The sequence below is a fragment of the Triticum urartu genome, chromosome 5A, assembly GCF_056163025.1.
Source record: "Triticum urartu cultivar PI428250 chromosome 5A, HENAU_Tu73, whole genome shotgun sequence".
Taxonomy (NCBI): domain Eukaryota; kingdom Viridiplantae; phylum Streptophyta; class Magnoliopsida; order Poales; family Poaceae; genus Triticum; species Triticum urartu.
In genome coordinates this window covers 113,046,837-113,118,925 of record NC_141877.1, presented here as the reverse complement: position 1 = coordinate 113,118,925, position 72,089 = coordinate 113,046,837, and positions in this window count along the sequence as shown.

Below are 72,089 nucleotides of genomic sequence, written 5' to 3'. Positions count from 1 at the left end.
AAACAGAATCTGTCAAAAATAGAACAATCTGTAGTAATCTGTAGCTAACGCAAGTTCTGGAACCCCAAAAATTCTAAAATAAATTGCTGGACGTGAGGAATTTATATATTAATCACTTTCCAAATAAAAATGGCAGCAATTCTCGTGAGCGCTAAAGTTTCTGTTTTTACATCAAGATTAAAAAGACTTTCCCCAAGTCTTCCCAATGGTTCTACTTGGCACAAACACTAATTAAACACAAAAAACACAACCAAAACAGAGGATAGATAAATTATTTATTACTAAATAGGAGCAAAAAGCAAGGAATAAAAATAAAATTGGGTTGCCTCCCAACAAGCGCTATCGTTTAACGCCCCTAGCTAGGCATAAAACAAGGATATATCTAGGTATTGCCATCTTTGGTAGGAAATCCATAAGTAGCTCTTATAATGGATTCATATGGTAATTTAATCTTATTTCTAGGGAAGTGTTCCATGCCTTTACTTAACGGAAATTGGAATCTAATATTCCCTTCCTTCATATAAAAAATTGCACCAATCGTTCTAAGGAAAGGTCTACCACGAATAATAGGACATGAAGGATTGCAATCTATGTCAAGAACAATAAAATCTACGGGCACATAATTCCTATTTGCAACAATAAGAACATCATTAATTCTTCCCATAGGTTTCTTAACAGTTGAATCCACAAGGTGCAAGTTTAAAGAGCAATCATCAAAATCACGAAAACCTAGCAAATCACACAAAGTCTTTGGAATCGTGGAAACACTAGCACCCAAATCACACAAAGCATAGCATTCATGATCTTTAATTTCAATTTTAATAGTAGGTTCTCACTCATCATAAAGTTTCCTAGGGATAGAAACTTCCAACTCAAGTTTTTCTTTATAAGATTGCATCAAAGCATCAACGATATGTTTGGTAAAGGCTTTATTTTGACTATAAACATGAGGAGAATTTAGCACGGATTGTAACAAGGAAATACAATCTATTAAAGAGCAATTATCATAATTAAATTCCATGAGATCCAAAATAGTGGGTTCATTGATATTTAAAGTTTTGACTTCTTCAATCCCACTTTTAACAATTTTAGCATCAAGATCTAAAGACTCTGAATTTTTGGAACGTCTTCTGGGTAAAGGTGGATCATATTCAGTACCATCATTATCAAGATTCATATTGCAAAACAGAGATTTAATAGGGGACACATCAATAACTTTTAGATCTTCATCTTTATTATCATGGAAACTAGAAGAACACACTTTTATAAATCAATCTTTCTTAGCACGGATCCTAGCGGTTCTTTCTTTGCACCCATCAATGGAAATTCTCATGGCTTTGAGAGACTCATTGATATCATGCTTAGGTGGAATAGATCTAAGTTTCAAAGAATCAATATCAAGAGTAATTCTATCAACGTTCCTAGCCAACTCATCAATCTTAAGCAATTTTTCTTCAATCAAAGCATTGCAATTCTTTTGCGAAGTAATAAATTCTTTAATATTAGATTCAAAATCAGAGGGTATATTATTAAAATTTCCATAAAAATTGTTGCATAAATTACCATAATTATTAGAGGAATTACTAGGATACGACCTAGTATTAAAGTTTCCTCTATACGCATTGTTACCAAAATTATTCCTACCAACAAAATTCACATCCATAGATTCATTATTATTCTCAATTAAAGTATACAAAGGCATATCATTAGGATCAGAAGAAACACTTTTATTAGCAAATAATTTCATAAGTTCATCCATCTTTCCACTCAGAACATTAATTTCTTCTATCGCATGCACTTTCTTATTAGTAGATCTTTCAGTGTGCCATTGAGAATAATTAACCATAATATTATCTAGGAGTTTAGTAGCTTCTCCCAAAGTGATTTCCATAAAAGTGCCTCCCGAGGCCGAATCTAAAAGATTTCTAGAAGCAAAATTCAATCCGGCATAAATTTTTTGTATAATCATCCACAAATTTAAACCATGAGTAGGGCAATTACGTATCATTGATTTCATTCTCTCCCAAGCTTGTGCAACATGTTCATGATCAAGTTGCTTAAAATTCATGATATCGTTTCTAAGAGAGATGATCTTAGCGGGAGGAAAATACTTAGAGATAAAAGCATCTTTGCACTTGTTCCATGAATCAATACTATTTTTAGGCAAAGACGAAAACCAAGCTTTAGCACAATCTGTAAGTGAAAAAGGAAATAGCTTAAATTTAACAATAACATTGTACACATCTTTCTTATTTTGCATATCACACAAATCAACAAAGTTGTTTGGATGGGTAGCGGCATCTTCACTAGGAAGGCCTGAAAATGGATCTTTCCTGACAAGATTCAGCAAAGCAGCATTAATTTCACAAGATTCAGCATCGGTAAGAGGAGCAACCGGAGTGCTAATAAAATCATTGTTGTTGGTATTAGTAAAGTCACACAATTTGGTATTATCTTGAGCCATCGTGACAAGCAAGCAATCCAACACACAAGCAAACAAGAGACGGGCAAAAAGAGGCAAATAGAGAAAGAGAAGGAGGACGGAGAGAGAGGGCAAATAGAACGGCAAGGGTGAAGTGGGGGAGAAGAAAACGAGAGGCAAATGGCAAATAATGTAATGCGGGAGATAAGGGTTTGTGATGGGTACTTGGTATGTTGACTTTTGCATAGACTCCCCGGCAACGGCGCCAGAAATCCTTCTTGCTACCTCTTGAGCACTGCGTTGGTTTTCCCTTGAAGAGGAAAGGGTGATGCAGCAAAGTAGCGTAAGTATTTCCCTCACTTTTTGAGAACCAAGGTATCAATCCAGTATGAGGCCACGCGCGAGTCCCTCGCACCTACACAAACAAATAAAATCCTCACAACCAACGCAATAAAGGGGTTGTCAATCCCTTCAGAATCACTTACGAAAGTGTGATTTGATAGATATGATAAGATAATATTTTTGGTATTTTTATGATAAAGATGCAAAGTAGAGAAAGAAAAATAAACGGAAAATGAAATAGCTTGTTGACGGAAGATTAATATGATGGAAAATAGACCCGGGGGCCATAGGTTTCACTAGTGGCTTCTCTCGAGAGCATAAGTATTATGGTGGGTAAACAAATTACTATTGAGCAATTGATAGAATTGAGCATAGTTATGAGAATATCTAGGTATGATCATGTATATAGGCATCACGTCCGAGACAAGTAGACCGACTCCTGCCTACATCTAGTACTATTACTCCACACATCGACCGCTATCCAGCATGCATCTAGAGTAGTAAGTTCAAAAGAACAGAGTAACGCTTTAAGCAAGATGACATGATGTAGAGGGATAAACTCATGCAATATGATATAAACCCCATCTTGTTATCTTCGATGGCAACAACAAAATACGTGCCTTGCTGCCCCTACTGTCATTGGGAACAGACAACGCAAGATTGAAACCAAAGCTAAGCACTTATCCCATTGCAAGAAAGATCAATCTAGTAGGCCAAACCAAACTAATAATTCTAAGAGACTTGCAAAGATAACCAATCATACATAAAAGAATTCAGAGAAGATTCAAATATTGTTCATAGATAAACTTGATCATAAACCCACAATTCATCGGCCTGAACAAGCACACCGCAAAAGAAGATTACATCGAATAGATCTCCACAAGAGAGGGGGAGAACTTTGTATTGAGATCCAAAAAGAGAGAATAAGCCATCTAGCTAATAACTATGGACCCGAAGGTCTGAAGTAAACTACTCACACTTCATCAGAGAGGCTATGGTGTTGATGTAGAAGCCCTCCGTGATTGATGCCCCCTCCGGCGGATCTCCGGAAAAGGCCCCGAGATGGGATCTCATGGGTACAGAAAGTTACGACGGTGGAATTAGGGTTTTGGCTCCGTATCTGGTAGTTTGGGGGTACTTAGGTATATATTGGAGGAAGAAGTACGTCGGTGGAGCAATGTGCACCCGACGAGGGTGGAGGGCGCGCCTGGGGGGGGGGGGGTAGGCCCGCCCCTACCTCGTGCCCTCCTGGTTGCTTTCTTGACGTAGGGTCCAAGTCCTCTGGATCATGTTCGTTCCGAAAATCACGTTCCCGAAGGTTTCATTCCGTTTGGACTTCGTTTGATATTATTTTTCTGCGAAACTCTGAAATAGGCAAAAAACAACAATTCTGGGCTGGGCCTCCGGTTAATAGGTTAGTGCCAAAAACAATATAAAAGTGTATAATAAATCCCAATAATGTCCAAAAGAGGATATAATATAGCATGGAACAATAAAAAATTATAGATACGTTGGAGACGTATCAAGCCTCCAACTAACAAGAGTCTCGGGGGAGTTTTGTTTGTAATTATTTTGATTTGATTTGCATAAAGCATGGGACTCGGCATCCCGGTGACCAGCCATTTTCTCGTGAATGAGGAGAGCATACAAAACAGAATTTCATTGGAAGGTTTAGAGTTTGGCACATACAAATTTACTTGGAACAGCAGGTAGATACCGTATATAGGTAGGTATTGTGGACTCATATGGAATAACTTTGGGTTTATGGAATTGGATGCACAAGCAGTATTCCCGCTTAGTACAAGTGAAGGCAAGCAAAAGACCGGGAAGCGACCAACTAGAGAGCGACAACAGTCCTGAACATGCATTAAAATTAATATACACTGAGTGCAAGCATGAGTAGGATATAATCCACCATGATCGTAAATATCGTGAAGGCTATGTTGATTTTGTTTCAACTACATGCATGAACATGTGCCAAGTCAAGTCGCTTAAATCATTCAAAGGAGGATACCCCCCATTGATGACCCACAAGTATAGGGGATCTATCGTAGTCCTTTCGATAAGTAAGAGTGTCGAACCCAACGAGGAGCAGAAGGAAATGATAAGCGGTTTCCAGCAAGGTATTCTCTGCAAGTACTGAAATAAGTGGTAACAGATAGTTTTGTGATAGGATAATTTGTAACGAGCAACAAGTAACAAAAGTAAATAAAGTGCAGCAAGGTGGCCCAATCCTTTTTGTAGCAAAGGACAAGCCTGGACAAACTCTTATATAGAGAAAAGCGCTCCCGAGGACACATGGGAGCACTACAAAAAAAGACACATCCGTGACATTTTGGGCCGAACAAATTTTTTTTCTGTCATACATATGACACTTCTATGACGATAATTGTGACAAAACCCGGTATCATCATAGATGTGGTGGGCTCCTACTTCTATGACTAAAAATCATGACAGAAAATGGGCTTTTCGTCCTGGGCGGGCCGGAGACGCAGCTGCATGAAATTCTTTGGGCCGTCCATGACAGAAAAAACCGTGGTAGAAGCGAGGGCGAGGAAAATTTTGGGGAGTTCCCGGTTACGGTGGGAGGTCGGGGGCCGAGCGATGCGCGCTTCTCTCGTACATGTACGGGCATGTGTGCGAGGCATTGGCTCTAACTGAACCCGAGCGAGGCGTTGGGCTCTAACTGAACCCGAGCGATTGCAATGCAGGCTACACATTACTGAACCCGAGCGATCGATCGATGGTTGTTAACTGAACCCGATCGAGCGATTCCTTCGCTACTGCTGCTAACTGAAGCCGATCGATGCTGCCTCTTGATGAACAGTGAGCGTTGCGGGGGGGGGGGGGGGGTTGGATGAATAGTTCCCGATGGGGGTGGATGAACAGGACCCCGCACTACAAAAAAATACAGTTCTGTCATGATACATGTTTGTCACATTAGGTCGCTTTTTTTGTCATGCATGTACATCCATGAAAAATTTATGACAGAATCAAGATAGTCATACCTGTGCTGTCATAGAAGTGTTCCATGACATTACCAAAATTATCATCACGGAAGTGTCCACTTTCATGACGATAAATCGCGCGTCACAGAAGTGCCTTCGTCAAGGGTGACCGACACGTGGCATCCACCGTAATGGAACGCTGTTAAGCTATCGGGTCAGGTTTTGGATCCGATAACCCGTTAACAGCCCCGACCAATGGGGATTTTCCACGTGTAAAATCATCATTGGCTAGAGGAAACACGTGTCGGCTCATCGTCGGGACAGATGTCATCCACTCGCTGGACAGAAGGCGCCTATGATACGTCGACACGTGGCACAACCCAACAAGTTTAAATGGGCCGGCCCAACTAAAGGCCCATAAGATTTTGCGGACCATGATGGGCTGGCCCAGCTAAAGGCCCACGAGATTTTGCGGTCCTTAATGGGCTGGCCCAACTAAAGGCCCACAAGGTTTCGCGGGCCACAATGGGCCGGTCCAAGTAAAGGCCCACAAGATTTTTGTGTGCCATAATAGGTCGGCCCAGGTAAAGACCCACAAAATTCTTGCAGATCATAATGGGCCAGCCCAGCTAAAGGCCCACGAGATTTCGCCGACATTAATGGGCTGGCCTAGCTATAGTCCCACAAGATTTTGAGGACCCTAGTAGACCGGCCAGTTAACTGGCTGCCATGTTTTGGGCCAAATGTCGGCCCATATTTGATATGGTCTATTAATGGCCTGCCACGCTCCGGGCCTAATAGTGGCCCATATGAGATCCGGCCCGTTAAAAGCCTACCACGTTCTGGGCCAAATTACGGCCCAGATCAGGTCCAGCCCTTTAAGAGGTTTTGGGCCTAATTATGGCCCATATTAGATTCGTCCCGTCAACTGGACACTATGCTTTTGGGCCCACTTGCTAAAGGCCCACTTAGTAATTCAGCCTGATATTAGTTTTGGCCTGTTAAGGGCCCGTTTAACATTTCGGCCATATATTAATTTCAGCCTGTTAAAAGCCCGTCATATAGTTGGGCCTAACTACGGCCTGGTTTGCATCCGGCCTGCTCGCAGCCGATATCTGATTGGGCCAAACAAGGACCGAGACAATTTTTTGGCATGTTAAAAGCCTGTGATTTGATTCGCACAATCATGGGCCGGGGTTCATTTTGGGCTGCTGCCGGCCCGTGAGCTGATCGACACGTTTCAGGCCCAACCTACATCGTGATTGCATGACGGCCCGATTATGTACCGTAATTTTACGGTTTGGCCGGTTTACTGCAAAGACAGGATATATATACAGTAAAATAACTGCAGCATCGTGAATAAGAAAAAAAACCTATACTATAGAATAAATAAATTACGGCATATTACATCCACTAGGCATCAAAGTTTGCCACTATGATAATAAAGCACAAGCAGATAGCAGATTACATACACTGGGCATCAAAGATCGCCACCAGTGCAGATAAACACGCCGACAAAATAATATACAAAACCGACAACACTTCAATAGAGTTCAAGAAAGGTTAGCCCTGCTGGGGAGCTGCAGCGCAAGCAGCTGAGCAAGATGATGAGACTGCGCTTGTTCAACACTTATATCTTCCTCACTTTGAAAGATAAACAAGCAGACAGATGACAGGTTTTGCACATAAAAGTATCAGTGCTGACAATTCATCACATTTCTTACTGACGAATAAAGTGACATAGTTTAAATTTGCATTAACACAATATGGTATTGTTCAGGTCAAGACATGGCAGGAAATGACATTGTGAAGGAGTTGGTAGCTTCACGACACCACTGGATTATAGATCAAGAACTCACAAGTATCAATGGTTAGTGTGCTGTCAATTTATACCATTTCAGATTGGCAAATAAAGAGACAGTTTAAATAATAGTAGAATGATATGACATTTTTCATAGTTAAGACATTGCAGAATATGACATTGTGCTGTAGTGGGTAGGTTCACCACACCACTGGATTACAGATGAAGAACAGAAGCATACACCACGGTAAAAATGACCCAGCTCCGGTGCTACAAAAAGGCCACCGCGTGACCTTGCCAAGCACCTCTCACCTTGTGCACCACCCTCACAACCATTTCTTGGCATGTCGACCCCCAGCATTTACTTGAGAACCTCATATGCAACCCAGGGTAGTTTTGTCAAGATATTGTGGGATTTTACCTGCAGTACCATGGGCGCTACCTAGCCACCCCAGTACGAGTTGTTCAAATCGAGAATCACCCCTTCCACCTCGAGATATTGGGCAGCAGTACACATCCCTCCCGTAAACTCAAACCAAGATCCAACGGAGGTCTCCTTCGTGGGGAAATCTATGCCAACCCCACATATGGCCATAGAAGCTGTTGCATACGAAGCGCTTGCTCGCCTACGATTCGTGGTACCCTATGCCAGCGAACGAGGGTATTATTACTTCCTGAGCCGTGCAGCACCCGGAGGAGTGACATCTTTTCCCGGTGGACGAATTGAGAGAGACCCAGTCCTGGCCAACCTTGTCCAGTACGTCATCGCTCAAGAGCGTTTAACCCAACGTGTGATGGGTTATCTCCAGAGCCTCGCAGATTTAAATCCTCAGATCGCCATCGGCAGAGCAATAAGGCCCGACCAGGAGAGACAGGTGCATCGACTGGTCAATCCACTTCCCCCGATAGAAGAGGAGTGTATCCCAGTACCAGAGACGTTTTCTAGGGACCCCGTCCTATTACCGTTTCCATTTTAGACATCGCTGCAGCGTTCATTATTGCAACATTTATTTATGTGTGTGACTTATGCGTGATACCCTGAGTTTGTACGATGAGTCAATTATTTGGCTTCTACTAATGTGTGTAGTTTTTGTTGTGGTTTATGCTCCTTTAAATTAACTGTTTTTCCCTCGCAAAATCCTGGAGTGAGATTTCTTTTCCCTGAGTTGCTACATCTACACCTTCTCACGGCGTGGATTAATTAATTTCACACAGCACCACGGCAGCAGACTCACAACCATAATCATTCGAACACATACACTGTTTGCAAAACTTTGCAACGGTGTTACATCCAGCTAATCACCCCCTAACAACAGTTAGCACCCGGCACACCCCATCTACTCCTCGTGATCACCACCATCGCGGAGAGCCAACACCCGAGCAGCAGCGTCGCGACGATCGTCGAGGATCAACGCGCACAGGAGCACGGAGAGCCCCAGCAGTGTCGCCAGCCCTCCGCATATCAGGATCGCAAACCAGTCCGGCATCGCCTCCGCCATTAGAGCCTAACCCGAGCTTTTATAAGCAGTAATGGAGGAAGAAGGAGGAGGAGAAGTGAGGCCAGGTGTGAGGAAGAAGAGAGGGGCACCCCGGCCGTTTTATAGCTCGAGCTCGGTGTACGGTGGGCGAAGTCCACCAACGCCGCTCGTCGCCGATCGCCGGTGTTCGGAGACGAGTCCGCGAGCAGTGCCGACAGCGCGCTGGCCCGCAAGGTGAGTGCACGCTGCATCGGCAGCTAGCACGCCGCGCACTACCGCGGTATGGCCTAGATGCCCTATGCGCTAGGCGTCGCCAGTGGAGAAAGCGCGGGAAAGCGCGTGGGAGAGAGGAAGAAGAGAGAACCAGAGGGAGAAGAAGAGGCTGACAGTGGGCCCCGGGTCCACCTGTCGGCCAGAGAGAGCACTGTGCTCTCGGGTACGACCAGCGTATATTTAAATTTAGAAGTTATTCTAAATTTATATCCAGCGTAGAAATCTCACGTTTTTGTCCTGAACCGTAGATTTTTCCACGCAGCACCAGTATTCACACTGTGGTCTTTCACCACTTATTGCCCTCTCATTGTAGCCACATTTTTATTGCGTATAGTTTTTCTTAAAACAACTTTGAACAAATCTCGAGGACGAGATTTTTCTTAAGGGGGGTGGTGTTGTGACAGCCCAAATTTTTTTTGGCCTTGTTTTATTAAATTAAATTTTTTGCCAGGAATTAAAACTTTGATTTTTTTGGACTCCCTTTTGATTTTTTGAAACATTTCCTTTCTTATTATCATTGAGTTGTTCCCTAAAGGGAAAACCTTTCAAATATGTTATTGGACTTGTTTAACCTCTCAAGAAAAACTTTTCTTTTATCGGTATGACTAATTACATAATTAATTTGGTTTTTCAAGGTTATATGGCCATATTTGAACTACAACCATTTGATAAATTCACTTAAAGTTCCAACCAAAATTTGGAGATGTCATGTGATGTTTTTAAATCACTTTTACGCAAAAATATCTTTTATTCTTGTAATATTTTAAGCTCTGCATCAATTTTTCTTCTCTGGTCCAGAGTGCAATTTTGCACTACAACCCATTTAGATATTTATTTCTAGCCTCCACCAAAATTATGGGATGTTGATAGTAGCTTATGATTCAACATTATGCAAAAACCTAATGCTGTTCTTTGAAAATTTTGAGTGAATCAACCTCTTTTCCATTCTGGTCCAGCCTTGTGATTTCTACTGCAACCCTATTTATTTTTGCTCCAGTAACCTTGTGCCTTCTCCTACTTGTAGACAGCCCTACCAAACCCCTAAGTCCAGGAGCATGCACCCATTTGAATATTTTTGGTTCATGAAATAATGCCATTTATCTCCTGTCCAGAATTGTAGTTTTGCAAAACTTGCACTAACAAGTTTGTGCTTTTCACAAACTAACCTCACCACTCTCTCTTTCATCTAAAGAGACCCCACTCTGGAAGTTTTGGCCACTCCAAGAAATGCCTAGGTGCCTGTGGCATTTTGTCAAACACCTAGAGTGCATGAACAGCTTTGACATGAATTTTGTCATTGCACTGTGAACTTGCACCTCTGATCAAACTAACTTGTCCACTAGACTCCGAGTTACTCCTAACCTAGGTCTGCTAAGTGCCAGCCTCACCCAAGCCCTATGGCATGCATTGGCATTTCGTCGAGCACGTTCCGTGCGTGCTCTGGGCGCGAGCAGAGCACACGTTTTGCACGTGTGGCGCCCGAGCCAACGCGTCGCGCCCCTGGTTTTACCCACTGCAGAGCCGCGCCACGCACTCCCCTTCTCACCGCATCACGCCAAGCCGCCCCTCGCCACGTCCCCGGCAAGCCAGGAGCTAGCCGCCACGGCCACCGACAACCCCTGCTCAGTTCAACGCCGCCCAAGCCTCTCCCGCTCACCACCTGGCCCCTGGAATAGCGCAAGCTCATCCACAAGCGTGTCCACTAGCGCTCGTCGCTGCCACGACGCCCTAGCTACAGAATGGCGGTCGCCGGCGACCTTATCCGCGGCCAGCGTCGGAACCGACCCCGATCGCCTATTTAAGGAGCCCCGAGCTCGTCTCCGCATGCAGGCAGTCCCAAGCCATCTCCCTAGGACCCCATTGGCAGCCAATCGACCCGGGGAGGTCTCCTTCCCCATCTCCGGCAACCACGGCCGCCGCCACTGCCTCGTTCATTCCGGCACCACCAGGGCCTCCCCCTTTCCGTTCTCTTCACCAAGAACTTCCTCTTCCTCCCGTGAACCATTCCCCCTGCTCAATTTTGATCGGGACTCACCGCGGGAGAAAAATCACTTTTCCCGACGGCCACCGTCCACCGCGAAGCTCGCCGCCGGCAGCTCCGTCCACCCCCATGACCGTAACGACTACCGGAGTGACCGTCTCGATCCCCTGAGCCTGCGGGTGACCTCCGTTTCCCGAACGATGCTTTCGTTCGCCTGCGAGCATCGCCGGAGTCCCGCCTCCTCTCGAGGCAGAGGAAGAGGAGGGAGGTCGACTAGTCAAACCTGACCAGTGGGTCCCCCGGGCCCACTGTCAGTGACTCACGCGCCACCCATGCTGGATAAGTGGAGGCGTAAAGGCTCAAGTACGTCTTCTCTGTGCGAAAGCATAATTCCATTCGAACCGTTTTCTTTTCTGGATTTTCTTTTAAAAACAGATTTTGACCAGAGCTTTGACTGTCTATAGCTTTTCAAATATAACTCCAAATTAATTGATTCTATTTCCTACATCTCTCAAATTCTGTCTAGTTTATTTTAAGATTTATTTGAAAATTTTCCAAACAACTTTTTTGCACTGTTTTTGAAATATGTGTTATTTGCATATTTTTGAAAATAGGATTTTGGAAGAGAAGAAAGCTTTCAAAAGATTTGGAGTGCACCCTGCCCTTCCACACCATGAAGGCAAGCATTCTGAACCCCGGTATAATATTTTTGGTGTGTTAGTTGACTCGTTTATAACACCATCTCATATCGGAGAACTCGTTATTTTATGTGGCAATGTGATCATTTGCATGAAGGCATATTAGTGATTTCCTTGCTGTTGGAAATGAATATAATTGTGATGGTAATCATCCTCATGTGCCTTGCATGCATGCCAGAAAGGAATCCGGGAAAGCCTCTGCCTTGGGTAGGAGTGAGCTTGTCGCCGGTCCCCGTCGGGACAGTTATGTCCGGTATGGCATAGTAAGGTATAATGGGTGGTGATTTCGTCGGTTGAAATATATTTGATATACATGTCATGCAGGGAACTTATAAGCCTCCAGAGTCAGCCGTAGATCGAGTCTTGTTCCAGTAACCCCCATATTTGCCTCGTACTACCACTCGTCCCTGCCGCAGGTAGGGTACGGTTCAGTAAGTCGTCAACCCCTTTCCAGCACACACCGTACAGAGAGGCCATGGTGGAAGATGTCGGTTGTAGCCGGTAGGCATGCCACCTGGTCATGGGGCATGGGTGTTTCCGGTTGGGACCGAGAGGGGAGGCCACCCCTTAGAGCGCGCGATATAAATTTGATCCCATGCTACACGAGGTTGTAGCCTCCCCACTTAGAGTTTTGCTTAACAAGTGTCGTGGGTGATTCCAGACACCGATGAGTTAAGCTGGTGTGTGCAAGTTAGGCGTGTTTTCAACTAAAAGGCCGTAGACGGAATTAGTCCCGATGGACTAAAGGAATCCGTTACTCGTGGGTAAAGAGTACACCCTCTACAGAGATTAAACCTATTCGACTAGCCGTGTCCATGGTTAAGGATTACAGTCTGGGATGGGTCAAGGGTTGGTCATAGTGTCGGTCTTCGGAGGAGAGATTGTTAAACTAGAACTTGGACTGTGACTTGTGACTTGTGAAGATTATGATTATTATTATTATGGACTAACCCATTATATCATTGAGTATCCCTGGGACGGTTCTACCTCCTGGATATTCATTGTGATTATTTATTTTATAATCCCTTTATGTGGTGTCGCTGAGATGCCCGATTGTGGCATTGCTTGTTATATATTTATTTTATAAGCCCTTTATGTGGTGTCGCTGAGACGCCCGACTATGGCATTGCTTGTTATTTATTTTATAAGCCCTTTATGTGGTGTCGCTGAGACGCCCGGCTGTGGCATTCCTTGTTATTTATTTATTTATTTTATAATCCCTTTATGTGGTGTCGCTGAGACGCCCGACTGTGGCATTGCTTGTTATTTATTTACTTTATAAGCCCTTTAGGTGGTGTCATTCAGACGCCCGACTGCGGCATTTTATTCCCCACTCCATTATTGCTTATTCATGTTGCATATAAACAACCTGCTTGCATGCATAAAAGATGTTTTATTTATGACTGACGATGTGATCATAGAATTTTTTTAGTGCATGATTATCAATTATATTATCCCAGTGTTCATAATGTTTGCGAGTACATTCAAAGTACTCACTGGCTTGTCCCTGGTTATTGTCTTGGCCAGATTTCTGCTTGGAGAGGAGCGTTGCGGTGACAGCCCCGGAAACTAAGCAACGGAGATAGCAGCCTCGCGAAGACAGGAGTTATCCTCGTCAGCTGTTCCTGTGGGAAATGGAGTCCCATAGACACTGATGTCTCACAAACCGCTTCCGCCATCGACCACTAGAAACCAATTGTTGTACTCATAGGCCCGAATGGTCTTGTACTGCATATTTTGTATTTTTGCTTGGTATTTCTGTATCAAGTTGGTGCCTCATCAGCTAACAGTAATCCTGGGGCTGGTGAGCACAACGGCCATTTTCTGGAAATTTATACCCGGAAAACCGGTCGTGACAATAAGCATTGCGAGTATGGTGTTGAGTGTGCCATGGCGGATCTGAAGGTGCAAATCGGACAAAGGAAACTTCGAAACCAAGACAAGAAATCATAGTAAAGTAGTGGCGATCTATTTTCTTGCTACGATAAATAAGTTGAGAAGATACAAAAGAGTACCGCCTCTGGTGTGGCGCCGTGTACGCATCTGCTGAGAATTTGACGGTGCTGCGGTAGTGTAAGTGCATCTAGTGCCACCCCTAGTTGGTTTTGGAGTATTGACGACAAACCTAGTTGAGGGACTAATGTGTTTGTGAGAATTGCAGGATAACACAGGTAGAAGTCCCTCATTGATTCGGTTTTACTACCAGAGATGACCCCTAAAAATGTATGAAGACATTGAAGTCAAAGGTGGTATATGAAGATATTCACATTGAAGACTATGACAAAAGAAGACACGTTATGAAGCCTATGGAGCTCGAAGACTTAGATCTTTCGTAGTTCCTTTTCTTTTGTGTTGAGTCATAGGAACCACCGTACTGTTAAGTGGGGTCCAGGAGAACCAGTCAGAATGACTGAAGTGATGCCTAAACCAAAAACCTATGTCTTCGAGTGAAGACAATGAGAGCGAATCTTGTCCAGAGCAGGACAAGTCAGCTTTGCTTGTAGCCCAAGTAAAGTTGGCATGAGAGTTTGAAATCTGACCATTGAGACACGTGTCAGTTCCTTAGTGACCCATGGTCATTTCAGAAAAATCAGGTCAGGTTGCCAAGTGGCTATAAATAGCCCACCCCCTACAACCATAAACAGTTGGCTGCTCAGATTGAGAGTACGACTTTTGTCGTTTGAGAGCAACCCACCTCGAAGCCTTTGAGAGAGAGAATTCCTTGCGAGGATAAAGCCCTAACCACCCAGAGCTAGAGAACATTGGGCATCACTTAAGTCTTCTTGTCTGTGTGATCTGAAGACTTATTACTTGAGGACTGTGCATCCCCAGACGGTTAGGCGTCGCGTTCAGAGCATCCAAGAGACATTGTGGATTGCCAGTGAACGAAGTTTGTGAAGGTTTGGGAGTCTACCTTGAAGACTTACCAGAGTGATTGGGCGAGGACTATGTGACCTTAGCTCAAGGAGAATACGGTGAGGACTTGGTGTCCTGAGCTGCGTGTTCAGGACTGGGTGTCCGGAACTGTGTGTCCTAAGGTTTAAATACCTAGCCGCTCCAACCAGACGTACAGTTGTCACAGCAACTGCAACTGGTCCAACACATCATTGTCTTCAACGAGTCACTGGTTTCATCTTCACTTCCTTTTACTTACTGATCACTCATTGTGAAGTCATTGTGTGTCTGTTTCTATCTTTTGTCTTCACAACGCGAGTGTATGATCTGTTTGGCTTCATAGTATCTTCCTACCTGATCTTAATTACACTACAGCTATTTGTCACTGTGCTTTCACTCTGTTGATACTTGACCATGGCTTGCCTAGTGTAGTCTAACTTTCGCTGCATAGTAATAGGCATATCTCTACTGTTTGTCTTCATAACTTCCACGTTTTGAAGACTTTCATAAAAATCGCCTATTCACCCCCCTCTAGTTGATATAACGCACTTTCAATTGGTATCAGAGCAAGGTGCTCCCTTGTTTTGTGTGATTCGGTTTAACCACCTGGAGTTTTAGCTATGTCGACTGCAGGGATAATTAAAGTCTCCGCTGCATGCCCCGTCTTTGATGGAACTGAATATCCCTACTGGAAGAATAAGATGCGTATGCATCTTGAAGCCATTGACGTCGACCTATGGTATGTCGTCGAGAACTGCGTTCCCAAGGCTGGAGAAGGTGTCACTGGTGCTGATGTCAAGAAATTCATTCAACTGGACTCTACTGCCAAGAACATCATCTGTGGTCATCTGACCAAAGGACAGTATGGCCGTGTGAGTGCTTTGAAGACATCCAAGCTGGTCTGGGACTGGCTCTCCAAGGTCAATGAAGGCATCTCAACCCAGAGAGATCAAAGAATCAGTGTCCTTCGCAATCTCTTCAACCGCTTCAAGCGAAATGACAATGAGAATGTCCAGCACACATTTGACAGACTCACTGACATCACAAATGAGCTTCAAGCCCTTGGCGCTACTGAGATCACCAAACATGAAGTCGTCAAGACGCTGCTGAGATCACTTGATAGTTCGTTTGACATCCTAGCCCTGATGATTCAAGAACGTCCTGATTTCAAGACACTCGATCCATTTGACATACTTGAGAGGCTCAACACACATGAGTTTCAGCTTTCTGAGAAAAGAGATATCTACGGTCCAAACTATGGGCGAACTCGTGCCTTGAAGGAAAAAGTTGTTTCCTCATCTGAAGAAGAATCTGACAGCAGTTTTGATGATCCTGAAGACATTGGAAGGGAACTTGCAATTCTAGTGAAGAAGTTCCAAAAATTCACCAAGAAGAAAGGCTTCAGAAAGTCTTCACGATCAAGCTCAAGGAATGATGAAGCTTCTGCTCATGACTACAAGAAGAAAACATGCCACAAGTGCAAGAAAACTGGACACTTCATCTCTGAGTGTCCACAGTGGGACAATGAGAACAGAAAGAAGAAGAAGAGCAAGGAATATGACTCTGACGACAAGAAGAAGAAGAAATACACAAAGTCTTCTTCCAAGTCTTCCTCAAAGTCTTCATCACACAAGAAGAGCTCATCTGGCAAGGCACGTGCGTTTGTTGGCAAGGAAATGGATTCAGAGGAGGAGTCCGCTTCTGAGGAGGCAGAGGTGGAGTCTGAGGAGGAGTTTGATTCTGGCATTGCAAGTCTGGCTACAGCATACGTCGCCAAGTCCATCTTCAACACTGAAGACAATGATTTCATCACCGACACCGATGCAAATGACAAGGACTACTCCACTCCTACCTACTGCTTCATGGCACGCGGTGCCAAGGTAAGCAAATGCACTACTCACTATCAAACATCTAGTGACAATGACTCTGATTGTGATTCAAAACCCAGTTACAAAACACTTGCTAAAATTGCAACTGAACAACAGAAAGCCATGGACCATATTCAAAAACTGTTAGACAGAAGCGATGATCTGTTGGGTGCTGAAATGACTCGATCTGAATCCTTAATTGAAGACATAAAAAATCTTCACGTTAAGCATCAGGAACTTGAAGATCGTCATGATACTCTCTCAACCACTCATGAAAAGCTTTCCTATGATTATCTTCAAAGGAAGCAAGAACTTGAGAAATTGAGAGCGGCTCATGAAGATCTTCAAAAAGAAAATGAGTCACTTAGCGCCGAACAGATCAGTTCCGCTCAGGAAGGATTTGAACCACCATGTCTTAAATGCATTGAGCATGATAATGCTACTTCTGTTGCTGAATGTTCCACTGCTACTGCTGTTGCAATATCTTCAACTGTTGATGTGGTAACTAACCCCTCTGCTGAGGATACCACTGCTATTGCTGAGGAGAATGCTAGGTTGAAGACATTGCTTGAAACAGGGATGTACAAAAGTCTTAAAGGACATCAGACATTATGTGATGTCCTCAAGAAGCAGATTCTGAACCGAAACCCTAGGAAAGAGGGTGTTGGGTTCGTAAGGAAAATAAATGCAGATGGCTCTTACTGGAAACCTGAGCAGTACCCCAAAACCAAGTGGGTTGCTGCAAAGGAACCTTCAGCAGATCCATCCAATTTATCTGGCTTCACTTGTGCTAACCCCATTATCATTGATGAATCCTTTGATGCAAACTATATACTGCTTAAAAATCAGAATGGTGAAGTGTTTGCCAGGTACATTGGTACTAACTGCAGGAATGGACCGCCTATGAAGAAGATCTGGGTTTCGAAAAAGTGTCTGGAAAATCTTCCTGTGAATGTCTTCATGACACCTCACTTGAAGAAGACAAACCTCAGACCAAAGGCTTCATACGGTCCAAAGGCTTCATACAAACAGAGGACTCACCTAAGTCACACTAACGCAAATGTTTGGAGGGAAACCATACTCAGGCATATGAATATGAGAGCGGTTCATCAAACCGTCATGTTCATATGACCAAAAATTATTCTGCTTATTCTTATGAGTACTATTGTCCACCTGCAAGACTGTTTGCTAGGGCTTCAAAGCCAAAATTCTCAGATGCTGCACTTAGACTTATTGCTTCTAAGCCACCCTTGAAGATGTGGGTGGTTAAGAAAGCTTAACTCTCTTTTGTAGGGAAAGGTCTCCAGCAGAAAAACAAAATCCTCTGACGCTATTGCTGGGGTCCTTAAAAATCTTGTAGGGCGCAAGATAAAATGCCCGAATGGCATCATTATGTACTTCGTTCCTGAATCGCATGCTACTCTCCCTATTAGTCCTAATCTGGATCTAAGTTTTCACAACCCACTGGTTCGTCAAATGTTTTTGCTTCACAATTCTCTTCGTGAAGCCTATCCCCCTAACTGCACTGTAGGGTACGACACCAGCGTCTTCAAAGTCTTCAGAATGGATTATTGACAGTGGGTGTACAAATCACATGACTGGCAAAAGAAGTCTTCTTATGGACTCAACCTTACGTCCATCCGACAAGAGCCACATCACATTTGCTGACACTGGTAAAAGTAAGGTATTGGGTCTAGGTAGAGTTGCAATCTCAAAGGATCAACACATGGATAAAGTCATGCTTGTTGAATCCCTTGGTTTCAACTTAATGTCTGTTTCAATGCTTTGCGATTTGAACATGGTCGTAATATTTGGAAAATATCGTTGCCTGGTGCTAATGGAATCTGACAAGTCTCTGGTGTTTGAAGGGTATCGGAAAGATGATTTGTATGTGGTAGATTTCTCAGCAGGGCCACAACTTGCAGTATGTCTTCTTGCAAAAGCTTCAGAATGCTGGCTTTGGCATCGGAGGCTTAGGCATGCTGGCATGAGGAACCTTCACACCCTTGCGAAGAAGAAACATGTCATAGGCATCGAGGGCGTCAAGTTCAAGAAAGATCACTTATGCGGTGCCTGTGAAGCAGGGAAGATGACGAGGGCAAAACATCCCTCGAAGACAATCATGACCACTACTCGACCCTTCGAACTGCTTCACATGGATCTTTTTGGTCCCACTCACTACTCAACTTTTACTACTACTGCTTGCCTCTATGGCTTTGTCATTGTTGATGATTACTCTAGATATACTCGGGTGCACATAATCCTTTACAAGACTGAAGTGCAGGATGTCTTCAGACGCTTCGCCAATCGAGCTATGAACAATTACGGCGCCAAGATAAAGCACATCAGAAGTGACAATGGCACAGAATTCAAGCACACTGGCCTTGATACATATCTTGATACCTTGGGCATCACACATGAATTCTCAGCTCCGTACACGCCACAGCAGAATGGCGTCATCGAACGCAAGAACAGAACACTCATTGAGATGGCCAGAACAATGCTAGATGAATACAAGACTCCAAGAAAATTCTGGACTGAAGCCATTGACACTGCATGCCATACAATCAATCGTGTTTATCTTCACAAGCTTTTGAACAAGACATCCTATGAACTCCTAACTGGCAAGAAGCCAAATGTCAGTTACTTCAGAGTATTTGGCGCAAGGTGCTGGATCAAGGACCCACACCACACCTCAAAGTTTGCACCAAAAGCACATGAGGGTTTTATGCTTGGATATGGAAAGGATTCGCACTCCTACAGAGTCTTCAATCTCTTTCATTACAAAGTGGTTGAAACAATGGATGTGCGGTTCGATGAGACAAATGGTTCACAAAGAGAGCAACTGCCAAATGTGCTAGATGAAATTCCAGCTAGTGAATCAATCAAGCTAATGGGAACTGGAGAGATTATACCTTCTGAAGCTCATCCTGAAGAAGAACTTCTACCCATGCATGGTCCGAGGACCACAGCCTGCTGAAGCACATCCGTCGTCACTACTCTGGTGTCGTGATGACAATCTGTTCAAGCACAACTTCCAGTTTGCCCAACAATCAGCAAAGCAGAACAAGAAGAAATTTGGGTTAGACTTCAACCCTGGTCCCTCAGCACCAAGGGTAGATGGCACACGCGACGCAGAACCCAATATGATCGGTCCGTATGCCAACCTTGAGGGCCTCATCACCCGCATCTTAGTCCAAGGGACTGCCGTGAATGACCCTCCAGCTGACTCTGAGTCTGGTGAGGCTCCTGCTGTACCGAAGCCAAAGCAGTCGAAGAAGCCAAAAGCTTCAAAGCCGGCCCCTTCACCAAAAATCTCAAGGGCGAAGCCATTGGCAACTGCACCTCCTGAAGACAGTGTGCAGTCTGAAGACGTATCCCGCGTCTCCAAGCCCCAGAAGGCCAAGATGCCTCAGCCACACACCGGCAAAGAGCTCACAGCTGCTGCCATTCTGCGCAGCGAAGCCATTGATCTGTCAAGTGATGAAGATCTTGGAGATGACGCTCTCGAGCAGCTCATCAAGAGCAAAGAAGCTGAAATCTTCAACAATTTGCCTCTCTTTGATGTCGCCATCATCCACAACTTCATCGACGAATGGTTTGCCACACCAAACATCAGCTTCGAAGATCTGCAGCTGCCCGTTGGCCTCAGCGTCGTTTTCCAAGGTGCTATTGCTTCAGAACTTGCCATTGCCCAACGCATTGTTGAACTGAAGCAGAAAATTGATCATGAAAAGGCTCAGTTCAAGAAGAATATGGCCAAGCTCAGCGTGCAAGAAGTGAAGAGCTTCAAGATCATGATGAGGGACTTATACCTTCTGAAGCTCATCCTGAAGAAGACCTTATCATCTCAGCACCTGATCAACATGAAGACAATGCTCGGCCTGAAGACATTCCTCCCAACAACAACACAGATCAGCAAGAGCAAAGTCTTCGCCCTGTACATCCTCGCGTTGCCAATGAAGTGCAGATTGAAAGAATAATTGATAGCATTAATGCACCTCGTCCACTCACTCGTTCAAGGGCAACTCAGCTAGCAAATTTCTGTGGGCACTTCGCATTCGTCTCAATATTAGAACCCAAGAAAGTGGAAGAAGCCTTCATGGAACCTGAATGGATTCAAGCTATGCAAGAAGAGCTTCAACAGTTTGAGCTGAATAATGTATGGGAACTGGTTAAGCGTCCTGATCCACGGAAGCACAACATAATAGGCACCAAATGGATATACCGCAACAAGCAAGATGAGCATGGTCAAGTTGTCAGAAACAAAGCTCGTCTCGTTGCTCAAGGATATAATCAAGTGGAAGGCATTGACTTCGATGAAACATTTGCTCCTGTGGCTAGGCTTGAAGCCATACGCATACTGCTGGCCTATGCAAACCATCATAACATTCTTCTATATCAAATGGATGTGAAGAGTGCCTTTCTCAATGGCAAGATTAAAGAAGAAGTATATGTTGCACAACCTCCTGGCTTTGAAAATCCAAAACATCCTGACATGGTATACAAGCTCAACAAGGCACTGTATGGCCTCAAACAAGCCCCTAGGGCCTGGTATGACACACTCAAATACTTCCTGAAGAGCAAAGGCTTCATACCTGGTTCCCTAGATCCCACTCTTTTCACGAAGACATATGATGGTGAACTGTTTGTGTGCCAAATATATGTGGATGACATTATCTTCGGCTGCACCAATCAGAAGTACAGTGAAGAGTTTGGATATATGATGCAAGAGAAATATTAGATGTCCATGATGGGGGAGCTAAAGTTCTTCCTTGGCCTTCAAATATGACAACAACGCAATGGCATCTTCATATCTCAAGAGAAGTATCTCAAAGATTGCCTGAAGAAGTTCGGTATGCAAGACTGCAAAGGCTTCACAACACCAATGTCAGCCAAACATCATCTGGGTCCTGACGACAATGGTAAAGAGTTCGATCAAAAGGTATACCGCTCCATGATTGGTTCTTTGCTTTATTTATGTGCATCTAGGCCAGATATTATGCTTAGTGTTTGCATGTGTGCTCGATTTCAAGCGGCACCAAAGGAGTCACATCACTTAGCTGTGAAGCGAATTCTTCGATATTTGGCTCACACCCCAACTCTAGGATTATGGTATCCAAAGGGCTCAGAGTTTGATTTGGTTGGATTCTCGGATGCTGATTATGCTGGTGACAAAGTTGATCGCAAGTCTACATCAGGCACATGTCACTTTCTGGGACGATCACTTGTATGTTGGTCTTCAAAGAAGCAGAACTGTGTATCTCTCTCCACTGCTGAATCTGAATACATTGCTGCTGGATCTTGCTGCGCTTAGCTTCTGTGGATGAAGCAAACACTCAAGGACTATGGCATTCATCTGAAGCAAGTGCCACTTTACTGCGACAACGAAAGCGCCATCAAGATTGCCAACAACCCAGTTTAGCACTCGAAGACAAAGCACTCGAAATTCGTCATCACTTTCTCAGAGATCATGTTGTGAAGGAAGACATTGATATCATACACGTCAATACTGAAGAGCAATTGGCAGATATCTTCACCAAGCCCTTAGATGAGAAGAGGTTTTGCAAGTTACGGTGTGAGCTAAATATCCTGGAATCCTCAAATGTCCTGTGATCAGGCACACATCCTAACACTTATGCATATGATGACTTAGATGTGCAACACACGAAGTGAAGTATATCTTCAATCAATGAAGACATACATTCTAAGTGTGAATACATTAATGTGGAATTTGACTTCGGAGCGCCAAGATAATTGTGCGCCGTGTCTGGGTCTAATACTTCCTATACGGTGGGTAACGCCACCACCAAACGTTCTATTTTGAAGTGTTTCTCTCATGGCGTTACCTTGCAATGTCTTCACATTTGGTTTGGCTTCGAACTCAACATATTTTCATGATTATCTTCACTATGTTGATTATGGATATATATATATATATATATATATATATATATGCTAGTGTTCTGTCCTCTACAGCATTCACTTATAGCTATATCTTCGTGTTGAATCTTTTGAACTAAGTGAATGTGATCGGACTCCAACTTCTCTATGCTTTCTATCTCAAACTCTATCTCTCCAAGTCATATGCATTCTATTGAAACTGTCGAATGTCTTCACTGCGTCCTTGTCAGAAGAAGATATAGAGACAACCATAAAGTCCGTTTTCAATGCTCATTCCTCCACATAAAATCCGGAGAAGCAGGAACGACCGCCCGACAATCCAGGCGTGTGTGGGACGTGGAACAAACCCCAAACTTCCGCAAACTGGCCACGCATTCCTCAGATGCGAAACGCTAGGGGCACCTGAATAATAGTGCAGTGCCGCCCCTGCGCCTATAAATTCACACTTACCGCAGTCATTATCTCCTTCTTCCACCCTCGCACGAACCCTAGCGCCACCGCTAGCTCTCGACGACCCGGCGACGAAGCGCTTCGCTACCGCAACCTCTCGACGTCGTCTTCACCCCGATCGCGGACATCGTCCTCTCCGCCGTCGCCGTAGGTGTCTTCCGTCGCCAAGTTAGGGCACGGAGGATTGAATTGCTCGGCATCATCTCCCACTCCGTCTAGCAGTTCCAGGTGTGGTAAATAAAACTTCTTTTTACAGCCCCTTTTGATCTCATGGTTCTGTCACTTTCTACCATAAGAAGTTTCTCTTCACACAAGTTAGATCTCTCAATCTACATCTCATAACATGCCTAGTATATTCACTTATGCTTCATGAAGTAGTTAGATTCCTCACTTGTTCTGATCTGTGGGTTTGTACAAATCTGGAACCAACTTCTTATCTATGAGTGAATGTCTTCGCACGATGAGGTCAATGTCTTCTAAACTGATTAATCTTCAAAACCTTCTGAGAATGCATATGACCTCTTCTCCTTCCCTCGCACCTTAATGCTGTCACAGGTACATGTCCGTGAGAGAATCCTTTGGTTCTCATAGTCTGCATTCATTTGCAGAGTTCTTACAGCATCACATAAATTCTCCTGAAGCCAGTTCCTGTTGGTCCAGCAAAAGAAAGCCTTTGAAGCCTTCCAAGTTAAGGTTTATGGCTTCAGAAACAGCAGCAAGGAAGGGGGGCAGACAGAGACGTGGAGGAACATCCAAAGATCTGCCTGATGAACTGGCAGAAATGTACAAAACAGATCCTGAAGAGAATTATGGTCAGCGCAAGACCCGAATCCAATGGATTCGACGCTATTGGGCAGAACAATGGTTCCAATACCGCTTCGTCACCCAGGAGTATGCTGAGAAAAGTGCCATCAAGAGACCGTGGGGGGACATCCTTTACAAGAACCTCATACCCAGGACCAGAGATGAATCCATTGCCCCACGATGCTCCTTATCCAACAGAGTTCTTCATTGAAGACTTTGAGTACCTACCCAGAACCATCTATCACATTATCCGGCGGACTCTCTGGCCTATCAAAGGGCACTCTCCAAATGCCATGATCGAGGGTGCAATGAAGACTTTGATATTTTGTATCCTTCATGGAAAATGCTTCAATGCACAGGACTTCTTCATACGCCAACTTGCAGCATCAGGCTCAGATTTACTTGGTTTAAAGTTCTATGCTCCTTGGGTAATGAGGCTGATCAAACTTCACTCTGCCATCTCGTATCAGCCCTCAACCCGCAACCATCGGATCTTCTTGCCTGATGTGGATGCCTCTGCTGAAGCTATATATCCTGAGCCTGCCAAGCAACCTTTGAGTCTTCAGAATGCAGAGCACCAGAGCTTCACTCAAAACGTTGAAGGTGTTGAAGCCATCTCCAGGGTGTATCCTTTGGCTGGCACTACACGTGCACCACACCCTGCTTCAACTGAAGCCACTGACAGTGCAACTGCTTCAAGACCCAAGAAGCGCACTCGTGTTCTCAACAACCGAGAGCTTCTTGTGGCCCTTCATAAAAAGCAGGATAGGCATCATGACTGGTTGAAGAGACAGATGAAAAGCCTCTTGGTGGATGTAAATCGCATCCGAACTCTTGCCACCAAGAACGCTTTCGTTGCCCATGAAACCTGTCGCCGCACATGGAAAGGGATAACGATGATGCTTTCTGAAGCTGATCTTCAAGAGGATGGCTTCACTGAGAGATTCAAATTTGACTCCACACCTCCTCGAAGAGCTGTGCTGCTGGGGACTCCATCTCTTGAAGACTCTGAGTTTTCTTCCTCTGCTGCCACAGTCACTGCCAGAATCATTGATGAAGAAGACGATGCTACCTCACCGCCAACTGCTTCAGCACCTCCAAGCTCTTCTGCACCGCCAAACAACGCCAACAACCCTGCTACTTCATCTACTCCACATGGGAACAAGTAGAGGCTCTATGTCTTCAAACCTTTTTGGTCATTACTGACAAAAGGGGGAGAAGCATATGAGATAGATAGTCTTCAAGCGGGTTCATATGGTCGGGTGCCTTATATTTTGCTTCGTGCTTACAACTCTCGTTTTTGCTACATTTGGTTCTTATGAGTTGTAACACTTAAACTAGATGGTCGTCTACTACTTGTTTGCCACCCTGTTTTGTGACGATAAATTCCACACTTATCTCATTCTGCAGACGTCCATTTTCCATTATGCATGTCATTATCTTCATATACTCTCACATGCATAGTGGATTGTCATCATAAGCTGAAGTGGATCTCCACAAGTACAACCTGCCATGTGCATTTGCATTCCAAAAGCAAATTAACTTATATGCACATCTTCAGGGGGAGCCCTTGCAACTTATGAAGACAATTCCTTATCCTTTACAATTTCACAGACTATATTCCCCGTTGAAAACTTCAACTAGTTTGTCATCAATCACCAAAAAGGGGGAGATTGTAAGTGCATCTAGTGCCACCCCTAGTTGGTTTTGGAGTATTGATGACAAATCTAGTTGAGGGACTAATGTGTTTGTGAGAATTGCAGGATAACACAGGTAGAAGTCCCTCATGGATTCGGTTTTACTTCCAGAGATGACCCCTAAAAATGTATGAAGACTTTGAAGTCAAAGGTGGTATATGAAGATATTCACATTGAAGACTATGACAAAAGAAGACACGTTATGAAGCCTATGGAGCTCGAAGACTTAGATCTTTCGTAGTTCCTTTTCTTTTGTGTTGAGTCATAGGAACCACCGTACTGTTAAGTGGGGTCCAGGAGAACCAGTCAGAATGACTGAAGTGATGCCTAAACCAAAAACCTATGTCTTCGAGTGAAGAAAATGAGAGCGAATCTTGTCCAGAGCAGGACAAGTCAGCTTTGCTTGTAGCCCAAGTAAAGTTGCCATGAGAGTCATTTCGGACGTGTCAGTTCCTTAGTGACCCAGGGTCATTTTGGACAAATCAGGTTGGGTTGCCAAGTGGCTATAAATAGCCCACCCCCTACAACTATAAACGGTTGGCTGCTCAGACTGAGAGTACGACTTTTGTCGTTTGAGAGCAACCCACCTCGAAGCCTTTGAGAGAGAGAATTCCTTGCGAGGATAAAGCCCTAACAACCCAGAACCAGAGAACATTGGGCATCACTTAAGTCTTCTTGTCTGTGTGATCTGAAGACTTATTACACTTGAGGACTGTGCATCCCCAGACGGTTAGGCGTCGCGTTCAGAGCATCCAAGAGACATTGTGGATTGCCAGTGAACAAAGTCTGTGAAGGTTTGGGAGTCTACCTTGAAGACTTACCAGAGTGATTGGGCGAGGACTATGTGACCTTAGCTCAAGGAGAATACGGTGAGGACTTGGTGTCCTGAGCTGCGTGTTCAGGACTGGGTGTACGGGACTGTGTGTCCTAAGGTTTAAATACCTAGCTGCTCCAACCAGACGTACAGTTGTCACAGCAACTAGAACTGGTCCAACACATCATTGTCTTCAACGAGTCACTGGTTTCATCTTCACTTCCTTTTACTTACTGGTCACTCATTATGAAGGCATTGCGTGTCTTTTCTATCTTTTGTCTTCACAACGCAAGTGTATGATCTGTTTGGCTTCATAGTATCTTCCTACCTGATCCTAATTACACTACAGCTATTTGTCACTGTGCTTTCACTTTGTTGATACTTGACCATGGATTACCTAGTGTAGTCTAACTTCCGCTGCATAGTAATAGGCATATCTCTACTGTTTGTCTTCATAACTTCCACGTTTTGAAGACTTTCATAAAAATCACCTATTCACCCCCCCTCTAGTTGATATAACGCACTTTCAGGTAGCGATGGCTATCGGCGGCATGGAAGAAGATCTAGGAGGGTAGACGGTGGCGGCGGGGTGCGGTGGACAAGACGGTCGTAGGAGCGGCACCGGCAAGGTGGACGACGGCGGGGATGAAGCGAGAGGACGGGATGCAAGGATCCCGGTCCAAAGCCGTGGATGAGAGAGGTCGATCTCTTGTAATGGACGGCGGCGTCGGGGTATCAGCTTCGGCATGGTGGAGGAGGACGGCGGTGGATGGGGTGGCGGACGGCGGCAGACGGAGGAGGGTGGGGTGGAGAGGGTGTTTTGGCGCCCACGGAGTACGAATGGGGAAAATGGAGTTAGAGAGGAAGGGGGGAACCATTTATTCAGGGCGCGCTTGTCTCAAATGAGAGGAAATTTACAAACTTAGCCCCCATTTCAAATTTCTACTACATCACAACAACACTAGTCGGTTGGGGATAGGACGGTAATCTCGCATACACCGAATATTTGCCGATGAGAGTTTGTTTTTGGCGCCCACCGTGTATGAATATGAATAGGGGAGGGAGTCGATTTTGGCCGAGGACACACTGTGTTTTGGCGCCCACCATGTATGAATCCGGGTGAGAGGCGGTTACGTCACGTTTGGGGTGAAATTACAAACCTGCCCCTATCGAAACCTATGGAAATCCAGCATATAGGCTTTGCGTGGCAGGGATAGGCAATAGTGATTTCCATCTCGCAGATTTTGGTTTCGGGTGGTTACTGCGACTTTCCCTGCTTCGTTCAAATTTTGCAGAGTGCACGTTTACCATGCCAACTCAATTCGAATCCTGTTTGTATTCAATTTTTTTTCCGGGCGGGATCCATTTTCAATTGGAATTACATTTTATATACATCATTTTTTAATATATACTTTCAAAAGAACAACAAAGAATTCTGCTCCTTTATATGTATAATATGATTTACAAATACAACGGTCTCGAAATCTTAAGGTTGAATTCAAAAAAATTTAACCAAATTATGTTCTACTAAAATGTATGGATCAGTAATATTTACATATTAAATTAAATAGATGTGCGTGAATTCATATGAGTATGCATGTTTGATAGATCAATTTTGGTTCGCGTATGGATTACATGTATCATCATCTCGAATTCAAATATTTGAATCCCTTTTTTGTTCACTCCTTTCACGCCCATCTCTCTCGCATGCATGCTCCTTCAGGTAGCTATCACTCTCTTTTCTCCAGCTCACCCACACACTCACTTCATGTTTCTCCTATCCTCGCAAACATGGTCTCTCGACGTCTCCCTTGAGAAGTGTCACACTCTCCCTATCATTATAAATTACACGGTTTTCATTATCTCTCACGTCTCTACTGTTCTCTGGTATCACTCGGTACCTAAGCTTTCTTTTTCACCGCCAAACACACAGTCTACACTCGTCTTTCACTTTGTCTTTCGCTCTATGGGATTCTCTCACACACCCTATATGTCTCTACATATGACTCATACCACTAAAATTACTCTCTCCATCTCTCCTATAGACACAACATTTGTTGCGGTCTCCTTTTCGTCTCCATCCCAGACTGACATTATTCATTTGTTTACCGATCAGACAACCCCGACTACCGTCTCCTCTCTCTCTCACAGACACACATGCACAACTCCTACCACTAAAATGTGAATGGAAAACGATATTTTGTTATACCCGAACAAAAAAGGACTGGAGGGAGTGATTGCTCTGACACGGGCGCGACCTCTCATAGCGCAGGCATTGAACCGGCGCGCCGGCCAAGAGGGCCGCACTCGCTGCATGCCCGGCTGAGCATGCCTCCTTGCCGCGTGCAACCAGCTTAAGACTGCCCCGCCCGCCTTCATTGAATCCGCGCGTGTGCCGGCAACACGTCCTTCCGCGAGCCGGCAGGCATTTTAGAACACAAAAAATGACTAAAATATAATTAATTTACGCATGGTCTTGACTTGTTGTGCTCGCACTGGTAGTAGGAACTAGTAGAGGATTTTCTTTATTTATAACTCTTCTCACATTTTTTTGGCTTTGAAGTGAATCATGGTTCTGGGCATTATGTATGAATGTGCAGATATTTGTGAACATGAGTTTGATGTGGAAGTTGAACTTGGAGTGTCGGGCTTGCGCGTGAACTATACCATGTCCAATGCTTCATCTGTTATTGTTTGGAAAGTAATTGCTGTTATTACACGACCCAAAAAAACATTTTGTGCCACATCAGTAGATGCACGGACATCACAACAGGCATGCTGACTGGATAAACATTTGAACCTAGCTATTATGAAGGAAATTTTGTACTGACAACAGTTTTAGATTGCAGGAGACGCCTAGCCTGCTCTTCCTCTGCTAGCTTATTTCTGGCTTCTTCCATCTCTTTTTTGGCTTGGGTGAAGAGAGCATCTGATTGCTCTTTTCGCTTCTTCAGGAACTCAGCTACATTCTCAAGGGCAGCTACACGCTTTCTTTCAGCCTTACTAATGCCACGAGGACACAAACATCTGACGACTCCACCTGGCTTGTGTGTAATCCAGCATCATTTGGGAATTTGCACCTTGTGTCTAATCCAGCATCATTAGGGAACTGGCGCCTTGTGTGTAATCTAGCCTCATTTTGGAAACATGATCTCGAGGTTGACCATACTTCCCTCCTCGCAGGAACTGCATCCTGACATGAAGTTACTTCTTTTTTAGATTAATACTCAGAGCAACCTAGATCCATTTAGTAGAAGCCAGATAAAAAGAACTCAGAGAAGTGAATTCAAAAGGAATAAATAAATAAAAACAGACTACAAGGTGAGAACACCCACTTCCTACGTCAAGCTAAAAACGAAAGCATTAGGACGATTAAGACTCTTCTTATTACACATCGAAGAACACCACGCTTAAGAGAAACAGAAACTACAACATATACACATCGAAGGACACGAGGCTACACGAAAGTAATTGAAAGGGTGTTACTTACCAAAGCTCGTTTTACAGGTTCGGCGCAGCTCCTCTTTAACTTGCCACGCTCCTTGAAGATGTCCCAAATATCCCGTGTTTGGTCTTCATTGCTCCTCTGCATGTTCGCACTCGTGGTTTTAAAATCTCAACATGGCAAGAAAAATATACTACTAGTAATACTCGCGCATCTTGTGGGCAACATTAAAGCACTCGTCTGCCATGTTAGAGCATCTCCAACAAGATAAACTACTCGTACAAATGCATCTTGATGCGTGCAACGCATGGGCATTTTGCTAGTTCTAAAAAACCTTTCCATCATTTGCCGCACTACTGGTTGCAGATGAAAAACCTACCCAAGCACAGCGTGATATAGGAGCGACGCACAATTACAAGTTGATATTCTGTTGGACAATGGAGGCTATAACCAATTACTTTTACGGGAACAATAGCACCCAGGAAATTTGAAGGGTAGGTATGAACAAAATTGGAACTGCACATGTACTGCTAAGTGATTCAATACACACATTACCAATCGAGGAGGAGAACGATGGTCGCGGCGGCCTCTGTGAGTCATGGTCGGTAACGGAAGTCAGTTCATTGTCCACGACGGTGGTACTTCTGCGCTTGGCATCGGCTTCCGGAAAGCAGATCTGAGACCGTGGAAGACTATGCCGGGGAAGAGGATCCGTGTACGACGACGACGGTGGACCGGCTCCAGTGCGGCGTACGAGGTCGTCGATGAGGCAGATGCGCTGCGGTGGACGAGTGCGCCGATGTAAAGGGGAGGAGCACGAAGGATGCGGTGCCGTGGAGAAGTCTATTTTGCGGTGGGGATAGAAATTGGGGAGTATTCAGGTGTACTACTCTGGGTGCCGGGGTGGGGTTGGCTGGGTAGGGTGAACCTAAAGTTACGAAAACAGCCCCCTACCTGTTGGGGAACGTAGCAGAAATTCAAAATTTTCTACGCATCACCAAGATCAATCTACGGAGTAATCTAGCAACGAGGGGAAGGAGAGTGCATCTACATACCCTTGCAGATCGCTAAGCGGAAGCGTTCAAGTGAACGGGGTTGATGGAGTCGTACTCGTCGTGATCCAAATCACCGATGATCCTAGTGCTGAACGGACGGCACCTCCGCGTTCAACACACGTACAGCCTGGTGACGTCTCCTACGCCTTGATCCAGCAAGGGGAGAAGGAGAGGTTGGGGAAGACTCCATCCAGCAGCAGCCCGATGGCGTGGTGGTGGTGGTGGAGGAGCACGGGACTATAGCAGGGCTTCGCCAAGCACTACGAGAGACGAGGAGGAAGAGGGGTAGGGCTGCGCCAACAGGGGAAGGACTTCATGTGTTGGGCTGCCCTTTGCCTCCACTATATATAGGGGGAGAGGGAGGGCTACGCCCCCACCTAGGGGTGGCGGCAGCCCCAATACCCATTTGGGGTGGCGGCCAAGTGGGGGGGAGAGGGAGGCGCACCAGGCATGGGCCTTAGGGCCCATCTGCCCTTAGGGTTTGTCCCCTCTTCTCTCTAGGCGCATGGGCCTTGGTGGGGAGGCGCCCCAGCCCACCTAGGGGCTGGTCCCTTCTCACACTTGGCCCATGTATGCCTCCGGGGTCCGTGGCCCCTCACGGTGGACCCCCGGACCCCACCGGTGGTCCCGGTACACTACCGGTGATCCCCGAAACACTTCTGGTGGCCAAAACCATACTTCCTATACATCAATCTTTACCTCCGGACCATTCCGGAACTCCTCGTGACGTCCGGGATCTCATCCGGGACTCCGAACAACATTCGGTAACCGCGTACATACTTTCCCTATAACCCTAGCGTCATCGAACCTTAAGTGTGTAGACCCTACGGGCTCGGGAGTCATGCAGACATGGCCGAGACAACTCTCTGGTCAATAACCAACAGCGGGATCTGGATACCCATGTTGGCTCCCACATGCTCCATGATGATCTCATCGGATGAACCACGATGTCGAGGGCTGCGCCAACAGGGGAAGGACTTCATGTGTTGGGCTGCCCCTTTGCCTCCACTATATATAGGGGGAGAGGGAGGGCTGCGCCCCCACCTAGGGTTTCCACCATAGGGGTGGCGGCAGCCCCAATCCCCATCTGGGGTGGCGGCCAAGTGGGGCGGAGAGGGAGGCGCACCAGGCATGGGCCTTAGGGCCCATCTGCCCTTAGGGTTTGTCCCCTCTTCTCTCTAGGCGCATGGGCCTTGGTGGGGAGGCGCCCCAGCCCACCTAGGGGCTGGTCCCTTCTCACACTTGGCCCATGTATGCCTCCGGGGCCCATGGCCCCTCACGGTGGACCCCCGGACCCCTCCGGTGGTCCCGGTACACTACCGGTGATACCCGAAACACTTCTGGTGGCCAAAACCATACTTTCTATATATCAATCTTTACCTCCGGACCATTCCGGAACTCCTCGTGACGTTCGGGATCTCATCCGGGACTCCGAACAACATTCGTTAACCGCGTACATACTTTCCCTATAACCCTAGCGTCATCGAACCTTAAGTGTGTAGACCCTACGGGCTCGGGAGTCATGCAGACATGGCCGAGACAACTCTCTGGTCAATAACCAACAGCGGGATCTGGATACCCATGTTGGCTCCCACATGCTCCATGATGATCTCATCGGATGAACCACGATGTTGAGGGCTGCGCCAACAGGGGAAGGACTTCATGTGTTGGGCTGCCCCTTTGCCTCCACTATATATAGGGGGAGAGGGAGGGCTGCGCCCCCACCTATGGTTTCCACCATAGGGGTGGCGGCATCCCCAATCCCCATCTGGGGTGGCGGCCAAGTGGGGGGGAGAGGGAGGTGCACCAGGCATGGGCCTGAGGGCCCATCTGCCCTTAGGGTTTGCCCCCTCTTCTCTCTAGGCACATGGGCCTTGGTGGGGAGGCACCCCAGCCCACCTAGGGGCTGGTACCTTCTCACACTAGGCCCATGTATGCCTCCGGGGCCTGTGGCCCCTCCCGGTGGACCCTCGGACCCCTCCGGTGGTTCCGGTACACTATCGGTGATGCCCGGAACACTTCCGGTGGCCAAAACCATACTTCCTATATATCAATCTTTACCTCCGGACCATTCCAGAACTCCTCGTAATGTCCGGGATCTCATCCGGGACTCCGAACAACATTCAGTAACCGCGTACATACTTTCCCTATAACCCTAGCATCATTGAACCTTAAGTGTGTAGACCCTACGGGCTCGGGAGTCATGCAGACATGGCCGAGACAACTCTCCGGTCAATAACCAACAGCGGGATCTGGATACCCATGTTGGCTCCCACATGCTCCACGATGATCTCATCGGATGAACCACGATGTCGAGGATTCAATCAATCCCGTATTCAATTCCCTTTGTCCAGCGGTACGATACTTGACCGAGATTCGATCGTCGGTATCCCGATACCTTGTTCAATCTCGTTACCGGCAAGTCTCTTTACTCGTTCCGTAACACATCATCCCGTGATCAACTCCTTGATCACATTGTGCACATTATGATGATGTCATACCGAGTGGGCCCAGAGATACCTCTCCGTTTACACGGAGTGACAAATCCCAGTCTTGATTCGTGCCAACCCAACAGACACTTGCGGAGATACCTATAGTGTACCTTTATAGCCACCCAGTTACGTTGTGAAGTTTGGCACACCCAAAGCACTCCTACGGTATCCGAGAGTTGCACAATCTCATGGTCTAAGGAAATGATACTTTACATTAGAAAAGCTTTAGCAAACGAACTACACGATCTTGTGCTAGGCTTAGGATTGGGTCTTGTCCATCACATCATTCTCCTAATGATGTGATCCCGTTATCAACGACATCCAATGTCCATGGTCAGGAAACCGTAACCATCTATTGATCAACGAGCTAGTCAACTAGAGGCTTACTAGGGAGATGGTGTTGTCTATGTATCCACACATGTATCTGTGTTTCCTATCAATACAATTCTAGCATGGATAATAAACGATTATCATGAACAAGGAAATATAATAATAACCAATTTATTATTGCCTCTAGGGCATATTTCCAATAGTCTCCCACTTGCACTAGAGTCAATAATGTAGTTCACATCGTCATGTGATTAACACTCACAGGTCACATCGCCATGTGACCAATATCCAAGAGTCTACTAGACTCAATGATCTAGTTCACATCACTATGTGATAAACACTGAAAGAGTTTTGGGTTTGATCATGTTATGCTTGAGAGAGAGGTTGTACTCAACGGGTCTTGCCATATTCAGATCCCTATGTATGTCGCAAAACTTTATATCGTAGATGCTGCTACCATGTTCCACTTGGAGCTATTCCAAATTGTTGCTCCATTATACGTATCCGGTATCTCTACTCAGAGCTATCCGGATAGGTGTTAAGCTTGCATCGATGTAACTCTTTACATCAAACTCTTTATCACCTCCATAACCGAGAAACATTTCCTTATTCCTCTAAGGATAATTTTTGACAGCTATCCGTTGATCCATTCCTAGATCACCTTTGTACCCTCTTGCCAGACATGTGGCAAGGCACACATCAGGTGCGGTACTCAGCATGGTATACCGTATAGAGCCTATGACAAGAGCATAGGGGACGACCTTCGTCCTTCCTATTTCTTCTACCGTGGTCAAGCTTTGAGTCTTACTCAACTTCACACCTTACAACTTAGGTAAGAACCCCTTCTTTGACTGATCTATTTTGAACTCCTTCAAGAACATGTCAAGGTGTGCGTTCTTTGAAAGTATCATCAGGCGTCTTGATCTATCTCTATAGATCTTGATGCCCAATATGTAAGCAGCTTTATCCAGGTCTTCCTTTGAAAAACACTCTTCACACAACCGTTTATGCTTTCTAGAAATTCTACACCATTTTGAATCAACAATATGTCATCCACATATACTTATCAGAAATGTTGTAGTGCTCCCACTCACTTTCTTGTAAATACAAGTTTCTAGCAAACATTGTATAAACCTAAAAGCTTTGATCACTCCATCAAAACATATATTCCGATTCCGAGATGCCTGCTCTAGTCCATAGAAGGATTGCTGGAGCTAGCATACCTTTTTGCATTCTTAGGATCGTCAAAACCTTTTATTGTATCACATACAACTTTTCTTACGAAAACTGGTAAGAAAACTTGTTTTGACATCCATCTGTAAGATTTCATAATCGAAAAATACAGCTAATGCTAACATGATTCCGACGGACTTAAGCATCGCTACGGGTGAGAAATTCTCATCATAGTCAACTCCTTGAACTTGTGAAAAGACTCTTTCCCACAAGTCGAGCTTCATAGACGGTAACATTACCGCCCACGTCCGTCTTCTTCTTAAAGATCCATTTATCTCAATGGCTTGCTGATCATCGGGCAAGTTCACGAAAGTCCATACTTTGTTCTGATACATGGATCCTATCTCGGATTTCATGGCTTCTAACCATTTGTCGGAATACGGGCCCACCATCGCTTCTCCATAGTTCGTAGGTTCATTGTTGTCCAACAACATGATATCTAAGACATGATCACCGTACCACTCAGTTGTAGTACATATCCTTGTCGACCTATGAGGTTCGATAGCAACTTGATTCGAAGCTTCATGATCACTATCATTAACTTCCTATTCAACAGACGTAGGCGCCACAGAAAACATCTTTCTGTGTTGCATCACTCTCTGGTTGAAGTAAAGGTTCGACAACCTCATCAAGTTTTATCTTCCTCCCACTCTATTCTTTCGAGAGAAACTCCTTCTCGAGAAAGGACCCGTTCTTAGCGACAAACAATTTGCCCTCGGATCTGAGATAGAAGGTATACTCAACTGTCACCCTTGGGTATCCTATGAAGATGTGTTTGTCCTGCTTTGTGTTCGAGCTTCCCCGGCTGAAGCCTTAAGCATCGCAGCCCCAAACATTAAGAAACGACAACTTTGGTTTCTTGCCAAACCAATGTTCATATGACGTCGTCTCAACGGACTTAGATGGTGTCCTATCTAAAGTGAATGCAGCCGTCTCTAATGCATAACCTCAAAATAGTAGCGGTAGATCGATAAGAGACATCATAGATCGCACCATATTTCATAAGGTTTGATTACGACGTCCGGACACACCATTACCCTGTGGTGTTCCAGGTGGCTTCAACTGTGAAACAATTCCACAATGTCTTAAGTGATTGCCAAACTCATAACTCGGAAAATCCCCTTTTGATCAACATAGGAACATGATCTTATTGTTATGATGATTCTTAACTTCACTCTGAAATCGCTTGAACTTTTCAAATGTTTTAGACTTGTGCTTCATTAAGTAGATATACCTATATCTACCCAAATCGTCAGTGAAGATGAGAAAATAGCGATATCCACCGCATGCTTCAATTCTCATTGGATCACACGCATCAGCATGGATGATTTCCAACAAGTCACTTGCCCGTTTCATTGTACCTGAAAAAGGGGGTCTTAGTCATCCTGCCCATGAGGCATGGCTCGCATGTGTCAAGCGATTCAAAATCAAGTGACTCGAAACATCCATCGACATGGAGTTTCTTCATGCATCTTACGCCAATATGACCTAAGCGGCAGTGCAACAAGAAAGTGGTACTATCATTATTAACTCTACATCCTTTGGCGTGAACATGTGTATTACCACGACCGAGATTCAATGAACCATTCACATAGGGTGCACGACCATGAAAGGTATTATTCATGTAAGCAGAATAACCATTATTCTCTAACTTAAATGAATAACCGTATTGCAATGAACATGATCTAATCATATTCATGCTCAACGTAGACACCTGATAACATTTATCTAGGTTCAATACTAATCCTGAAGGTAGATGGAGCGTGCGATGGTGATCTCATCAACTTTGATAACACTTCCAACACACATCATCACCTCGCCCTTAGCCAGTCTCTGTTTAGTCTGTAGCTTTTGCTTCAAGTTACCAATAATAGTAACTGAACCGGTATCCAATACCCAGGTGCTACCAGGAGTACTAGTGAGGTACACATTAATAACACGTATATACTTTGTTGAAGTTTCCAGCCTTCTTATCTACCATGCATTTGGGGTAATTCCGCTACCAGTGACCGTTCCCCTTACAATAGAAGCACTTAGTCTCGGGTTTGGGTTCAACCTTGGGTTCCTTCACTGGAGCGGCAACTGGTTTGCCATCCATGAAGTTTCCCTTCTAGCCCTTGCCCTTCTTGAAACCAGTGGTCTTGTAAACCATCAACACTTGATGCTCCTTCTTGATTTCTACTTTTTTGCGGTCTTAAGCACTGCGAACAACTCCGGGATCAATTCCATCCCTTGCATGTCATAGTTCATCATGAAGATCTAGTAGCTTAGTGATAGTGCCTAGAGAACTCTATCAATCACTATCTTATCTGGAAGTTTAACTCCCACTTGATTTAAGTGATTGTAGCACCCAGACATTCTGAGCACATGCTCACTAGTTGAGCCATTCTCCTCCATCTTGTTGGCTAAAGAACTTGTCAGAGGTCTCACACCTCTCAACACGGGCATGAGCCTGAAATCCCAGTTTCAGCTCTTGGAACATCTGATATGTCTTATGGCGTTCAAAACGTCATTGGAATCCCGATTCTAAGCCATAAAGTATGGTGCACTAAACTATCAAGTAGTCATCAGGATGTGTCTGTCAGGTGTTCACAACACCACAGACAACGTTGTAGGGGTTTGCACATCAAGCGGTGCATCAAAGACGTAAGCCTTCTATGTAGCAGTGAGGACACTCCTCGGACTACGGACCTAGTCCGCATCATTGCTTACAATATCTTTCAAATTAATCTTTCTCTAGGAACGTATTGAAACAGGGAGCTACAACGTGAGCTATCTATCTACAACATATTTGCGAAGACAATTTAGACTATGTTCATGATAATTGAGTTCATCTAATCAAATTATTTAATGAACTCCCACTCAGATAGACATCCCTCAATTCATCTAAGTGAAACATGATCCGAGTCAACTGGGCCGTGTCCGATCATCACGTGAGACAGACTAGTCAACATCGGTGAACATCTTCATGTTGATCGTATCTTCTATACGACTCATGCTCGACCTTTCAGTCTTTCGCGTTCCGAGGCCATGTCTGTACATGCTAGGCTCGTCAAGTCAACCTAAGTGTATTGCGTGTGTAAATCTGGCTTACACCCGTTGTATTCGAACGTTAGAATCTATCACACCCGATCATCACGTGGTGCTTCGAAACAACAAACCTTCGCAACGGTGCACAGTTAGGGGGAACACTTTCTTGAAATTATTACGAGGGATCATCTTATTTAAGCTACCGTCATTCTAAGCAAATAAGATGTAAAACATGTTAAACATCACATGCAATCAAATAGTGACATGATATGGCCAATATCATTTTGCTCCTTTTGATCTCCATCTTCGGGGCTCCATGATCATCATTGTCACCGGCATGACACCATGATCTCCATCATCATAATCTTCATCATCGTGTCTTCTTGAAGTTGTCTCGTCATCTATTACTTCTACTACTATGGCTAACGCTTTAGCAATAAAGTAAAGTAATTACATGACGTTTATGCTGACACGCAGGTCATAAATTAATTAAGACAACTCCTATGGTTCCTGCCGGTTGTCATACTCATCGACATGCAAGTCGTGATTCCTATTACAAGAACATGATCAATCTCATACAGCACATCCTTTTGGCCATATCACATCACAAGGCATATGCTGCAAAAACAAGTTAGACGTCTTCTAATTGTTGTTCCAAGTTTTTACGTGGCTGCTATAGGTTTCTAGCAAGAACGTTTCTTACCTACGCAAAAACCACAACGTGATATGCCAATTTCTATTTACCCTTCATAAGGAACCTTTTCATCGAATCCGATCCGACTAAAGTGGGAGAGACAGACACCCGCTAGCCACCTTATGCAACTAGTGCATGTCAGTCGGTGGAACCAGTCTCACGTAAGAGTACGTGTAAGGTCGGTCCGGGCCGCTTCATCCCACGATGCCGCCGAATCAAGATAAGACTAGTAACGGCAAGTCAATTGACAAAATCGACGCCCACAACTGCTTTGTGTTCTACTCGTGCATAGAAACTACGGATAGACCTAGCTCTGATACCACTGTTGGGGAACATAGCAGAAATTCAAAATTTTCTACGCATCACCAAGATCAATCTATGGAGTAATATAGCAACAAGGGGAAGGAGAGTGCATCTACATACCCTTGTAGATTGCTAAGCGGAAGCGTTCAAGTGAACGGGGTTGATGGAGTCGTACTCGTCGTGATCCAAATCACCGATGATCCTAGTGCCGAACGGATGGCACCTCCGCGTTCAACACACGTACAGCCCGATGACGTCTCCTACGCCTTGATCCAGCAAGAGGAGAAGGAGAGGTTGGGGAAGACTCCATCCAGCAGTAGCACGACAGCGTGGTGGTGGTGGAGGAGCGCGGGACTCTAGCAGGGCTTCGCCAAGCACTACGAGAGACGAGGAGGAAGAGGGGTCGGGCTGCGCCAACAAGGGAAGGACTTCATGTGTTGGGCTGCCCCTTTGCCTCCACTATATATAGGGGCAGAGGGAGGGCTGCGCCCCCACCTAGGGGTGGCGGCAGCCCCAATCCCCATCTGGGGTGGCGGCCAAGTGGGGGGGAGAGGGAGGCGCACCAGGCATGGGCCTTAGGGCCCATCTGCCCTTAGGGTTTGCCCCCTCTTCTCTCTAGGCGCATGGGCCTTGGTGGGGAGGCGCCCCAGCCCACCTAGGGGCTGGTCCCTTCTCACACTTGGCCCATGTATGCCTCCGGGGCCCGTGGCCCCTCCCGGTGGACCCCCGGACCCCTCCGGTGGTCAAGGTACACTACCGGTGATGCCCGGAACACTTCCGGTGGCCAAAACCATACTTCCTATATATCAATCTTTACCTCCGGACCATTCCGAAACTCCTCATGACGTCCGCGATCTCATCCTGGACTTCGAACAACATTTGGTAACCGCGTACATACTTTCCCTATCACCCTAGCGTCATCGAACCTTAAGTGTGTAGACCCTACGGGCTCGGGAGTCATGCAGACATGGCCGAGACAACTCTTCGGTCAATAACCAACAGCGGGATCTGGATACCCATGTTGGCTCCCACATGCTCCACGATGATCTCATCGGATTAACCACGATGTCGAGGATTCAATCAATCCCGTATTCAATTCCCTTTGTCCAGCGGTACGATACTTGACCGAGATTCGATCGTCGGTATCCCGATACCTTGTTCAATCTCATTACCGGCAAGTCTCTTTACTCGTTCTGTAACACATCATCCCGTGATCAACTCCTTGATCACATTGTGCACATTATGATGATGTCATACCGAGTGGGCCCAGAGATACCTCTCCGTTTACACGGAGTGACAAATCCCAGTCTCGATTCGTGCCAACCCAACAGACACTTTCGGAGATACCTGTAGTGTACCTTTATAGCCAAATAGTTATGTTGTGACGTTTGGCACACCCAAAGCACTCCTATGGTATCCGGGAGTTGCACAATCTCATGGTCTAAGGAAATGATACTTGACATTAGAAAAGCTTTAGCAAACGAACTACACGATCTTGTGCTAGGCTTAGGATTGGGTCTTGTCCATCACATCATTCTCCTAATGATGTGATCCCATTATCAACGACATCCAATGTCCATGGTCAGGAAACCGTAACCATCTATTAATCAACGAGCTAGTCAACTAGAGGCTTACTAGGGACATGGTGTTGTCTATGCATCCACACATGTATCTGTGTTTCCTATCAATACAATTCTAGCATGGATAATAAACGATTATAATGAACAAGTAAATATAATAATAACCAATTTATTATTACCTCTAGGGCATATTTCCAACACTACCAACCGTCATCCTTAGTCCTGTTCTGAAGGCTATGATGGTAACTTCCCACTGCTCGAATCAGGGTCGCGGGAGATTTTCCCGTCGACCTCAAAATTTTGTGACACTGGACTCCCCGTGTGGCGTGTTGAGTGATTCGGCTAAGCAACTAGCGAGTAGTACTAGTAAACTCTGCATATTAGGTTTGACCGAAGTCAAACTTCCTAAAGTTTGACCAAGTTTATAGAAAAATATAAACATTTACCATAACAAATATGTATGATGTGAAAGTACATTCAATAATGAATCTAATGGTATTCATTTGTTATTGTATATGTTAATATTTTTTGTTATAAGCTTTCTGAGAGTTTACAAAACTTGACTTTGACCAATGCTAATACGCGGACTTAAATAAAAACGGAGGGAGTACACATTTGTTTTCTTAGTTTGTAGTGAACTAATCATTTGTTGAAATTGTGAAATAAGTATATTAGGCTATTGACTTCGAATGTAATGGTCTATACAATTCAATAGTTACAATCGTTGTCGAATCCCAAGATGTATACAAGGTCTATAGTACTTCAGAACATGCTCAAACTCACATAATCCCAGTCAAATGAGAATCTAAATGCATTTCATAGTTATTACTTTGTAGGATGCAACAAGAACAACCATAACTCTACATCAGCCATTATATAAGCAACATTTTGACATATCCCAATGTGTGAATGAAACGTGCAGAGAGAGCTTTTGAAGATGGAGCAGATAGGGCGGGAAAGATTGTATGTATGTGGACGAGAGAGTAGGAGACAAACCTAATGAGACAGAGAGAGGATAGAGAGAGAAAGAGAGAGGAAGAAGTTAGGTCTGTGAGAAAGATGCATACATGTGATATACATGAGATGCGTGTGCGTATGGATTCTGTATACGTGGAAGGAGAAGAGACACCATGTTTGATGAGAGGGAAGGAAAAACATGGACGAGAGGGGAAGGATCTCGTGGGTTGAGGGATTGACAATTTTGTGCGGGGGAGAGAGGGATTGGTAATTTTGTGCAAGAGAGAGAAGGTGGGGGGAGGAGTCAGTCAGCCGTCGTCACATCACCCTGCTTCCAAATGACCCCACATTCTCTAGCGCGGTGTGGTCGCCGTCTTCGATCTTCTCGTTGCCCTCTTTGAAGATTGAGGTGTTGTGCATGTTGGGGTGCAAAGAAGCACAAGCGAGAGTGGTCGCTGTATAACCTTGGATGGGGATGAATTGTGTGCTCGGGGGAGTGTGTGTGTGTGTGTTGTGCTGCGTGTGTGTGTCTCTCTGTGTGTGTGTGTGTGTGTCAGATACTAAGAGAAAACAAACCTAAGGAGAGAAATGGGTATTCACGAAGAGATTGTGCGGGCCTTGAGGTGGGCAGGGGCCGGGTGAGGGTGTCAAAATGTGCGCATTGATGCATGTGTTGCATGCGACCGTGCGAGGGACGGACGAATCGAGAGAGATGGTTGTTGTGCTACGGATGCTCCTCTCTCTCTCCCTCTCTCTCTCTCACACACACACAAGTAAACTAGAAGACCGTTCTCTCATGTATACACAACGTATCGGCATCTGTCTATGTCTCACTCATGCACGATCATTTGCACATTCACACCTCTCTATGTCTGTATCACACACACACCGTGTCCACATTGCCCTTCTGCCACAACACACATATGGACACATACACACGTTCTCTCTCAGTCGCACACACAAAATCAGTATTAAAAAAACTAGGGCGCACCTAAAACGTCCAAATCCAAATAAACACGAATTGGAGCTAAATTCAAATGTATGGAAATATTGCAGCGTCAAGAACTTTCACAGGAAAAAAAAGTTGAGTAATATTCGAGGATTGTTTTCAGACTCACAAAAATGTTCGGTTGATGTCCTTCGAGCGCGACACGGTGACGCACCGTTCGATCGACTACGCGGCCACGGTTCACGCGCTTACACAGGATTCCGTATCATGGCCGTGGTACTAAGGCTGGTCACAATGGGTGAGGGAGTCCTGGATTAAGGGGTGTCCGGATGGCCGGACTATACCTTCAGCCGGACTCCTGGACTATGAAGATACAAGATTGATGACTTCGTCCCATGTTCGGAAGGGACTTTCCTTGGCGTGGAAGGCAAGCTTGGCAATACGGATATGCAGATCTCCTACCATTGTAACCGACTTTGTGTAACCCTTACCCTCTCCGGTGTCTATATAAACCGAAGGGTTTTAGTCCGTAGGACAACATACACAACAACAATCATACCATAGGCTAGCTTCTAGGGTTTAGCCTCTTCGATCTCGTGGTAGATCTACTCTTGTACTACCCATATCATCAATATTAATCAAGCAGGACGTAGGGTTTTACCTCCATCGAGAGGGCCCGAACCTGGGTAAAATTTCGTGTCCCTTGCCTCCTGTTACCATCCGGCCTAGACGCACAGTTCGGGACCCCCTACCCGACATCCGCCGGTTTTGACACCGACATTGGTGCTTTCATTGAGAGTTCCTCTGTGTCGTCGCCATCAGGAAGGATGCCTCGCCCCGTCTTTAAAGATGGCACCGTTGCTAAAGGAGCTTTGGCTGTCGGCCAAACCCTCCGGCTAGGTGGTTTTCTTATGACCGCCTGTTCGGCTTCTGCGCCGACGATGACCTCTCGAGCCATCGAAAACAATCTTCATGTCAGCTCGGAACTCGCCGAGCAGTTAGATCCAATGGAGCTTTCCTCCATAACGAGCTCTTGGATCGCTTCGCCGCCCTGGGAGTCGCTACGGATTACGACCAGATTTGGCCTAAAACTGATCTGAGAGAGATTAACTCTCCCCAAGTCACCCATCACGTTGTCGTGGTAGAGGGACAGTGCGGCGACCCTTCATCTATCTTAAGGACTCGCTATGTCCGGATTCCCGATCCCTCCAAGCTGGATACCTGCGGACGGGAGGATATCATTCAAGACCTGAACTTAGAGTCAGGCGATGGGCTGGATTCATTGGACAACATCCAGGAATCCAAATTTTCGAGTTCGGAAATTCCTCGGCCTCTGAGCCTTAGATGGGGTGAGGCTTCGGATTTAATTCCACCCACCCACCCCAACATAAGCGATCTATCCAAAATCAGGCAAGAACCCGATGAAATAGTACATAATTACTGGGCCAGATTCCTCCTGGTTAAGAACAGGCTAAGGGACTGCCGCGAGGAAGACGCAATCTCAATCTTCTGCAATAATTGCACGGACAAGGGAATACTCAACGACATAAGTCGTCGTGATATTACACACTTCGCTGACTTGGCGTCCATTGTATGAAAGTACTGTGCGATGGAAAGCGCCTGGAAAACCAAAATAAAATTTTGGGACAATCCGGCCCTGAATACAAATCCAGTCCGAAATAAAAGGGTGCATCATCACCAGTCACCCGGGTCAAGAACTAAAAAGCAAAAACCCTCTACAGGGCATGGAACCATACTAGAAGGATGGCTTAATGGACCCTGTAAAATTCACAGTACAGAGGACTCCAGACCAACTCACAGCCTCAGAGCATGTTGGATACTCCGGCAGGTGGCCAAAATTGGTGAAAATCTCCTAATTCTGGAGCCCACAGAAAGCCACCCCAGAGACACCAATACGGTATTAACAGTCTTCGAGACTTTCACATCAAATAATATGCGAAAAAGGACACTCCGTAGCCTTGCCGGAGTCTACCAAGTAGCAACAATAAACCCATGGAGTGACACGGTTATTACCTTTAACGCCAGTGATGAACCTAAATTCCGAACAGCCCGAGCACCAGCTGCATTGGTCCTCAGTCCAATAGTGGACGGCTTTCATCTTACCAAGGTACTCATGGACGGCGGCATCGGATTGAACCTCATTTATGAGGTGACCCTTCAAAAAATGGAAAGAGACTGGAACCGCATTGAGCAAAGAGGCACAACCTTTAGAGGAATAATCCCCAGTTGGGAAGCGCACTGTACAGGAAAAATCACACTAGATGTGGTGTTCGGCACACCGGATAATTACAGGTCCGAAGAGGTCACGTTCTAGGTGGCTCCGTTCAGAAGTGGTTATCACGCTCTGCTAGGGAGGGAAGCGTTTAAAATCATCCAAGCAATACCCCATTATGGGTACATGAAGCTCAAGATGCCCGGGCCTAACGGGATCATCACTCTCGCTAGTGATCCGGACATAGCACTCCGCGCCGAAAACAAGACAGCCGCACTGGCCCTCGAGGCACTATCCGAAGCCCTAGCGGCTGAGGAGCTGACTGCGCTGCGCTCTACGGTGAATAGGGACGATGTGGTACTCGACAAAAGATCCAAGTCCACCTCCTTTAAACCGGCGGACGAAATAGTCAAATTCCAAGTCCATCCAACGGACCCCAATAAAACAGCTTCCATCGGGGCACAGTTAAACCCTGATGTGGACGCTGCACTGCGAGAGTTCCTACGAGAGAACTGGGACATTTTCGCCTGGCACCCTTCAGACATGCCAGGAATCCCACACAGGCTGGCCGAGCATAGCTTAAACATCCAAACAGGATTCAAACCTGTCAAACAGGCTCTTTGGCATTTTTCCGAACCTAAGAGACAGGCCATGGGAGAGGAGCTAGCAAAGCTATTGGAGGCCGGATTCATCAGAGATATAAAACATCCGGACTGGCTAGCAAACCTGGTGATGGTACCAAAGAAGGACAAATCCTGGCGCCTGTGTGTTGATTTTAAAGACCTTAACAAGGCTTGCCCAAAGGATCCCTTCCCCCTCCCCCGCATCGATTAAATTATCGATGCTACCCTAGGACACGATTCGTTGTGTTTCCTCGACGCATATTCCAGACCAAGCCTGTGTGTTTTGACGACCATCAAATCAAGATGGCAGAACCAGACCAAGCCGCAACGGCATTTATCACACCATACGGCCCATTCTGCTTCAACACGATGCCCTTCGGGCTCAAAAACACCGGTGCAACATATCAGCGCATGATTCAGAGATGTCTGGCAAGCCAGATCGGCAAAATAGTGGAGGCATATGTAGATGATGTGGTCGTCAAAACAAGACATGTTGAATCTCTAGTAGACGACTTGAGGCTCACATTTGATAACCTCCGAACATACGACATCAAGCTCAACCCAGAAAAATGCGTTTTCGGCGTTCCAGCCAGAAAGCTCTTGGGCTTCATTGTATCCGGTAGAGGAATTGAAGCAAATCCAGCCAAGATCCAAGCTCTGTCGCAACTGGATATCCCGAAGGACCTCAAACAAATACAAAAGTTAACTGGATGCATGGCGGCTCTAAGCCGCTTTATCTCCTGCTTGGGAGAAAAGGCCCTACCCCTTTACCTCCTGCTTTGGCACACCGAACACTTCAAATGGACGGATGCAGCCATGGCCGGACTCGATGAAATAAAAGCCATACTGGCAACAAACCCAGTCCTGGCCGCGCAAAACATTAGTGAACCAATGCTATTATACATTGCAGCAACACATCAGGTTGTAAGCGCAGTGCTCGTCGTCGAACGAGAAGCGGACGGACACAAATCCTCCCTTCAAAAGCCGGTCTATTATGTGTCCACTGTCCTCACTCCCTGCAAATCACGGTACCCGCATTGTCAAAAGATTGCGTACGCGGTATTCATGGCATCCCGGAAGCTACAACACTACTTTCAAGAGTGTTCAATAACAGTAGTCTCGGAAGTACCACTTAACGATATTATAAACAACCGTGATGCAACGGGCCGGATTGCAAAATGGGCCAGTGAGCTCCTCCCGTTCGACATAACTTATAAGCCATGGCGAGCCATCAAGTCACAAGTCTTGGCCGACTTAGTTGCAGAATGGACGGAGGCCGAACTCCCTAAAGAGTACGGCACATATTCAAATTGGATCATGCATTTCGACGGCTCAAAGATGTTGGCCGGACTGGGGGCTGGCGTCGTTTTGACGTCCCCCACAGGAGACATAGTTCAATACGTACTACAGATTATGTACACGGACTCCAACAATGCAGCCGAATATGAGGCCCTTTTACATGGTCTCCGGATGGCAGTATCCAGGGGCATCCAACGCCTAGAGGTGCGCGGGGACTCGAACCTCGCAATATCCCAAATAAATGGAGACTTCGATGCCAAGGATCCAAAAATGGCAGCTTACCGCAACGCCGTCCTAAAAATGTCAGCTCGGTTCGAGGGGCTTGAGTTTCACCATATAGCCCGGGAAAATAATCAGGCGGCAGATGTCCTGGCATGCATCGGCGCAAAAACGCGATGTAGCCCCCCCTACATCTTCTTGGAAAGGCTGTTCAAGCCTTCAGTAGTATGGGAAGGGGAGCTGAACAATAACAGCCTGGACCCAACCGCACTGCCCGACACCGAACATTCTGACACAATCGGAGGCTCTGCCAATGAAATAACACCTTCAGCCCACGTAATAATGGCCGTCATCGCCCCGTGGACAGAACCATTCCTCGCCTACCTTACTAGGCAGGAACTCCCCGAGGACCAAAATGAGGCACGCTGCATAGTGTGGCGATCCAAAGCCTACAGAGTCCACGAGGGAGAGCTTTATAAGAAAAGCACTACCGGAGTCCTTCATAGGTGCATCTCCGAAGAGGAGGGGCGGAACCTCCTGGCTGAAATTCATGCCGAACTCGGCGGTCATCACGCTGCAGCCTGGTCCCTTGTAAGCAAGGCCTTCCGTACAGGCTTTTATTGGCCTACGGCCCGGGCAGATGCTCAGGACTTAGTCCAACGATGCACCGGTTGCCAGCTCTTTGCAAACCAAAGCCATATGCCACCCACCGCCCTCCAAACTATCCCCATTACTTGGCCCTTCGCGGTCTGGGGGCTTGACATGGTTGGACTCCTTAAAGGCAGAACCCACAAGCAAAAATACTTACTGGTCATGGTGGATAAGTTCACCAAATGGATAGAAGCCAAGCCTGTTAAGACGGCCGAATCCGGACCGGTGATAGACTTTATATCCGGGGTTGTACACTGTTACGGCGTCCCCCAAAGCATCATCACTGATAATGGCACGAACTTCACGGCCGACGAGGTAAAACTCTGGTGCCAAAACATGGGCATTAAGCTCGATTATGCTTCCGTCTATCACCCACAAACTAACGGCCAGGTCGAAAGTGCAAATGGTCTTATCATGAGCGGCATCAAACCCAGATTAGTGCGGTCCCTCAAGGAATCTAACACACACTGGGTAGAGGAGCTCGACTCCGTACTCTGGGGGCTGCGGACCACGCCGAATCGCACCACCGGATACACACCATTCTTTATGGTTTACGGCACAGAGGCAGTTTTGCCTTGCGACATAATTCATGACTCACCTCGAGTGTGCATGTACGAAGAAAGAGAAGCCGAGCTCGATCGGCAGGACAACTTGGACGCATTGGAGGAGGAGCGTGACGTGGCAAAAGCCAGTTCCACATTCTATCAACAGCAGGCTCGCAGATACCAAAGCAGAGAAGTACGGGCCAAAAATTACAACGTTGGCGAATTAGTTCTACGACTACCGGACAAGAAAAAGGGCAAACTCAAGCCCAAGTGGGAAGGTCCCTTCATAATTGACCAAGTCCTGACTGGTGGAGCGTATCGCCTGCGGGATGCATCAGATAACCGACTCGAGCCAAACCCATGGAACGCATCCCGTCTCCGAAGATTCTATGCCTAGCGCCGGACTCTGTGTTCGTCTCCTTCCTCTGTCCATTTTTTATATGTTTTCTGTCTTACATTTCTCTTCTCTCTCTCTCTCTCTCTCTCTCTCTCTCTCTCTCTCTCTCTCTTATAGCCTTTAAAGGCTCATAAAGTGACGCGCTATCCGCGCTCATTAAACCTGGGGGCTTCTTTAAACAGAAGCTTATTCATACGTGCTTCATGCCCAACACATGTGTCACACTTCCGCATGTACCTTTTATTCACCATTATATGCATCGATATGAGTTAAGTTTTGGCCAAGCTGGGTTGCCTGGCTCCTGTGCTTACCCCTACGTTCCCGATTGTTCGGCTAGGTGGTAAAGGGAGCACCTCTGCGATTGTTAATGCCGGGTCAGCCGGACGTGTACCTCAGACTAGGTGAAGCCGAAAGCTAGCGTTCTTAAGGGAATATTCGGTCGGTGAACTAAAGATTATCTTTTTTTAATTTTTATCTATACGCCCCCAGATGTTTTTCCTGCATTTCTTTTCGCAGCATGGACATGCACCTTAGGGCATGCCTCCCTGTGAAAGGAACCCCTAACGGAACTATTCTCCCTGGAAGATGTTTCTTACTAACCATGTAATATAACATAACTAGTCGGGCACTTGTCTGTTCAAGCCCTAATGACCCCTACGCCTGGTCTCCATGCATTCCCCGGTTCCTATATAACCGCATGGGAATTCGGACACACTCCGGACCGTCAGGTCCTGAGGCTGAAGTGAAAAGTTCGGCCATGACAAATGATCTACAATCCGGCTAGAAGGCATTATAAATGTCAATTAAATTACATAGTCATTTTGACTGATTGTATTCCTCTTCAATACCATCTAACAGGCTGTCTAATTTACAGTCCTGCTGGGAATACTTTGCGGCCAACTCTACTTGGCCGTATACTAAGCTTACAGGGATCTCCTTCCCATCGGGCCCTACAGGACCGACCTCGGCCATGTGGTTGGGGTCAGCCTTTGCGTACCGCATCTTCACCATGGCCCAGGCCTCCCTAGCGCCTTGACGGCAAGCTGATATCTTCCACAAACGGAAGCGCTGCCGTGCTCCCTTTAGCTTCTCCGCAAGCTCTCCAAGACCTTCGGGCATGGAGACGGATGGCCACAGGGCCTGGGCGACGCCTTGCATCGCCTGCCGAACTCGATCGAGCAGTTGCGAGAGCTCGGGAAGAAGGTCACCCGTAGAACCGGGCATCTCCTCTGCAGGACGATCTGTTAGCACACCTACAGACATTGCTCTGTTAGTCGACTTCCCCGCCGAACTTTCTTTCAAAGGTTCGTTCAAGCACTTACTAAATATGCCGCGCCGAAGCCACTGATTCTCCTTCAGGGAGTCTGACAGCTGGGCACGAACATCTTTCACCTCGACGCCCAGCTTGGTGTTGGCATCTTGGAGATCGTTCTTCTCCCGCCTCACCTTTGTCAGCACCTTCTCACCAGCCTTTAGCTGGCGTAGGAGGTGTTGCCTTTCCGGATTCAATCCGGCGCCATCTGCAATTTCATTTGTCAGATTTGCAGCCATGCCGTGCATCGCAAAATACTTATCTTTCGAAGTGTATATTACCAGAGGGGGTCTCCTTGGGCTCCCATGCCGCGGTTAGTGCGGCCTCAAGTTGGGCTTTGCACTCTTCTAGCTCCTTGGGCAGTAGGGAATTCTTTTGTGTAAGAACCTGCATAACAAGTGATCCTTAAATCAGTTATTCTAACTGTTTCAAGTCTCGGGGGCTACTAGTATATATATAATTACCAGAATTTTCTTACCCGTATGTCTTTTACATATTGCTCCGTGGCTCTTGCTACACCATTTTGAGTGGCACGGAGGTACGCATCTCCCGAGTTGAAGGCATCTAACGCCCCTTGGGAGAAACAAGCGTTGCGAAGAATTGTCCGGTGACGCCTGTTGTTCATGGCACTCTCCACCTCAGGGTTGGTGGCAGACAACCCGTCCACATCCTCCGTCGGAGGAGCGTCTGGCGTGCGCCTTGCGTTCGCCTCCGCCTCTGGACCAGGCTTTGGATCCTGGCTGGTGGAGGCGCGATTGGCAGCCTCTCTGGATATATTCCGGCAAGGTCTCTTTGTCCTGAAGAGAGCGCGAGTGTCAATGTGCCTCGAAGGTATAACACCTGGGATAAGGGGGCGCGCCATACCTTTGCGCTGACGCCTTGGTCCGGACTGCACTTCTTTTTTGCCCGCGGGGCCCTACGGCCCCTAGTTGGCTTGTCGCCGCAGGTTCGGCCTTCTGCCTTAAAAACCTCCCCTGCAAAGTTCGGTTGTAATCAGGAAACTGAAAACATGAGTGGGCGGACACCTATTCGGGGTACTGGGACTTTGATCTCAGTTACCTGGGGGGTCAGGATTAGCCCTAAAGTCCCACATGGGGTTGCTTCAATACTGAAGCGGCTGCACCCCCCACATAATGCATTCGGCCATAAGCCCGATCATGGTTAGTCTGGAATGGGCTAACAATCTTATTCGGCCCATCAGGTAAATGATGTCCCTGTCACTTTCCCTCTGAGGGCTCCGTGGGCACCAGCTTAGGCGCTTCTTTAAGGGAGCACTGTCGAATTCAGGGAGGCCGATCCGGACAGGATCCGGCAGCAGGACATCTTCTATATAAAACCGCTCCGAGGGCCAGTCTTCGGACGCCTTCTTTGGGGTTCCGGACAGATATCCGGTCCCAGCGATGCGCCACACTTCGGCTCCGCCCACTTGATACATTGACCCCTCCTTAGAGCGGGCCACAAGGAAGAATAACCATTTCCATAGCCTGAAATGAGCCTCGATACCCAAAAACAGCTCACAGAGGGCTACGAAGCCCGCGATATGCAATACGGAGGCAGGCGTGAGATTGTGTAGCTGGAGACCATAGAACTCCAGGAGCCCCCGGAGAAATGGATGGATTGGAAATCCGGGCCCCCTTATTAAATAAGGGACGAGGCACACCCGCTCTCCTTCGGAGGGATTAGGGGCACTCTCCGCTTGCTCTCCGCCATTATAGATGGCAAGGCCGGCTCGAACTGGGACCATATAGGCTGGGGGGAGAAATCCCTTGGTCTGGAGCGTCACTAGCTCTCTATGCGGGATGGAGCATCTCTCCCAATATCCAGTCTGAGGGCTGGAAGGGCGAGAGGAGGAGTCGCGATGGCCGGCCATGGTGGAATGGACCTTTGTCAGGATGCTTTCTGATGAACACTCGCGCAGGGGGGAAGATGTGGTTTGGATCTAAATCCTCGTCCCCTTAAATAGGTCAGCTCATTTACGCGGCTAGGGGTGTGAATGTAAAAACACTCAGACTTTTCATATTCGTTTGACACGTGGGAAGCAGCCATTATTGGGAGTAGAAGCCAAGGAGCGCAACATCTACAAGAAACCGGACTTTATTCAATAGGTACATGGAATTTGGAGGAGAAACCGCCTTGCAATGCCAAAGACAATCTGCGTGCCAGACTCATCGTCATTGAAGCCTGGTTCGGGGGCTACTGAGGGAGTCCTAGATTAGGGGGTGTCCGGATGGCCGGACTATACCTTCAGCCGGACTCCTGGACTATGAAGATACAAGATTGAAGACTTCGTCCCGTGTCCGGAAGGGACTTTCCTTGGCGTGGAAGGCAAGCTTGGTGATACGGATATGCAGATCTCCTACCATTGTAACCGACTTTGTGTAACCCTAACCCTCTCCGATGTCTATATAAACCGGAGGGTTTTAGTCCGTAGGACAACATACACAACAAAAATCATACCATAGGCTAGCTTCTAGGGTTTAGCCTCTTCGATCTTGTGGTAGATCTACTCTTGTACTACCCATATCATCAATATTAATCAAGCAGGACGTAGGGTTTTACCTCCATCGAGAGGGCCCGAACCTGGGTAAAACTTCGTGTCCCTTGCCTCCTGTTACCATCCGGCCTAGACGCACAGTTCGGGACCCCCTACCCAAGATCAGCCGGTTTTGACACCGACAATGGGCAAGAACATAAGCTAGTAACTAATAAAAGTGCTGCCTAAGTCTAATGTTTACGTGTACTAGTATGGTTTTCTTTTAAGTTTGACCAACCATATATATAAAACTAAAGTAAGCTCCCACACACGCACTCATCAATATGCCGCCGCCTCTGTTGCGCATGCCGGCGCCCGCCTGCTCCGGCCAACAATTTCTCGCCCATCACCGCCGTGTCACCGCCATCCCTGTGCCATGAAGCCGAAGGCTCGCCCTCTCACGTCGTCTGCAGTCCCTCCTCGCGATGCCGCCGCGCTGCCAAGCACGTGAGCAGCTGGTGGAGCCGCGTCTATGCACGCAGCGTACGAAGAGGAGGACGAGTGCGTGCTCCAGCACACCGGCGAGGAGGAACTAGCGTGTCATTGTTGTCCCCGCCTGCGCGGAGGAGGCGCGCATGGTGGCTGTCGCGGCGGAAGCCGGTCGCGCGCGCGTCGAGCCCGCAAACCGGGTGCGGACGCGGAATCTACCTTCGAGACCTTGAATGCCACGCGGATCCTGTAATCTGAAGGAGCAATTTTGGTAAGTCGACTCATGTGAGTCGTTTGATGCAACATGGATGGCTAGAAGGGCTTCTTCCACCTCTTCTGCCGTCTTCTTCCTTCGCTCCGTCGAACTTCTTTCACAAATAGACTGACCCAAATTATACTACTAGTACGAACGTATTAAGTACAGTAGGAACACGAAGATACAAGCAGTAGTACCAACTGCAAGAAGAACAGTAGTAAGACATAGTACTAGTACTACTGTACGTACTAAAGAGTTCAAATAACGAGAAAGAACATAAACATAGTTCTGCTGGGGCCTCAGCACAACACACCCTTGAAAATAAACTAATAAGCAACTAGTCCGCTTGACACTGCAGTAGAACCAGCATGAGCGATGGCACTGCCACCTACTTGGAGTCCGAGTCCACGTCCTCGACTTCATCCTCGGCCCTCTTCCTCTTCCTCTTCCTCTTCTCCAACGCTTCTTTGCTTGAACCGGACACTGGGCTCTGCTTCTTCATCCAACCCTTGTAGATATTTAAACAAAGGTAGGCATCCATTGCTGCGTACAGGATGTGATCCTCATCTAATGTCTTCGACTCCCATGCATGATGAAACTCGTGATGAGGTTTCTTCAGTTTAGCATACGAAGGATCAATCATGACTGCTGCCAGGGTCAGCATTGAAGGTTGAGAGGAGGACACCAGGCTTGCCTTCTGGAGATCGAAGGGCTAGCCTACAACAAGACCTATCCGACGCAGGATGTCACTGTCGTTCTTAAAGCCTACAGTAACGAATTTCACTCTTTTGTCCTTGAGGAAGTTCTTAAAATCCTGACACTCAACGCCTGCATGGCATATGTGGTAGACCAAGCAAACATTATGTATGCAAACCTGGATCACGACAGGGTTCTTCCTCTCTTCGTCCTTTAGATCCTTCTCTCTTCCTAGGACTGTGGTGTACTCAACATCTAGCCCAGCGACCCACTCATCCGTTGAACTATTGAACATGCGTAGGAAGCGAGCAAGCCATGCTTTCACTGTCTCGGATCCACGTGTGTAGATGACGATGAACTGATCGCCGGTGATGGCTCTAACCTGGTACTCAGCGGCGACCATGGAGATTTGGGTGGCCATGGATTTTGGAGGAGGGTTAGGAGAAGTTGAACTGTTGTACCCCAGAAAAAAAACTGGGAGCGAACTAATGTGAAAGGACGGGACGATTAGGAGTGAACTGTTGTAAGGTAGAAGACGGGGACGAGTATGGCGTGTGAACGACGTGGGGTTGCTGGCTTGCCCGGTGGATAAACGACTGCAAGCCCCCAAAGAGTTCTCGAGAACTATGCGGGACCCACTAGATGTCATGTCTACTAGACCCATATCGTAGGGCTAACAGTATAGCTTCTGCCTGTTCGCATGCCATGCCGGCGCGTGGATGTAACTTCACTTAATTCCGTCAAACGTCGCGCCTCTCACGACCTTCGCCTCCCTCGCGTGGTCGCGCCCTTTGAGACTTCGACCGGCTATCAATGAGCAATTTTTTGTCTTTTTTAGATAAGCAATTTTTTTGCCTACTCTGTATGCATGATACTCCCTCTAGTCCTTTTTACTCCCGTCAACCGTTTGCAAAGTGTTTGACCAAATTTATACTTTTTTTAAACACCACCTTATATTAATTAACCAGCCACACCAGTACACTCATTCGATACAATATTCACCACACAGGGCGGTACGTTATTTACAAGAATACCATCTAATCTATTGTCAAAGCTATACTTAGCGATTAAGTGTGCCACCTTATTGGCCGAACGGCTAATCTTTGACAATTGAAGATTGTTGATCAACTTCGAGATGCTCAACGCTTTCATCTTCAGGTCACGCATAGCAGACCTGTCAACGCTTTGACAGGCATCAATGAAATCCCACGAGCAAATTTATACTAAAAATATCAATATCTACAATACTCCCAAAACACTTAGGCGCGGTGCATTAACTTCTACCTCGTTTCTTGTTTCTTGACATATCAACCAATAGGAGATGTGGGTGTGCATGCTTTTAATGACTTGAGACTACCAAACATGACATGCAGTGGTTAGTTCATTACATGCAATGCTATTAATTAGCAAATAAACATTAAGATCTCTCGTTTTCCCCTCCTCCTTGGTCATAGTGCACAATCTAAGATGACTTGCTCACCTAGACGGAGTCAGTACTGATTATAATGAGTACTCCCTCCTTCCATCTATATAGGGCTTATTGCGTTTTTCAAGACCGCCTTTGACTATTGATAAAATTAATACTACATGACATGCATAATGTGAAAATTATATCATTGAAAGCTCCTTTCACATACGAATTTGATGATGTGCTTTGTGTAAGTTGCATGTCATATATTATTGCTCTAACATTTGGCCAAAGTTAGCCTTGAAAATGCATTAGGCCCTATATAGATGGAAGGAGGGAGTATAAGAACTACGTTTTATAATGAGTGTAAAAATATTGATTTGACATTGTGAATGTTGACACATTGTGGAATAGTTTTTGAAGTCTGCAAAAGCACTCAACTAGTGTTGTCGTTCTGCACAAAAAAATGTGTTTACCAATGCATGCATGAACTCTAGTTACTCTAACCCCCTCTTGTCTTTAATTCTTTGCCACATCAGCATGTTTGCTATTCCCGTGTGCATGATACCAGCTAAGATACCACCATTATGGCCAGCCTTAATCATCGCATGCAATAATTTAGTGCACTTGAAATATGAACATGTGTGGGGCGTGTTTGTTTTTAATGACTTGAGACTATACCTAGCCCGGCATGCAAGATGACTTATTATGCACCGTTCCCCATACTTGCAGGAAGCACGTTCGTCTCCAAATTTTTTCCTCTCCATGTGTGGAAACAATATGCCTGCCAAACTCTCCTTCTCCCTCCGGCAGTCCCACCACTCCACCCCGTGTGAAAAAATCTACATGCATGACTCTCCTCCCCCCATGTTCGTGCAATCCGTTGTGACCAGCAATATTTCCACCCCTTCGCTCCCCCGTAATTTACTCCAACAAATATGCCCACGTAGCTATTACTTAACTGCAAGTGCATTCGGTCACTGACATATGGGCCCAACAGGGGTCTGGCCCACATGTCAGTGACACAACTGGACCGGCAGTTAAGTCAGTGCAGCTCAGCCATATCTTACATAGGTGTGCCATTGCTCACTATAAATACTGCGCCTCCCACGACATCGCTATCTCCTCCCCCTCACGTTCACATTCATCGCTATCTCCTCCCCCTCCCTCTCACGTCGACCACCATGGCATCGCCCCTCCCAAGTCCTAGGAGCCCCTCGCTGCACCGCGCAGACGGTCACGCGTCGCCGTTCCATTCCTCGCCGCCACTAGTCAAGGAGGACGCATCGGTGTTCCGCTCCTCGCCGCTACGCGACGCGTCACCGTTCCGTTCCTCGCCGCCACTAGTCGAGGAGGACGCGTCGGCGTTCCGCTCCTCGCCGCGACGCATCGAGGTGGACGCGTCCGCGTTCCCAATCTCGCCAGCACGTGCGCCGGAGGACGCGTCGGCTCCCCGCTACGAGGAGAATGCCGCGCCACCCGCCGAGCCCCCCAGCGTTGAGGAGCTTTGGAAAGAAATGGATGTCGCCTTGTGGGAGGCTTTGCCTCCAGCAGAGCGCGCAAAAATAGAGTCGGAGAAGAAGGCCGAGGAAGAGAAGCGCACCGCGGAACAAGCTGCCTGGGAGGCCTATGTCGCGTCCGAGAGAGTCAGGCAATTGGCTCTTTGGCAGAAGGCTCGTGCGAGCGCCGTGAGGGTGGCGGAGGACGCCCGTGCCGATGCCCTGAGTGCAGTTGGGCCCAAGCGCCTCCTCTACGCTTGGCGGTACGTGGACCGGGTGCACGCTTCCAGCGAGGAGGAGTACCTGTTGGCGCCGGATCACCACACCGGTGAGATCGCGCTCGCCCGCCGGCAAGCCGCCAATCTGCACCTCGCGAGTTGCGAGGCTGAGGAAGAGGCGTTGTGTCGGCGCGCTAGGAAGCGGCCGCGCACCAGGGCACTCGTGGCGTGCTGCAAGCGCTCCTGCGAGGGCCGTGGCTTTTAGGAGGAGTATAATTTTTGTTTCGTAAGGCGATCTCATTAGTTTTGGACGCAAATGATAAATCCCGAATGTTCAGGAATTTTTAGCATCCTTAATTAAGTATGTAAAAGAGAAAGTTTGGAAACCTTGTGTATTCATACGCATTTTGCAAGTACGTGCATATAGCACAAACTTTACTATATACTATCGCACTACACGTCTTTCTCGATATATGCTTGCAGACTATGGTACTCCCCCCGTCCAGGTCAATAAGTCATCTTCGGTTGTGCACCATGACCAAGAAGGAGGGAAGACTTATACACCTAGACGGAGGGAGTACTACTATTACTTATGTACGTGCAAATGCACGTTTTAACATTACGATGCGGTTTTTGTAAAAGTAGAAAAATAGCACTAGTCAAGCTTGTGAAACGATTCAATGCAAAACAAATGCAAAAATGCTCGTTTGATTGTTTACTTTTAGCTTCCTTCTATGTGGTTATTTCTCTGTCGTACTTTGTATGGAGTATCTCACTGGTTGGAAAGGCATGCAGATTCCCAAACCGCTTCCTACACCGTGTATCTCACTGGTTGCCGGTGTTGACGTTGTCGCCCATGTCATCGAGGATGAGGTTGCCGAGGTCAGGGAAGAAGTCGTCGTTCGCAACTAATCATGTGGACTAGCATAGTAGTAGGATACAAAGTAGAAACATGAATTCTACCACGATTTCGAACAGGAAGGACAGAAACATATACGGTGCAACGGGAGCAGCATCGTTGGCGTTGAGGTTGTCGCCCATGTCCAAACACCACGTAGACACGGTCTTTGAGCACGGTTCGTAGTCGTTCTACGCTCGGGCATTGAAGTTTGTAACTATTTTAGATTAGAATATACTACTCCTCCGGTGCTAGTAGTAGAGCAGAGTCCTACTCTACTACTCTACTCAAGCAAGTTAGGGCATAGCATTGTAGGGAGTACCAGTACTGTGATCACTCAAGCAAGTTGTCTGGCATCGACATGACCCTACGCTGCTAGTATGTGTCTCGTAAGTCAAGCGGCGTGCTATAGTCATCATCACCTATCCACTTCCAGCAGCATATATTCGCTTCTCCATCTGTGGCTGCACATAATCTCGTCCAATCTTCCATCCCCGCTAAGGCGCCTCCCCCCCTCGTCCGAAACCCAAGCACTAACAATGGCAGAACCGAGCGGCGTCTGCCGAAAGAGTGGCTAGAATTCACTCCCCACAAAGGTAATCAAGCTCATTGTTTCGCGTCTGGACAATCTCAGTACCATGCCGCTCGCCGCGTGCTCGTCGGGGCTGTACCGTTTACTCAAAGCCCTCAGGCCGGAGCTTTTTAAGCTAGCTCCTTGCTTGCTGATGCCGCCTAATCTTCAGAAACGGCGTGTCACGCAGCATAACGATCGTAGGGTGGCGAGCATCAACCCCCTTGACTGTGATCCGATCCTCGTTAGCCTCAACTACATTAACGGTATGTACTGGGTCGGCATGAACACGTCTTGGATGGTGCTCGTCGACGGTCGCGGCATCTGGATGCTCGTGGAGGTCTACACCCGGCGATTGATCCCCCTTCCTTCGATTAACACTGCACTGCTTTGGCACCGCGGCCCAGAATACTCGGAATCTTACAGTAGCCAACATGATACCAAGTTTGATTTGCTCAAGGTTGTAATCTGCCAAGTGCTCACAAGATCTGTGAATTATAAAGACTTCAGGCTAATTGCGTTCTTCAACCGCGATCTCGCCTATCTGACGGGTCACGGCGATAAGTGGATAAATCTGCACGTCCATCGCAGGATCATACATCCTCCATGGTTCTCTGATGCCATTGAACAAAAGGGCTTCATTTACGCTGTTGACTCCTTCTATGGCTGGACGTATTGCTGGCCTACTCCAGTCATCACTACAAACGCCTGTTACAGCAGTATGTTACTTTCCTATGATATCATGATGGCTTGCTTATATTACTGTCAACATTTGCTGAAAAAATATTCAAGCTCATAACATGCCGTTCTTAAGATTGACTAAACCAAGAGCCCTTTTTTATTTGGCTCCAACTTGATATGATGTTGTAGGCCGCTGGTGTCCCTACCCCTCCTAATCCCAGGACCTTTCAAAGAAAGGCGGCATGGCAGTTGCAGGTGGTTACTGGCTCGATCAGACGACGGCGAAAGATTGATGATCGTTTGCATGTATCGGACGTGTTGTTTCGCAGAATACAATCACAGTCACTGCAAGGTCTTTGATCAGGACCCCAGCTTCTCTCGGCCTTCTGGAATTTTTGACTGGAGGCTGGTAAGTAGCCTTGGTACACACTCTCTGTTTGTCGGACTGAATTATCCGATTAACCAGGAGATAACCGATGGCAAGGATCATGATGGCAGCGTGGTTTCGTTCATTAGACAAAACTGTGTGTACACAGCGTACCATGCGTCTCTGCATGCACCATACCCTGATATGTGCCGCCATGCTCTGCAGCCCAAAGTAGGAGAGAGGGTCGCAAGTATCAGACTTCTACCTGCTGGCTGGAGTTTCCCCCGCCAGGCACCCATCTGGTTCAAGCCGTCAGCCAATCTCCATAGCTTAATAAATAGTAACGTCTAACTGAGCCAGTTAGTTAGATGCGTACACTTGGTGTAGTAGGATCTTTATTTAGTTTGATGCATACACTTGTTCTTTTTTGGTAGCCCTTTTGTAATGATGGCTGATGTTTGGTTTGGAAGAGAGAGCTGCGTCTTCACTCTTCTGGCCTGCTTACTGCTTTTGTTGCACCCCTAGCCCTGGTTGCTGCTGCTGCTGTTTTCAATGTACAATCAGTAGTTTATTTCGTCTGTTGGTTGAATAAATGTGTTGTTAGAACGACAAACACAATGTTTTGGAAGTCGTCGCACGGTTCGATCCTTTAGTGCCCCGTACCGTATGTAATGCATACTATTTATCGTACGGAACACATTTTTTTTGAAACTCGAAACACATTTTCCACTTGTTGATAACATGCAGCCCACTGATGAACGCCCAATAGAGAAGCCCATAATTAACTGGAAGGGAGGCTCTCACATGAATCCGGCCCAGGTACATGCTCATGGTCCCCTAAACATAAATAAATAAATAAATAAATAAAGCTAAATGCTCATGCACCAGTTCTTTGGGAAAATAGGTAGCCCATTATTTCTTTTTGAAAAATACCCAAGTTAGTCCTATTTGTTTTCTCCGAATTACTGGGCTGCAAATCTTTCAAGATGAGGAGGGATGCATTCCGACCTGGCTTAAGAGTATGGTCAATGTCTGTTAAAAGTAATATCAAAAGAGGTTGAAAATTCCAAAAAAATTATAGCAAATGGGATATAAGTTTCTTTTTTTGTTTTTGTTCTTCACTAATATCTTATACGTATTTCATTGGATTTAACATGACATAGTACTAATTTATTTTTAAATTTGTTTTAATATGGCTATTAATTTTTGGGTTAATAATATTTCGTTCCCCAGCAAAAATTTGCGAATTTTCAAAATTTCCCACATATTTAGTTAATTTTTTGACCCTGGTACTGACCAGAAAATGGCCAGCAATTCTAAAAATGGAAAACGGGCTGCAATAAATTCCATATGAATTAGAAAATGAGTAAAAATTATAAAATAATAGCAAATGGGCTGTACACGCCACAGATTTTGAGGCTGACTTGTTTACGCAAGGCTTTGTCAGCGAACACATGATTCTAGCAGCAGTTAGTGTTGGATGTCCATCCAACGACCGACGTGCTTCTTCAATCTCTGATCTTCCTGCTCCAGCCGCCTAAACTAGCGCCGGCGGGACTGCCTGCTCCCTCCTCTTGTGGCCCGCTGTGATGCCGCGCAGGCTTCCCCGGCCCACCCTACTCCCTCCGCTGGCCTGGCCACACGCAATCAACTGCCTCCTTATTACGCGAAAAAAATGATTCCTCCCACTGACATCTGGGGCGCACCAGTTGGGAGGCTGACCTATGGGCCTACTAAGTTGATGCGTATGCAGGGCTTGTCAACTTAGTCAACAAACGATTCTAGCAGCAGTAACCGTTGGATTTGAATCGAACGGTCCTGCTGCTTCTTCAATGCTGCTCTTCTTGCACCAGCCGCCCAAACCAGCGCCAGGGAGACCGCCTGCTCCTGCCTCCAGTGGCCGGCTGTGCTGCCGATGAGGCCTCATCGCCCCCTACTACTCCCACCGCTAGCCAGGCCCTGCAATGACGACAACCTCACACCGCAGCCGAACCAGTGAACCCTCGTACTCCTTTTCGTGTGGGCATCCACTGCCGCGTCTTCCCCGGCTCCGTGTCGTCCCCTTCCTAGGCCTCGCCGTCGTCCACCGCCTTGGTGCTCTCGGTGCGGCGTGGTCAACGTGGTCAATGACATTCCATCGGAATAGTACTGTACGTGGAGAGGCTGACAGCTGGGTCCACGGCCACAGCCCAGTTTTTTGTGATTTGCCAAGTAAGTTGCTTTGTCAGGCCTGTTGGGCTGCAAATCTTTCAAGACAAGGAGAGCTTTCATTCGGCTGCCGAGAAAATGGCTCATCAGTAATGAGAAATGGGCTGTACATTTCTAAAACACATCACACCAGCAATTAGTTTCAAATATCTTTTTTTCATTTCGAGATTTGAAATTACATTAATTTTTATGCGTGGAGAATTTGTTGGATTTTATATTGATATACATTTATTTTTAAAATCAGTTTGAATGTGAGTCGAAATTTCGGGATTAAAAACAGTTCGGACCGCACCAAAATATGCAAAATTTCGTATAATTTTTTAACCGTGGCCACAATATGGGCTGTAATGCTAACAAAAAGAATGTGGGATCCAAAAAACCTTAATAATTAGCAAATGGGCTGTAAATTATTAGAACTAATGGCGGATGGGCTGTATGCTGTTTTCCTCAGATTTGAGGCTTCCTTAAAAAAGGTTGACGCACAAGAAGTGACCGTTGGATGGCCATCCAACGGCCGTCATGCTTATTCAATCTCTGCTCTTCCTCCTCCAGCCGCTCAAACAGGCATCGACGGGACTGCCTGCTCCCTCCTCCCCGCTGCCGGCTCTGCTGCCGCGCAGGCTTCACCGCCCCACCGTACTCCCATCGCTGGCCTAGCCATCCCTCTACTCACCCACACCTGCTGTTATTCTCCGGCGACGGCAGACGAACCAGTAAACCCTCGTACAGTCGTACTCCCCTCCGCGTGGGAAACAACTGCCGAGTCTTGCCTACCTCCGTGTCATTCCCTTCCTAGGCCTCCCCGTCGTCCACCGCCCTGGTGCTCTCGGTGCGGCCTGGTCAACGTGGTCAACGACCGACATGCATCTGAAGTGGACTTTACGTGGAGAGGCCGACAGCTGGGTCCACGGCCGCACACAAGAAAATGCCTCCTTATTACGCGCAAAATAATGATTCCTCCACCTGACATCAGGGACCCAGCGAAAGGGCCTCTGTATTTCGCGAAAAAATGTTACCGCGCTGACAGCTCGGACCCACCAGCTATATCTTCGCACGCAAGGAAGTGCCTCCTTATTATGCACAAAAAAATGAATACTCCCCCTGTTAGCTGGGACCCAGTATAGTGGCAGGCTGACTTGTGGGCCTACTAAGTTGACGGGGACGGAGGGCTTTGTCAACGTAGTCAATATGCACGATTCTAGCTCCAGTGACCGTACGATGTCCATCCAACGGCCGTAGTGCTTCTTCAACCTCTGGCCTTCTTGCTCCAGCCGCCCAAACCAGTGCCGGTCGTGGCTCGTGCTCCTACCTCCTATGGCCGGCTGCGATGCGGCCGAGGCCTCACCGCCCCCTACTACTCCCACCGCTAGCCAGGCCATCCCTCTACTCACCCACACCCCGTGTTATTCTGCGGCAACGGTAGCCTCACACCGCAGCGAACCAGTGAACCCTCGTACTCCTCTACGCGTGGGCTTCCACTGCCGCGTCTTCCCCGGCTCCGTGTCGTCCCCTTCCTAGGCCTTGCCGTCGTCCACCACCCTGGTGCTCTCGGCGCGGCGTGGTCAACGTGGTCAAGGAACAGCTTCCATCGGACGTGGACTGTACGTGGAAAGGCTGACAGCTGGGTCCACGACCGCAGCAAGGAAGTGCCTCCTTATTACGTGCAAAATAATTATTCCTCCACCTGACAGCGGGACCCACCGGACGGGCCATCGTATTTCGCCCCCTGACTGCTGGGACCCAACAGCTACATCTTCGCACGCAAGGAAGTGCCTGACAGTCGGGACCCACCTAGTCGAACCGTACGTAGCATTGTCATTCTGGTCACGAACGTGTACGTACATATATACTGGTCGATGTAGAGGCGCGCACGTGTCATAGTAGAGGCGGCCAGGGTGCAAGAAAGAAAATACAGCCACGTATGTGTACGTACGGGCGGGGTCTCAAACGCCTACTCGCGCATACGTACTGCTAGGGCTTGTGTACATGGCTGGCTCGGAACGTAGAAACAGCATCGTCGTCGTGTTCATGGGGAGGCAACGGAATGCGTCGTGTTAATGGGGAGGCAACGGAATGCATGGGAGCCAACCGGAAGGGTCAGAATGGAATGCGTGGTCGTGTTCATCGGGAGGGCTTGGACGGAACAGGCGATGGAAACGAGGCCTGGCGTACCGCAAAACGGAGGAAACGACCTTGTGTTCGACCGGCCACATTCGAAACGGGATCCTGTTCATCGGGAGGGGTCTGGCGTACCACAAAACGGAGGAAACGGACCTCCTACGGTCGAAACGGGGGTCCTGTTGATCGGGAGGGGTGTGGCGTACCGCAAAACGGACGAAACGGACTTGTGTTGGAGCGCTACGGTCGAAACGGGGGTCATGTTCATCGGGACGGGTGTGGCGTACCGCAAAACGGGACTCCACGGGATACTGTTCATCTCCACCGTCGACCCCCTCCAGCCTCCACGAGGTACTGTTCATCCACCGTCGACCTCCTCCAGCCTCCACCTGCGACTGTTCATCCACGGGCTCCTGTTCATCCAGCCTCCACCGCGCGCTACTCCATCGGCTACTGTTCAACCAGCCCTCTCCACGGGCTCCTGTTCAACCACCCCTCCACGGGCTACTGTTCATCCTGCCCTCCACCGTCTATTGTTTATCCTGCCCTCCACGGGGTGGTCCTATTCATCCAGCCCTCCACGGGGTCCTGTTCATCAAGCCCCAACCGGCTCGATCGATCGGGGTCCTGTTCATCCAGAGGCAACACCACGGGGTCCTATTCATCCACCCCCACCGGGAACTGTTCATCCACCCCCCCCCCCCCGCAATGCTCACTGTTCATCCAGAGGCAGCATCGATTGGCTTCAGTTAGCGGCAGTAGCGAAGGAATTGCTCGATCGGGTTTAGTTAACAGCCATCGATCGATCGCTCGGGTTCAGTAAGGCGTAGCCTGCATTGCAATCGCTCGGGTTCAGTTAGAGCCCAACGCCTTGCTTGGGTTCAGTTAGAGCCAATGCCTCGCACACACGCGCGTATGTGTACGTGAGAAACGCGCATCGCTCGGCCCCCGACCTCCTACCGTAACCGGGAACTCCCCGAAATTTTCCTCGCCCTCGCTTCTACCACGGTTTTTTCCGTCATGGACGGCCCAAAGAATGTCATGCAGCTGCGTCTCCGGCTCACCCAGGACGAAAAACCCATTTTCTGTCATGATTTTTTGTCATAGAAGTAGGAGCCCACCACATCTATGATGATACCGGGGTTTGTCACAATTATCGTCATGGAAGTGTCATATGTATGATAGAAAAAAATTTCGTTCGGCCCAAAATGTCACGAATGTGCCTTTTTTTGTAGTGCCGTGGTGTTGGCTTTGGATGAACAGGACCCCAATCGATCGACCCGGTTGGGGCTGGATGAACAGGACCACCCCATGGAGGGCAGGATGAACAGTAGACGGTGGAGGGCAGGATGAACAGTAGCCCGTGGAGGGGTGGTTGAACAGGAGCCCGTGGAGAGGGCTGGTTGAACAGTAGCCGATGGAGTAGCGCGCGGTGGAGGCTGGATGAACAAGAGCCCGTGGATGAACAGTCGCAGGTGGAGGCTGGAGGAGGTCGACGGTGGATGAACAGTAGCTTGTGGAGGCTGGAGGGGGTCGACGGTGGAGATGAACAGTATCCCGTGGAGTCCCGTTTTGCGGTACGACACACCCCTCCTAATGAACATGACCCCCGTTTCGACCGTAGCGCTCCAACACAAGTCTGTTTCATCCGTTTTGAGGTACGCCACACCCCTCCCGATCAACAGGACCCCCGTTTTGACCGTAGGAGGTTCGTTTCCTCTGTTTTGCGGTACGCCAGACCCCTCCCGATGAACAGGATCCCATTTCGAATGTGGCCGGTTGAACACAAGGCCGTTTCCTCCGTTCTGCGGTACGCCGGGCCTCGTTTCCATCGCCTGTTCCGTCCAACCCCTCCCGATGAACACGACGCATTCCGTTGCCTCCCCATGAACACAACGCATTCCGTTGCCTCCCCATGAACACGATGCATTTTGTTGCCTCCCCATGAACACGATGCATTTTGTTGCCTCCCCATGAACACGACGACGACGCTGTTTCTCCATTCCGACCCAGCCATGTACACGAGCCCTGGCCGTACGTATGCGCGAGTAGGCATTCGAGACCCCGCCCGTATGTACACATACGTGGCCGTATTTTCTTTCTTGCACCCTGGCTGCTGTACGTACGTGTACATGCTACGTGCGCGCCTCTACTACGACACGTGCGCACCTCTACATCGACCAATATATATGTACGTACACATTCGCGACCAGAATGACAACGCTACGTACGCTTCGACCAGGTGGGTCCCGACTGTCAGGCACTTACTTGCGTGCGAAGATGTAGCTGGTGGGTCCCAGCAGTCAGGGGGCGAAATACGGTGGCCCGTCCGGTGGGTCCCCGCTGTCAGGTGGAGGAATAATTATTTTGCATGTAATTAGGAGGCACTTCCTTGCTGCCCCCATGGACCCAGCTGTCAGTGTCTCCACGCATAGTACTCTTCCGACGAAAGTCGGTCGTTGACCACATTGACCACGCCGCGCCGAGAGCACCACGGCGGTGGACGATGGCAAGGCCTAGGAAGGGAACGACGCGGAGCCGGGGAAGACGCGGTAGTGGAAGCCTGCGCGGAGAGGAGTACGAGGGTTCACTGGTTCGGCTGCGGTGTGTGGCTGCCATCGTCGTAGGGCCTGGCCAGCGGTGGGAATAATAGGGGGCGGTGAGGCCTCCACGACAGCACAGCCGGCCACGGGAAGCAGGAGCATGCGGCACGACCGGCGCTGCTTTGGACGGCTGGAGCAAGAAGACCAGAGGTTGAAGAAGCACTACGACCGTTGGATGGACATCGTATGGTCACTGGAGCTAGAATCGTTCATATTGACTAAGTTGACAAAGCCCTTCGTCCCCGTCAACTTAGTAGGCCCACAAGCTAGCCTCCCACCAAGGTGGGTCCCAGCTAGCCGCGGGAGTATTCATTTGTCTGTGCGTAATAAGGAGGCACTTCCGGTGGGTCCGAGCTGACAGCGAGGGGAACATTTTTTTCGCAAAATACGGTGGCCCGTCCGGTGGGTCCCTGCAGTTAGGGGGAAACAATTTTTTTCGCAAAATACTGGTGGCCCGTCTGGTGGGTCCCCGCTGTCAGGTGGAGGAATAATTATTTTCCGTGTAATAAGGAGGCACTTCCTTGCGGCTGCCGTGGACCCAGCTGTCAGCCTCTCCACGTACAGTACTCTTCCGATGGAAGTCGGTCGTTGACCACATTGACCACACCGCGCCGAGAGCACCACGGCGGTGGACGATGGCGAGGCATAGGAAGGGGATGACGCGGAGCCGGGGAAGACGCGGCAGTGGATGCCCACGCGGAGAGTATGAGCGTTCACTGGTTCGGCTGCGGTGTGAGGCTGCCTTCGCCGTAGAATAACAGAGGGTGTGGGTGAGTAGAGGGATGCCCTGGCCACCGGTGGGAGTAGTAGGGGGCGCTGAGGCCTGCGCGGCAGCATAGCAGGCCACGGGAGGCGGGAGTAGGCGGTCCCGTCGGCGCTGCTTTGGCGGCTGGAGCAAGAAGATCAGAGATTGAAGAAACATGACGGCCGTTGGATTGACATCCAACGGTTATGTCTGCTAGAATCGTTTGTTGACGTATATGATAACTAAAAAAATCTTGCATACGCGTCAACTAAACAGGCCCACAAGTCAGACCACTCCCTCTTTTTTTTAATAATTTATATATAGCTCATGGCAACTTCTTATGCAATTTATTGAAGTCGTTTTTTTGGTTGGCCGGGGCCAATTTCGCATATTTCTGTGGGTTCCAAACTATTTTTAATACCGAAATGTCCAGCTAGATTTAAAGTACTTTGAAGATATATTTAAATTAGGTTAATGCCCAGTGAAATAGGAATCTGAAAATGTAATAAAATTCAGAAATTATAAAGTAATTGCCAATTTGTCATCTGTTTTTATATTTACAACCCATTTCGTATTACTTTCAGATTTGCAGGCGTCTTGAAAGAGTTGCATCCCATCAGGGCATAGAAAAATAAGTAGGCCTGGATTGGGTATTCTTCAGAAAAAATAAACTGGGCTCATTTTCACAAAGAAAAAATAGCTGGGCTGGTCACATGGTGAACATAAAATATAAGCCTGGGCTAGACGGGCCACAGCCCAGTTCAAACCCTGCTCCGTCTCAACAATACCAAACACAAAAATACTGCTTGAGTAGCTACGTCCCAGGTGTCAGCCGATCTTGTGCTGTTCTCTTGTCTATTGACTATATACGGTCACAATGTCGTGGGTCCCAGATGTCAGGAAAAGACTAGGAGGAAGCATTTTATTTTTCCATATGCTGACATGGTGGGCCCCTACTGTCATCCTCTCCACGTACTTCTGCCGATTCCTATTGTTTGTTGACCATGTTGACAACGCGAGAGGGCAGCGCCGCGGCGAGCGCACCAAAGCGCATGGAGGACATCGACGTTAACGATTTAGGAGACGGTGGGGCGGCGATGCGTGTGCTGAGGTGCAGCCACCCGTGGGAGGCGGAAGCAGGCGGCCCCGCCGGCGCTGGTTTGGTTCTGGCGGCTGGAGGAAGACAAGACTGAAGAAACATGATAGACTATAAAAGCAGCAGGAGTACTTACAACCTTAACTGAAACCAGCAGGGGCACTTTACAAACAAAGCTGAAAGCATTATGAGTACTTATACAGGTTCAACCGTACAAAGCACGCCTCGAACAGTGCTACTTTGCCTACAGTTAACCAAGGGTGAGGCCGCCAAGCCCCAGGACAAGGCCCAGGCGCCACCCCGCGCATCCACAACCTTCTGAAAGCGGCTTCATCTCGCAACGTGGTCAATAAAAAGGATATTCGCTTTAGAGCCATGGAAAAGCATGAACATAATCTTCTGTCCTATTCTCCAAGATGGACGGGCCTTCATTATTTGAGACCACCCATGAATAAGTATCTTTTCACCTCCAAGGGGAATTGATTAGGTCGACATAAACATCATGTTGTGACCAAGCGCAAGTCTGACCCGACCATGGTCAGGCATCTGTATAGAAACAATAGAACTCGGCAGTTCCTGTTTCAATAAGATCACAGCTGTAAAACTGTGTATAAGCAATAGTTTATGAACAACATATATAACAGAAAACAGCTTGTACCATAAGTTTCTCAACACAGTTGGACCTATTCAACGAGTGCAGCAGTGGCACACATATCCCATGTGGCCTTCCACCATTGAAATGCCCCACAAGGACCTCAAGATGATCAATAAAGTGTAGGAACTTGTGGATGTCGATCCAGTCAACTTCAGTGCCATTAGTAACATCCGAGTTATTACAGAGTAACAAACGAGCAGACTGCTTAACTCTGAAAAAACTTACACGTCCCACCAATTATAAGAAAATATCAGTTAGAAGTAGCATCTTCGTGAGAGATTTGTTGCTACTTCTAAAGTTAAATTGTGATTAATTAGACATAATAGGTGGATTAAGAAGTAATCGAGGCAACAAGCAAGAACCAGATACAAAACTAACATGGATGAACAATTGGAACGACATTGGGGTGGAAGATCGCAGTGAAGATGAGACCAGGTTCTTCTATTTCCATCAAAATTCGTGCACCAACTTTCAGTCTGTAACACTTGAGAAAGTTTATCCAAGTTCGGCCATAAAAAAGCAGCAATCTTCTTGGTTCATGAACCCAACTCGGAACTTATATCCATTGCTTGTCTTCACTGTGACCACTAAACTAGTGTATTCAGTTATGGCATGGCCGAGCATCTTGAGTACATGTGTTCTGGCAAAGCAAATAATACACTGCAGGAAAAATAATATGAGAACACAGCATGTTAAAAAAAACCCTACCCTCCTGGATAGAAAAGAGGATTCTAGGAACATACTATGCGCATTTCAAAATGCTGTGTTAGGATGAGAAGGAACAAGTGTGGCGTCTCACCGAGGGCGCAGAAACCTGTAGGGTACTCGCACTTTGGGCACTGCAAATGAAACACACTAGATTCAGTAGGAAGAAAAATGCATCAACGGCGGCGGCTGCCATCCTAGGATTACCTGCGACCAAGGGACTTGGGTTTATCGGGGATGGATGAAGAATTCGTACCTGGTTCTCCATGAGAAAACCCTATGCAATCGCCGAGAGGGGGTTTTCTCTGAACAAGCAGACGAGGGAGAAGGGGATTCAGGCCTAGTGAAATATTGCCACTTCATCCGTCCAGCTTACTGCTAAAGCTGGAAAGGGGGGGTTGTGATTTGACGGCTCATTGGGCATTACTGCAGCGCTACAACCGGGGTGTGTCTACTGTGAAGTTGTGCACTCTAATTTGTGCATATGGCATGTGGACCCCGTTGCCGGTTGCCCCACATATCAGCGAAAGGAAGTAGAAAGATAGGAGTAACTAGTTACACATAAATATATTTTTTGACAGAGAGATACTCCCTATGTAAAGAAATATAAAAATCTTTTATATCACAGGCTCACCTTGCCGAGAAATATACTCCCTCTGCAACGCACGGACATTATGGGGGTTCAGCTTTTTTTATGGTGGTTCAGCTGAGAATATAATACTCAGATAGGCTCATAGTTCTGGACTTTGGGCCGGAGGCCGACCCTGCATGTTTGGGGGCCCATGTGTTCAACCTCAGCGCTTTTCATATTGCAAGCGATCGGTATGGTGCTGGTTTTAGATGTTGTCGCAAGGCGAATACACAAAATTGAATAAAGCACGACAGCTGTTGGAATGAAATCGAACGACAATTCCTAACTAGCAATCAGAGTTGCAATTCGATCAACAATATACCATGTCATAAATAATACTGTCGTACTACTTATACACACAGGACACTTGTTTCACCATGCCAGATTATTACATCAAAATCTCTCAGAGGATAGATCAGTTCGACAGTTGCGTGCTGCTACTGAAGAATTTCAAAGTTGATTTGGACCAGCTCTCCTTGCCGAGAAAGTTCGATTTTGACATCATCCCCTACCGCAAGATATGATTTAGATTTGAACCATGACCATCCTTTAGCATCAATCATCATGCGACCATCCTTTGTACTTACGGTATATTGAGCAGGTTCATTCACACCAAGGCTGCGCATGGTAAGAGAAACTTGGCCACGGTCGCCCGGATTGTTGAACAACTCCCTCGTTGCTCTAGAAATTCTCTGTTTGCAAACAAGAATACATACCCAAACAGTTAGATCAACACAGTGAATCATGTGAAACAACATGGAAAGAAAAAAGAATGAAGCAGTTGGGCGGCCAATGCTTACCAAGAAGGTGGACATGTCGGTTTTTGTAAGGACTTTGGTATATGAAGTGCGAACTGCAGCCCAGTCTGTTGCCGGTGCAACTGCACGGGCCGGAGCAGATGCAAGTGCAAGTGTTGGTGCAGGTGCCGAAGCCGCCGCTGCTGCCGGAGATGGTGCTTCTTGTAGAACTGGTGCCGGTGTCAGAGCAGGTGCCAGTGTCGATGCCCGATCCTCCGGTAGATCAGACTGATCCGCTGACACGGTCGGTACCCAATCCTCAGCTGGATCAGACTGAGCTACTGCCGTTGTCAATGCTAGAGCAACTGTCGGTGCTTGATCTGTGCGAGATAGCGGCGATCGTGTCTGGTCTTCTATGATCAGCTTTCTAACTTGACTAGGATCTGTGACCGCGATCCAGTCTTTTTCTTCATTTCTTTTAAACACGAGAAGGACTAATTGTGGCGTTTTTGTTAAACCAAACTGCAGTTCATCATGGGGATTCAGCTTGTACTCAGACAACAGACTGATCCAATTTTTTCCAGTAATATAAGTGATGGACAGTGCCTTCGTTACTGACACGACATAAGAAGTGAAACCTGCAAATCTGCATAGCCATCGTAGAGCAAACCAAACGGTTTATTCTGTGATGAATGTCACATGGAAAAATCTGCATAGTAAAATTGCAGGAAAAGAAAGAAAACATGACATTAAATCAATAAGATTGATACAGTAAATCAATAAGATTTACTTGATGTGACACGAGTGAATCCTTACCAGGAAATCACTATGTTGAAGTACTAAACAGAAGATTGATCGTCCAACTATGCGTGGCATGTAGGGGCCCCGCCTACTCCCACAAGCAGGACAGTCCAAAGGTCGTGCAAAATCGTATGGACCGAACATCCATGGGGCTGGAAATCCTGGTGGGTGGGATAAACCCTGCAATGCATACAAATATTGGAGTGTAACCATAATTGATAGACCGTCCTCACAAAAAATATGATATGGATACTTCAAAATATACAGACTGAATTGAGTGGACAGACATTAACATAGATCGTTCTCAGGACTGACCACACACCAAAAGCGACAGTACTAATGAACAATACAGGGTTCACAAACACAAATCAAGTACTGAACAATAGTACTTACTACAGACAAGCAAAGTTGCACTAACTAAACTCTGTAGACTATTTTTTGCCACCGACCTACGGGATGAACCCCGCATAACTGACTAGGCCATGGACTTCGTGTGAGATGTCTACATGCAC